Source organism: Pseudophryne corroboree, chromosome 1 (assembly GCF_028390025.1).
Source record: "Pseudophryne corroboree isolate aPseCor3 chromosome 1, aPseCor3.hap2, whole genome shotgun sequence".
NCBI classification, from domain to species: Eukaryota; Metazoa; Chordata; class Amphibia; order Anura; family Myobatrachidae; genus Pseudophryne; species Pseudophryne corroboree.
This window is the reverse complement of record NC_086444.1, coordinates 1197243531-1197315619: the sequence shown is the minus strand read 5'-3', so window position 1 is coordinate 1197315619 and position 72089 is coordinate 1197243531.

The window sequence follows — 72089 nt, the reverse complement described above, 5'->3', positions numbered from 1 at the left end:
CACTAGCCATGAACATAGGCCAGGGCCTCAGCCGTTCCTTGCCACTCTGTGTGGTAAATGGCATATTGGCAAGTTTACGCCTCTCCTCCGACAATTTTATTTTAGGTTATGGAGTCCTTTTTTTACTGATATTTGGTGTTTTGGATTTGACATGCTCTGTACTATGACATTGGGCATCGGCCTTGGCAGACGACGTTGCTGGCATTTCATCGTCTCGGCCATGACTAGTGGCAGCAGCTTCAGCACGAGGTGGAAGTGGATCTTGATCTTTCCCTAATTTTGGAACCTCAACATTTTTGTTCTCCATATTTTAATAGGCACAACTAAAAGGCACCTCAGGTAAACAATGGAGATGGATGGATACTAGTATACTTATGGATGGACTGCCGAGTGCCGACACAGAGGTAGCTACAGCCGTGGACTACCGTACTGTGTCTGCTGCTAATATAGACTGGATGATAATGATATGAAATCAATATATATATATGTATATATAATATCACTAGTACTGCAGCCGGACAGGTAGATATATATTTATTCGGTAATGATGACTGATGACGGACCTGCTGGACACTGTCAGCTCAGCAGCACCGCAGACTGCTACAGTAAGCTACTATAGTAGTATGTATCAAGAAGAAAGAAAAAAAAAAAACACGGGTAGGTGGTATACAATTATGGATGGACTGCCGAGTGCCGACACAGAGGTAGCTACAGCCGTGGACTACCGTACTGTGTCTGCTGCTAATATAGACTGGATGATAATGAAATGAAATCAATATATATATGTATATATAATATCACTAGTACTGCAGCCGGACAGGTAGATATATATTTATTAGGTAATGATGACTGATGACGGACCTGCTGGACACTGTCAGCTCAGCAGCACCGCAGACTGCTACAGTAAGCTACTATAGTAGTATGTATCAAGAAGAAAGAAAAAAAAAACACGGGTAGGTGGTATACAATTATGGATGGACTGCCGAGTGCCGACACAGAGGTAGCTACAGCCGTGGACTACCATACTGTGTCTGCTGCTAATATAGACTGGATGATAATGATATGAAATCAATATATATATGTATATATAATATCACTAGTACTGCAGCCGGACAGGTAGATATATATTTATTAGGTAATGATGACTGATGACGGACCTGCTGGACACTGTCAGCTCAGCAGCACCGCAGACTGCTACAGTAAGCTACTATAGTAGTATGTATCAAGAAGAAAGAAAAAAAAAAACACGGGTAGGTGGTATACAATTATGGATGGACTGCCGAGTGCCGACACAGAGGTAGCTACAGCCGTGGACTACCATACTGTGTCTGCTGCTAATATAGACTGGATGATAATGATATGAAATCAATATATATATGTTATATATAATATCACTAGTACTGCAGCCGGACAGGTAGATATATATTTATTAGGTAATGATGACTGATGACGGACCTGCTGGACACTGTCAGCTCAGCAGCACCGCAGACTGCTACAGTAAGCTACTATAGTAGTATGTATCAAGAAGAAAGAAAAAAAAAACCACGGGTAGGTGGTATACAATTATGGATGGACTGCCGAGTGCCGACACAGAGGTAGCTACAGCCGTGGACTAACGTACTGTGTCTGCTGCTAATATAGACTGGATGATAATGATATGAAATCAATATATATATGTATATATAATATCACTAGTACTGCAGCCGGACAGGTAGATATATATTTATTAGGTAATGATGACTGATGACGGACCTGCTGGACACTGTCAGCTCAGCAGCACCGCAGACTGCTACAGTAAGCTACTATAGTAGTATGTATCAAGAAGAAAGAAAAAAAAAACCACGGGTAGGTGGTATACAATTATGGATGGACTGCCGAGTGCCGACACAGAGGTAGCTACAGCCGTGGACTAACGTACTGTGTCTGCTGCTAATATAGACTGGATGATAATGATATGAAATCAATATATATATGTATATATAATATCACTAGTACTGCAGCCGGACAGGTAGATATATATTTATTAGGTAATGATGACTGATGACGGACCTGCTGGACACTGTCAGCTCAGCAGCACCGCAGACTGCTACAGTAAGCTACTATAGTAGTATGTATCAAGAAGAAAAAAAAAAAAAAAACACGGTTAGGTGGTATACAATTATGGATGGACTGCCGAGTGCCGACACAGAGGTAGCTACAGCCGTGGACTACCGTACTGTGTCTGCTGCTAATATAGACTGGATGATAATGATATGAAATCAATATATATATGTATATATAATATCACTAGTACTGCAGCCGGACAGGTAGATATATATTTATTAGGTAATGATGACTGATGACGGACCTGCTGGACACTGTCAGCTCAGCAGCACCGCAGACTGCTACAGTAAGCTACTATAGTAGTATGTATCAAGAAGAAAGAAAAAAAAAACCACGGGTAGGTGGTATACAATTATGGATGGACTGCCGAGTGCCGACACAGAGGTAGCTACAGCCGTGGACTAACGTACTGTGTCTGCTGCTAATATAGACTGGATGATAATGATATGAAATCAATATATATATGTATATATAATATCACTAGTACTGCAGCCGGACAGGTAGATATATATTTATTAGGTAATGATGACTGATGACGGACCTGCTGGACACTGTCAGCTCAGCAGCACCGCAGACTGCTACAGTAAGCTACTATAGTAGTATGTATCAAGAAGAAAGAAAAAAAAAACCACGGGTAGGTGGTATACAATTATGGATGGACTGCCGAGTGCCGACACAGAGGTAGCTACAGCCGTGGACTAACGTACTGTGTCTGCTGCTAATATAGACTGGATGATAATGATATGAAATCAATATATATATGTATATATAATATCACTAGTACTGCAGCCGGACAGGTAGATATATATTTATTAGGTAATGATGACTGATGACGGACCTGCTGGACACTGTCAGCTCAGCAGCACCGCAGACTGCTACAGTAAGCTACTATAGTAGTATGTATCAAGAAGAAAGAAAAAAAAACCACGGGTAGGTGGTATACAATTATGGATGGACTGCCGAGTGCCGACACAGAGGTAGCTACAGCCGTGGACTAACGTACTGTGTCTCCTGCTAATATAGACTGGATGATAATGATATGAAATCAATATATATATGTATATATAATATCACTAGTACTGCAGCCGGACAGGTATATATATTTATTATGTAATGACTGATGACGGACCTGCTGGACACTGTCAGCTCAGCAGCACCGCAGACTGCTACAGTAAGCTACTATAGTAGTATGTATAAAGAAGAAAGAAAAAAAAAAACACGGGTAGGTGGTATACAATTATAATATTATATATATATTAATTATATACAATTATATATATATATATATATATTAATTAAACTGGTGGTGATTATTAAACTGGTGGTCAGGTCACTGGTCACACTATCAGCAACTTGCAAGTAGTACTCCTAAGCATACAATCACAATATATATTATACTGGTGTGGCACTCTGGCAGCAAAAGTGTGCACTGTACGTTATATGTAGTATGTACTCCTGAGTCCTGAGTCCTGCTCTCAGACTCTAACTGCTCCCCACTGTCAGTGTCTCCCCCACAAGTCAGATAATACAATACAGTCACACTATCTATCACTTCACTTCAGCAAGTACTAGTAGTAGTAGTACTCCTCCTAATGCTCCCCAAAATTACTACTGTGTCTCTCTCTAGTGAGACTGTCTCACTCTCTTCTCGAATCTCTATAAACGGAGAGGACGCCAGCCACGTCCTCTCCCTATGAATCTCAATGCACGTGTGAAAAATGGCGGCGACGCGCGGCTCCTTATATAGAATCCGAGCCTCGCGAGAATCCGACAGCGTGATTATGACGTTCGGGCGCGCTCGGGTTAACCGAGCAAGGCGGGAGGATCCGAGCCTGCTCGGCCCCGTGTAAAAAACCCTGAAGTTCGGGCGGGTTCGGATTCCGAGGAACCGAACCCGCTCATCTCTAATACTGAGCTGAGAATATTTGTGTCTGCATTGCAGTACAATACAGACATTGCATGCTATGCTGATATGTATTTTAGGACAAGCTGAGGACTGGCAGAAATTAAAATAAAATGTTACTGATAAAAAGGGATCGATTTTTAGACCAACACAAATCGTAAAAATGAATATTATGTCTACCACTTATATGTAGAGATGAGTGGGTTCGGTTCCCTGAGAACCGAACCCTACCGAACTTCACTACCCAAGCACGATTCCGAGCCCGGCTTGGGTTTTCTCGCCTGAATCACTCTGGCATTGGATAGTGTAGCGAGAGGTCGTGTCTTCCGTCCTCAGTGTCGGTGCGGAATGGAAAGTGGGGTGGTGATTCCAGTGCTGTCTTGTGCTGCTCAGTCCAGTATAGTGTCTTATGCTGCATCAGTCCAGCCACAGTGGTGGTGTCCTCTGCTGCCATATGTCCAGTGATACTGCCATATATGTCCAGTGATACTGCCGTATAAGTCCAGTGATACTGCCATATATGTCCAGTGATACTGCCGTATAAGTCCAGTGATACTGCCGTATATGTCCAGTGATACTGCCGTATATGTCCAGTGATACTGCCGTATAAGTCCAGTGATACTGCCATATATGTCCAGTGATACTGCCATATATGTCCAGTGATACTGCCGTATAAGTCCAGTGATACTGCCGTATATGTCCAGTGATACTGCCGTATATGTCCAGTGATACTGCTGTATAAATGTCCAGTGATACTGCCGTATATGTCCAGTGATACTGCTGTATAAATGTCCAGTGATACTGCCGTATATGTCCAGTGATACTGCCGTATAAATCCAGTCCAGTGATACTGCAATATATGTCCAGTTGAACTGCCATATAATTCCAGTGATACTGCCGTATATGTCCAGTGGTTCTGGCATATAAATCCAGTGGCACTGGCGTATAAATCCAGTCCAGTGATACTGCCGTATAAGTCCAGTGCTTTGTTGTCCTGCATCAGTCCAGTTGTGGTGTCCCTGTGCTGCCGTATATGTCCAGTGGTACTGCCGTATAAGTCCAGTGATACTGCCGTATAAGTCCAGTGATACTGCCGTATATGTCCAGTGATACTGCCGTATATGTCCAGTGATACTGCTGTATAAATGTCCAGTGATACTGCCGTATATGTCCAGTGATACTGCCGTATAAATCCAGTCCAGTGATACTGCCATATATGTCCAGTGGTACTGCCATATAATTCCAGTGATACTGCCGTATATGTCCAGTGGTACTGGCATATAAATCCAGTGGCACTGGCGTATAAATCCAGTGGCACTGGCGTATAAATCCAGTCCAGTGATACTGCCGTATAAGTCCAGTGATACTGCCGTATATGTCCAGTGGTACCGCGTATAAATCCAATCCAGTGGTACTGCCGTATAAGTCCAGTGATACTGCCGTATATGTCCAGTGATACTGCCGTATAAGTCCAGTGATACTGCAGTATAAATCTAGTGGTACTCACCTATAAATCCAGTCCAGTGAAACTGCCGTATATGTCCAGTGATACTGCCGTATAAATGTCCAGTGATACTGCCGTATATGTCCAGTGATACTGCCGTATAAATCCAGTCCAGTGATACTGCCGTATATGTCCAGTGGTACTGCCATATAATTCCAGTGATACTGCCGTATATGTCCAGTGGTACTGGCGTATAAATCCAGTGGCACTGGCGTATAAGTCCAGTGCTGTGTTGTCCTGCATCAGTCCAGTGGTGGTGTCCCTGTGCTGCCGTATATGTCCAGTGGTACTGCCGTATAAGTCCAGTGATACTGCCATATATGTCCAGTGATACTGCCGTATAAGTCCAGTGATACTGCTGTATATGTCCAGTGATACTGCCGTATATGTCCAGTGATACTGCTGTATAAATGTCCAGTGATACTGCCGTATAAATCCAGTCCAGTGATACTGCCATATATGTCCAGTGGTACTGCCATATAATTCCAGTGATACTGCCGTATATGTCCAGTGGTACGGGCATATAAATCCATTGGCACTGGCGTTTAAATCCAGTGGCACTGGCGTATAAATCCAGTCCAGTGATACTGCCGTATAAGTCCAGTGATACTGCCGTATATGTCCAGTGGTACCGGCGTATAAATACAATCCAGTGGTACTGCCATATAATTCCAGTGATACTGCCGTATATGTCCAGTGGTACTGGCGTATAAATCCAGTGGTACTGGCGTATAAATCCAGTCCAATGATACTGCCGTATAAGTCCAGTGATACTGTCGTATATGTCCAGTGGTACTAGCGTATAAATCCAGTGGTACTGGCATATAAATCCAATCCAGTGATACTGCTGCATAAGTCCAGTGATACTGCCATATAAATCCAGTGGTACTGGTGTATAAATCCAGTCCAGTGATACTGCCGTATATATTTCCAGTAGTGCTGCCATATAAATCCAGTGATACTGCCATATATGTCCAGTGATACTGCCGTATAAATCCAGTGGTACTGCCGTATAAATCCAGTACAGTGATACTGCTGTATAAGTCCAGTGATACTGCCTTATATGTCCAGTGGTACTGCCGTATAAGTCCAGTGATACTGCCGTATAAGTCCAGTGGTACTGCCGTATAAATCCAGTGGTACTGCCGTATAAATCCAGTCCAGTGATACTGCCATATTAGTCCAGTGATACTGCTGTATATGTCTAGTGGTACCGCCGTATAAATCCAGTGATACTGCCGTATATGTCCAGTGGTGCTGCCATATAAGTTCATTGGTGCTGTCCTGTGCTGTTTATTATTTACTACAAATAAAGGGCTTATTAATATTGAATCCAAATAATTTTTACATGTTTTGCCATTTGTGGTGTAGTGGTACGCTCTCCTTTGCTGCATTTTGTTTTGTAACTGCAGAAAAATAATGGAGAACAAAAACTTGGAGGATAAAATAGGGAAAGATCAAGAACCACTTTCTCCTACTGCTGCTGCCGCTGCTCTTGTTGCTGCTGGGAGTCGATCGTCTCCCCAGAGGGGAAGTCGGAAAACCACTTGTACTACTTCAACTAAGCAAATGACTGTCCAACAGTCCTTTGCGAGGAAGATGAAATATGACAGCAGTCATCCTTTTGCAAAGCGGATAACTGAGGCCTTGACAGCTATGTTGATGTTAGACGTTCGTCCAGTATCCGCCATTAGTGCAGTGACACTGCAGTGCCATTCCTAGATGGGCCAGGTGTTTGTGCCGCACATTTGTGTCGCTTAGCTTAGTCATACAGTCACCTCGGTGCAACCTTTTGGCCTAAAAACAATATTGTGAGGTGTTCAGAATAGACGGGAAATGAGTGGAAATGAATGTTATTGAGGTTAATAATACCGTAGGATCAAAATTACCCCCAAATTCTGTGATTTTAGCTTTTTTTATGTTTTTTTCAAAAATCATCCAGATCCAAAACCAAAACCAAAACACGAAAGGGTGGTTTTGGCAAAACTAATCAAGATCCAAAACATGAGCATGGAACCAGAACCAAAACCAAAACACAAAACACGAAAAGTGCCCGCTCTACTTATATGGATGATGCCTGTTACCTGTGACATATAACCCAGTTTACTCACTACACAAATATCTATTCCTGTTCTTCTTACCAGGCTGCTGGCTGTACAGCCAGTTCTGCTGTGATTGTGTAAACTTACAGAGTTATCGGTGCCAGATAAGTTAAACCAAACAATGGCAGGTGGCGATCCGTCCCATTTTAATAGTATTACAGATGGGCCAGGTTGTTAGGGTCTCCTGCCCTGTGCTGCCACGTCGTCATGGCAACCGGGAGACAAGTGCTAGCAGAGTAACCTGAGCGCAGCTGATACTCCGGTTCGGGTCTTTTGCTGTGCAGTGGTTACAGGCTCTGTGCACGGTAGGGGATCCAGTGTTGGTTTTTGTGCTCACAGTCTGTGAGGTCTGAGTGGGGCGTGGACAGCACCTGCTTTATAAGGCCTCTTCTTAGGGTAAGCAGATGCTGCTGAATCTTTGTTGGTTAGTCAGTTCCTGAAAGTTAGCCAGTACTGTGTAGCTTTGTATTTGTTTGTTGCTTACTGCAAATAGGCCTGGGGATTTGGTATTACACTCTGCCAATCCAGACCTAGCAGTAAGACTGGAGTCAGTCGTTTAGCTTGCTGGGGTTCTGTTACTACTCTGTGAACTTAGCAAGTTTGCGGCTGTATTCTAAGACTTGCCTGTCTAATCCTGTCTCACTGTGCTAGGTGTCAGGGGTCAGTTTAGTGGCAGTAAGCTGAACCTGTGCACTGCAAGTGAGAATTAGGATTGTGGAGACTCTCCTTGTGTCTATCATTCCATCTCTGACCAAGGAGTTTACTGCCACACCCGTTGGTAACCCTTTAGGGTTTTGCTGTTGCCCTTAGCAACAGCATTTCGGGTTCTCTACGTATTAAAACACAACATCTTGCTTTTCTCATCTGAGCATTACTAATACAAGGGAGACACCCAGTTCCTTAGCCTTTGGGCTTCTCTGTTCACTTTGTGTGTATTTTGTTACCCTATCACCTTCTGTGTACGTTATGTCATATTCCCCAGTCTGTCTGTGAGTCCATTTGTTTTGCATAACAGTTCAAACACCAGTACATTCCTGCAGGCACTGGTGTGCATAACATATTCAGCAGCCTAATACTCCTGTTGAAATTTTGTGGGAATATGGAGCATACCCCTCAAAATACGTTGCAACAGGTGGTCGATCAGGTGCAGGTCCTGACTCGACAATTTAATGATTTGTACATTAAAATGCACACCTCCCAGGCTGCTGGCGGAGCTCCCGCAGCAGCAGCACCTGCAGGGGTTAAGGAGCCGAAAGTAAATCTCCCGGATCGTTTTTCTGGAGATCGCTCGCAGTTCTTTTGTTTCAAGGAGAGCTGCAAGCTATACTTCCGGCTTAGGCCTCAGTCTTCTGGGTCGGAGATTCAGCGGGTGGACATAGTGATTTCCTTGCTACAAGGAGACCCACAGGTCTGGGCATATGGGTTGCAGCCTGACTGTCCGTCGCTTAAAAGTGTTGATGCTTTTTTTACGGCACTGGGCATGTTGTATGATGACCCTGACAAGACGGCCTCAGCCGAGGCTCAGATTTCGATCCTTAAGCAAGGGCGAAGGCCAGTTGAGGTTTACTGTACGGAGTTTCGGAGGTTGGCCCATGATACCCAGTGGAATGACCCAGCCCTGAGACACCAGTACCGAAGAGGTCTTTCTAACCAGATAAAGGACCAACTGGTACAATATCCCTTGCCTGATAGCTTGGATCAGTTCATGCAGTTATCCATCCGGGTGGATAGACGGCTGAGAGAGCGTAGGCTTGAAAGGGAGACTGAGATTTCCTTCCTTCCCAAGGGAACCTCAGACTCTGAGGAATTTTCCGAGGAGCCTATGCAGATTGGGGCTACCCGCCTCTCCTCGCGTGAGAAGACGCGGAGGAGACAGCAGGGGTTGTGTTTGTACTGTGGGAATAAAGGTCATGTGGTAGTATCATGCCCAGAAAAGCCGGAAAACTTCAGGGCCTGAGGGTGATGGGAAATATCCTGTCAGGCCAGAAGTCAGAATTTCCCAAGAAGACTTTTATCATTCCGGTGACCTTGAAGATCCTCGGTCAAACTGTCAAGACTGAGGCCTTTGTGGACAGTGGGGCCGACGGGGTTTTTATGGACCGCCAATTCGCCCTGAAACACTCTGTTCCCTTAGTACCCTTGGCATCGGAAATTGAGATTTGTGGGTTAAACGGGGAACCATTATCCCAAGGTAAAATTACCTCTTGCACTAGCCAGATTTCTTTGTTTATTGGAGCCACACACTCTGAAAAATTGTCCTTTTATGTAACTGTCTGTACTTTTGCCCCATTGGTGTTGGGGTTACCCTGGTTAAGGGCCCACAATCCTCAATTTGACTGGGTCTCTGGGGAGATTCTTAGTTGGGGTACTGATTGTTTCAGGAGTTGCTTGAGCCTTCCAGTCAGGCTCTCGCAGCTAAGTTTGCCAGGATTGCCAGGGTGTTATGCAGATTTTGCGGACGTGTTCTCCAAAAAAGTTGCAGAGGTACTACCTCCCCATCGCCCCTATGACTGTGCCATTGATTTGTTGCCAAATGCTAAGCTTCCCAAGAGCAGGTTGTACTCCCTGTCACGTCCTGAGACTCAGGCTATGGCAGAGTACATTCAGGAGAACTTGGCTAAGGGATTTATCAGACCTTCACAGTCTCCAGTTGGGTCGGGGTTCTTCTTCGTGGGTAAAAAGGACGGTTCGTTGCGACCCTGCATCGACTTCAGGGAATTGAACCGTATCACGATTAAAAACTCATACCCACTGCCTCTCATTTCGGTCTTGTTTGACCAGCTTCGTACTGCCACCATTTTTTCTAAGATTGACCTACGCGGTGCGTACAATCTAATCCGAATAAGAGAGGGGGATGAATGGAAGACTGCCTTTAATACCCACTCAGGGCATTATGAATATTTGGTGATGCCTTTTGGGCTCTGTAATGCCCCGGCAGTCTTCCAGGATTTCATGAATGATGTGCTCAGGGAATATTTGGATAGATTCTTAGTTGTATACTTAGATGACATCCTAATCTTCTCCCATTCCCTGGAGGAACATCGGAAGCATGTACGCTTAGTCCTCCAGAAACTCAGAGACCACCGGCTTGGGGCGAAGATGGAGAAGTGCGAATTTGAAGTTCAGCAAATCGCATTTCTAGGATATATTATCTCCCCAGAAGGTTTCCAAATGGAGGGTTCCAAGGTACAGGCAGTCCTGGATTGGGTGCAGCCCACTAGTTTGAAGGCGCTTCAGCGTTTCCTGGGCTTTGCGAATTTTTATAGACGATTTATCGCTGGATTTTCGTCTATAGTGGCGCCCTTGGTGGCACTCACTAAGAAAGGGGCGGATGTTGCTCACTGGTCTTGTGAGGCTAAAGCGGCTTTTGCCCGTCTCAAAAGGGCATTTGTTTCGGCCAAGGTGCTGCGACACCCAGATCCAGAGCGTCCTTTTGTGGTGGAGGTGGATGCCTCTGAGATGGGTATTGGGGCAGTGCTTTCTCAGATGGGAGTGTCTGATAATCGCCTTCATCCCTGTGCTTACTTTTCCCGTAAATTTTCGCCTGCCGAGATGAATTATGACATGGGTAACCGGGAATTGTTGGCTATTAAGGATGCACTCGAGGAGTGGAGACACTGGCTTGAGGGGGCTAAGTTTGTGGTCTCAATTCTCACTGACCATAAGAATCTGGCATATTTAGAGTCAGCGAAGCGTCTCAATGCCAGGCAGGCACGATGGGCTTTGTTTTTTGCTCGCTTTAATTTTTTGATAACATATCGCCCTGGGTCAAAAAACATCAAGGCTGATGCGCTCTCGCGGAGTTTTGCTCCAATCCAGGAGACCACCGAGGAGCCGTTGCCCATTGTTTCCCCATCATGTATTAAAGTGGGCATTACCCAGGACCTCTTATCATTAGTCCTTAGAGCACAGGAGCAGGCTCCTCCAGACCTTCCGGTAGGTCTTTTGTTTGTGCCTCCTAGGTTAAGACAGCGAGTGTTCCTGGAATTCCATGCCAAGAAGTCGGCAGGTCACCCGGAGATTGCCAGAACTCGGGAGTTGCTATCTAGGGCGGTGTGGTGGCCCTCGGTGGCTAAGGATGTGGATCAGTGGGTTCGGGCATGTGACATCTGTGCCCGAAATAAGACTCCTAGAGGGGTTCCTGTTGGCCCATTACATCCACTCTCTATCCCATCTAAGCCATGGACCCACATTTCAATGGATTTTGTGGTGGACTTGCCCAAATCCTCGGGGATGACAGCCATCTGGGTTGTCGTTGACAGGTTTTCGAAGATGGCGCACTTCGTTCCACTGGTTGGGCTGCCATCGGCCAGACGCCTGTCTGAATTATTTATGCTGCATGTTGTGCGTCTCCACGGGTTGCCACTTGATGTGGTCTCTGACCGCGGATCCCAGTTTGTGGCCAAATTCTGGAGGGCATTTTGTTCCGATCTCCAGATTTCTGTCAGCTTGTCGTCAGGCTACCATCCGCAGTCTAATGGGCAGACTGAAAGGGTGAACCAGTCCTTGGAGCAGTTTCTCAGGTGTTATGTCTCCAAGTGTCAGACTGACTGGGTTGCTCATCTGTCCATGGCAGAGTTTGCCTATAACAACGCGGCTCACTCTGCTACAGGGATCTCTCCCTTCCTTTGTGTGTATGGGCATCATCCTAAGGCCAATTCTTTTGACCCCCTGGACTCCACGCCTGGTGGTTCCTCTGTGATTTCGGTCCTTAGAGGTATTTGGCGGAAAGTGAAGAAAGCCCTTGTGTCTGTGTCATTAGTGACCAAAAGGGTTTTTGATAAGCGGAAAAGACCCTGCAGCTTCAAATTAGGAGACTTCGTCTGGTTGTCTACCAAGAATTTGAAGTTGAGACAGCCATCTCATAAGTTAGGCCCCCGGTTCTTCGGCCCTTTCAGTTAGATCTGCCCCGTTCTTTGGGTATCAATAAAACATTTCATTGCTCCCTTTTAAAACGGGCGATTAGTAATCCTTCTTCCAGTGGAAGAGCTTCCCCTCTTCTGATACGTGGCCAGAGGGAGTTTGTTGTTGAAAGGATTCTTGACTCCAAGGTGGTTCAGGGTCGGCTGTCATTTTTGGTGCACTGGAAGGGGTATGGCCCGGAGGAGCGGTCGTGGGTGCGCAGTTGTGATCTTCATGCCCCCAGACTGATACGCTCTTTCTTCTCGCAGTTCCCCGATAAACCCGGTGGTAGGGGTTCTTTGACCCCTCGTCAGAGGGGGGGTACTGTTAGGGTCTCCTGCCCTGTGCTGCCACGTCGTCATGGCAACCGGGAGACAAGTGCTAGCAGAGTAACCTGAGCGCAGCTGATACTCCGGTTCGGGTCTTTTGCTGTGCAGTGGTTACAGGCTCTGTGCACGGTAGGGGATCCGGTGCTGGTTTTTGTGCTCACAGTCTGTGAGGTCTGAGTGGGGCGTGGACAGCACCTGCTTTATAAGGCCTCTTCTTAGGGTAAGCAGATGCTGCTGAATCTTTGTTTGTTAGTCAGTTCCTGAAAGTTAGCCAGTACTGTGTAGCTTTGTATTTGTTTGTTGCTTACTGCAAATAGGCCTGGGGATTTGGTATTACACTCTGCCAATCCAGACCTAGCAGTAAGACTGGAGTCAGTCGTTTAGCTTGCTGGGGTTCTGTTACTACTCTGTGAACTTAGCAAGTTTGCGGCTGTATTCTAAGACTTGCCTGTCTAATCCTGTCTCACTGTGCTAGGTGTCAGGGGTCAGTTTAGTGGCAGTAAGCTGAACCTGTGCACTGCAAGTGAGAATTAGGATTGTGGAGACTCTCCTTGTGTCTATCATTCCATCTCTGACCAAGGAGTTTACTGCCACACCCGTTGGTAACCCTTTAGGGTTTTGCTGTTGCCCTTAGCAACAGCATTTCGGGTTCTCTACTTATTAAAACACAACATCTTGCTTTTCTCATCTGAGCATTACTAATACAAGGGAGACACCCAGTTCCTTAGCCTTTGGGCTTCTCTGTTCACTTTGTGTGCATTTTGTTACCCTATCACCTTCTGTGTGCGTTATGTCATATTCCCCAGTCTGTCTGTGAGTCCATTTGTTTTGCATAACAGTTCAAACACCAGTACATTCCTGCAGGCACTGGTGTGCATAACACAGGTCCAGTACATCCTTGAATGGAAGACCTTTAACTGGCGCCACCTACATGCAGGCGCCCAGGGCACATGCCCCAGCCAGTTGCCCCACCCTCATTACACCACTGGTTAGTATTAGCGATAGTCACTGCTTGAAAGCACTGCAGACTCTGACAGAAGTCACTACAACTAGAGAAGTGTGGCTGGCACTTTTCGTGTTTTGTGTTTTGGTTTTGGTTTTAATTGCACTTTTGTGTTTTGGTTTTGGCTTGGTTTTGCCAAAACCACCCTTTCGTGTTTTGGTTTTGGATCTGGATGATTTTTGGAAAAAAAACATAAAAAATCTAAAATCACAGAATTTGGGGGTAATTTTGCTCCTACGGTATTATTTACCTCAATAACAATCATTTCCACTCATTTCCAGCCTATTCTGAACACTGAACACCTCACAATATTGTTTTTAGGCCAAAAGGTTGCACCGAGGTTGCTGGATGACAAAGCTAAGCGACACAAGTGGACAACACAAACACCTGGCCCATCTAGGCGTGGCACTGCAGTGGCAGACAGGAATGCAGATATAAAAAAAAGGCCCCAAACAGCACATGATGCAAAGAAGAAAAAGAATTGCAATGAGATAGTTGTATGACTAAGCCAAGCGACACAAACAATTGGCCCATCTAGGCGTGGCACTGCAGTGGCAGACAGGCGGGCAGATATAAAAAAAAAGGCCGGATATGGCAGCAGAGGACACCACTACTGTGACTGGTCACTGGACTGATGCTGCACAAGACAATTCCCCTGGTCTAATGGAGGACAACACAGCACCACTGAAAGGGACTTACACAGCTACACTGGATATATGGCAGCAGAGGACACCACCACTGTGACTGGTCACTGGACTACTCCTGGTCTGATGCAAGACAACACAGCAAAACTGCAAGGGACTTATACAGCAGCCAGCAGCACTGGGGACATATAACAGCAGAGGACACCAACACTGTGACTGGCTGGGCTGATGCAGCATAAGACACTGACTACACTGGACTGGACTGAGCAGCACAACACAGCACTAGACTCGCCACCCCACTTTCCCGCCCCCACACAGACACTAAGGATGGAGACAAGTCCTCTCACTACACTCTCCGAGAATGGAGTGAAAATGGCCGCTACGCACGGCTCCTTATATGGAATCCAAATCCCGCGAGAATCCGACAGCGGGATGATGACGTTTTGCCTCGTTCGGGTTTCCGAGTCAGGCGGGAAAACCCGAGCCTGGCTCGGAACCGGACGCGAATGGTGAATTTCGCTACGGTTCAGTTCTCTGAGAGCCGAACCTGCTCATCTCTAACTACAACATTATTGCCATAACTAAAGCACATTGCTGGAGCTACTGAACCCACCATACTAGGTAAGTGACCCCCAAACCACCAGGTTTTGACGACATTTTAATCAGGTCAACATTTCATAGGTGTTGACACGATGAAAGTCAGTGTGGTCAAAGCCAATAAGCTGCATTTATGCATGAGAACCATTTCAACACATTCATGTCAACACAATGAATGTCATAAAAATATACCACACCCGATCACTTTTATATCTTGGCAAGTGGCTCAAATTATGACAACAATTGCAATGGTATATAATACAATTACTAGAGCTGCCGCCACATCATGCAGTTTAAGCTGCTGCACATGCCCAGGGATAAAAGCTGCTTCTGCTTCTGAGGCGTCAATCAGTGCACTGGACCAGAGAGTAGCTACCAAGAAGAAGAGACAGGAGCCTTACAATGAGGTGGGAGAATGTGTGCTTAGAAAGTGCAGTACTGGTTCTGATATATTTGTGTAATTATTTATTTATTATGGTATGTTTAAACTTTTCCTGACCACTTACATTATCTTAATTATATAAACATATGTTTGATACAGCCTATACTATAGACCTTCTATAGTGTTAAATATTAATATTGTATTCCATGTTCCGCAGAGTGGGAGATTGTGGATTGTATTTGGAAACCCCCCTCTAGAAATCCTGCGTTTGCCACTGTATATTTATGCTATATACTGAATTAGGTACACAAAACCGCCTGGTTAAACATGTAATATTGTTTTACAGGGAACATGTTTTTGTGAAACACTCTCCGATTTATCAGGGTATAGTAGCAGCGTGCTCTAAAGAACTCATAAGTACTAGATCATTTTTTTCTTGGAAATTATCTCAATTCCAGAAGAAACCTTAAAGACATAAACTGTTTCATTGAGCGCGAGTACTAATGTAACCTGACTGTGTTGTTCCTCAGTGCGACTCTGTGTGTCTCCATTACACTCCATTATAGCAATTTTATGACTAGCCTGTAGCAAGCTCTGACAGCACAAACAAATGTTCAATATAATTGCAAAAAATATGTTATATACTAAACGATGCAATATTTTTTAGATTCTCCCATATGGAATATATATGTTGCGCCAAAAAATCATTGAACATAAAAAAATGCATATATTCACCCTTAATCAGAGTTGCACGTATCTCAAGATGCCGCCGCTCGTACTACTACTAAATGTTTACCATCACCGGTGTGCACTTGCACATTCTTTGGGGGGTTTTCTGTTTCAGCTTTGTGTAAACACCACAGAACCACACCGCTAGCAACTCCAGAGTAGTGACCCAAGGGCTCTAGAAGTCCCTAATTACTCCAAATACTTTCATTTCATCAAACATTTGCTTGACTGGTTGATAGTACTGTACATCAGGCATTCTCAACTGTAAGGATGTGCCCTGTGGGCACATCTGTGTTGTCCCTAGTTGGGGACAGCGCTGGGGCAGCTTGTCTGTCCCCAGCGCTGGGTGCGTGGCGGCGGCGGCGGGTGTCCGGTGCAGGGATTACCCTTTTCCCTGCACCGGACCCCAGGCTGGAGGGTTTGAATGTTGGCGCCCTCCGGGAGCCAATCGCGGCTCCCGGAGCGGCGGCCAATCAGGAAGAGACGCGGCGAGCCAATCAGCGCTCGCCGCGTCATAGGCCCCGGCGTCTGACGTCAGACGCCGGGCGGGAGCCGTTCGGACAGGAGGCCGCGCCGAAGAGCGGCGAAGAGGAGGAGCCCGCGCGCAGGAGGAAGAAGAGGATCACGTGGAAGAAGAGAAGACACGGCCGGGAGCAGCGGAGGAGGTCGTCGGCGCGCCGGAGCGCAGAAGAGGATCCGGCGCCGAGGAGAAGACGACGACCGCGGGGAGAGGAGGTCCTGAGGCCGCGGAAGAGGCCAGAAGACGTCGGCCTGCAGAAAGAAGATGTCCAGCGGCGGCTAGACGCAGGGAAGAGACGGAGGCGCCGCTGGCCAGGACGGGTCAGCGGCAGAAGACGGTGGAGGCCCCCAGGTTAGGTAAGGCCTCAGTGAGGCTATCCTCCCCCTCCCCTTTTCCTCCCTCGACCACCAGGGACGGGCATTAGGCCCGAGGACACAATTCAGGCGCTAGGCCTGGGCGCAGTTAGGAGTTTGGGCCCCCAATATTTGATGAGGTGGTTTGGGCATTAGGCCCAAGCCACCCCACTCATGCGGCACCAGTTAGGCGGGCACTAGGCCCGGGGAACGATCTAGGCACTAGGCCTGTGGCTAATAGAGGGCGTTAGGCCCTAGGGTATTTGTGGCCAAATCAGGGATACGATAAGGTGACCCTGGGCACAAGGCCCAGGTCACCCAACGGGCGGCAAGTAGGCGGGCGCTAGGCCCGTGGGCAAAGTCAGGCCTCCGGCCTGTGGGCAGTTAGGGGGCGCTAGGCCCAGCGAAGCAGTGTTTCCCTGAGGTGAGTAAAGGTGGTACTGGGCGCTAGGCTCAGGCCACCCTGAGAGTACGGTCGGTGGGTGAGCTGTGCGGTCCCCACTACTGGGTGTTCTGGGTCGGGTAGATAAAGGGACAGCACCGTTTTATGTTGTAACTCCGATAGTGTGTTATATGTTGTTACCGTGCAGGGCAAAGTGTATGTGTTGTGTAAGTTGTGCATAGTTGTGTTGCACCACACCCACAGAGCTAGTTTGAGGGCTCCGCTGTTGTAGATAGTATAGGGTGTGACACTAGGTCAGAGTTAGGCCCTGCACGGCTGTTTTTCTTTGCCTCCTTACAGGGACCTGTAAGTGGAGAAGATCGGAGTGCAAGACTTGTGACGGTGAGTAGCATCCGTGTACGTCTGTCCCTTGTTTGTCCCCGAGCGCCGGAGTTAGGATTGCTCACGGACGTGAGAATCCCTTTCATCACACTACGTGCGAAAGCGCGAGTGTGTGAAAGCTGGGTAGCTGAGGCTTTGTGCCGGTGATGACCATTCACCCAGCCGGTGAAGGTCGCAGCCACCCCTGGGGTATCCCCTGTTCCAGCGGAAGAAGGGTCGATACCCCCTTTAATGTAAACCCTTCTCTCCTCAGCTAGGTCGTCGGTCAGCTCCGAGAGGGAATCGCCGTGTCCGGATCCGACTGAAGAATTCCAGGTCCGTTGAAGGTTCCGGTACCTGAAGGCGAGAGAGAGCGGCGCCTGGTGAGTACCGCGTCTACACCTGCACGGCAGCAGGCACCACCACACGCACTCGCAGGCCCCCAACCGCACCTCTCACACTTGGCGTAGTCGGCAGGATCAAAGAGACCGGATCACGGACACGATGTGGAACGCCACCAAGAAGACCTCCCTGCGGACGGCTCCGGAGAAGACTCACCCCCGGATGTGTGCGGACCAGAGCGACTGGGTGACGGTGTCTGGGGCAGACATCCTGAAGATGGTGCAGCGGTCGGTCCAGCGTGAAAAAGAAGAGCGCCGGGAGAAGGGGCGCAAGAAGGCCGCTGTGACGCCCTGCAAGAAATGTCGGCAAACAGGTCACTTTGCCGACGAGTGTACTTGGCGAGAGACGTCCCCAAAGAAGGTGGTCCAGGAAGCGGACCGAAGACGTCAGAAGGGCCAAGCGAAGAAGGAGTCCTGGTGTTTGCTCTGCGGAAACTACGGGCATGAGCACAACAGTTGTCCTTGGGACGAAGAGTTGAGCGAAGACGAGGTTGATTCCTGGTGTGAAAACTGTGGAGATCCCCGACATCGGCTCCTGGAATGTCCATGGACTGAAGACCGGACGGACTACGAGGCCATGGTGAAGCAGCTGACGGAGGCTCGTCAGCAGCTTTGGGACCGGGTGGCTGCAGAGCCTGTGTGTGCGCTCTGCGAGGCGAGAGGACATGCGCTTCCCGATTGTCCGTGGAACGAAGACCGGATGATTGCGGATGGTCGCGCCCAGAGATGGGAGGAGGAAACCAGGGAAATGGAGCGGAAGGCCTTGCTTGAAGTTAGTTCGCAGGTGCCCATTTCCTCTGAGCCGGAACCAACGGGTGAAGATTCCCCAGTGAAGGAGGTGGATCAGGAACCCGTCTTGGAGAAGGTGGCAGTGGCCCTCCCTTGTTGGAAGTGTCGGCGACCAGGACATGCGGCCAGTGAGTGCCCTTGGGAAGATGCCGCGGACCTACTCTGTCCCAAGAAAGTGACCCCAGTAAGGCAGAATCCTTTCTCGCATGAGGCGGAGGTGGACGACTGGGAGGTGAAGAGACCACGCTGCGAAGAAAAGCGCGAAGACCCAGTGACTGAGACGTCTGGAATCTCTCCACGATGGAACCGTACACGACCAGGACGTGCGGAACTGGAGTGTCCTGGGTACCAAGAGATGCCAGCGGAAGCGAAGGAGTACGCTGAGGAAGTAACGATGCCAGCGGAAGCGAAAGAGTACGCTGAGGAAGCAGAGGTGCCAGCGGAAGCGAAGAAGTACGCTGAGGAAGTAACGATGCCAGCGGAAGCGAAGAAGTACGCTGAGGAGGAAAGTAATACCCAAGTCCAAGTATCGGAGGAGGACTCGGACTACGGTGAGCTGTCCGCCGACGAATCCCTCCCAGAACAGATGGAGGACGACTCTGGCGTCGGAAGCGCCGACGAGAGTGACTGGCAGGATCGGATGGAGTCATGCTCCCAGTTGAATGCCCTCCGTGAAGAGGAGGAGATAGTCCTGGAGCAAGAGTACCTGCCGGGAGTGCCGAGATGGACCGACGTACGGGGACAGGACTGTGATGCCGTGGGAGGACCCGTTCCAGAGGAAGACACAGGACCTTTGGAGATGCCCCACGAGGAAATTCGACATGTGGTGGCTGTTGCCCGGGAGGAAACGGATGCCCCGGAGGATTCCGCTGTTGGGTGGTGGTCGATACCACACCCGGAAGACAGGGACGAAGCCACAGACAATATCGGAGGCCAAGAGTGGGTGACTGTTGTCCCCGTGGAAGAAGATTCCCCTTGGTGGCCAACGTCAAGCGACCGTGAGGAGATGCCACTCCCCCAGAGGATCCGCCGATGGAGGTCAGGACGCAAGAGGAACCCGGAGCTGGAGGAGGAAGGATGTGGGGTCACAGCTGGTCCAGGCTGGGCCCCCGAATGCACCCTCGCCGGAGGGACCTCGGAATTCCCTGACCCGCGGACAATGGGCGTCGTGAGGAACTTTGTAGGGACTACAAAGGAAAAAGGGGGGGGAAATGTAAGGATGTGCCCTGTGGGCACATCTGTGTTGTCCCTAGTTGGGGACAGCGCTGGGGCAGCTTGTCTGTCCCCAGCGCTGGGTGCGTGGCGGCGGCGGCGGGTGTCCGGTGCAGGGATTACCCTTTTCCCTGCACCGGACCCCAGGCTGGAGGGTTTGAATGTTGGCGCCCTCCGGGAGCCAATCGCGGCTCCCGGAGCGGCGGCCAATCAGGAAGAGACGCGGCGAGCCAATCAGCGCTCGCCGCGTCATAGGCCCCGGCGTCTGACGTCAGACGCCGGGCGGGAGCCGTTCGGACAGGAGGCCGCGCCGAAGAGCGGCGAAGAGGAGGAGCCCGCGCGCAGGAGGAAGAAGAGGATCACGTGGAAGAAGAGAAGACACGGCCGGGAGCAGCGGAGGAGGTCGTCGGCGCGCCAGAGCGCAGAAGAGGATCCGGCGCCGAGGAGAAGACGACGACCGCGGGGAGAGGAGGTCCTGAGGCCGCGGAAGAGGCCAGAAGACGTCGGCCTGCAGAAAGAAGATGTCCAGCGGCGGCTGGACGCAGGGAAGAGACGGAGGCGCCGCTGGCCAGGACGGGTCAGCGGCAGAAGACGGTGGAGGCCCCCAGGTTAGGTAAGGCCTCAGTGAGGCTATCCTCCCCCTCCCCTTTTCCTCCCTCGACCACCAGGGACGGGCATTAGGCCCGAGGACACAATTCAGGCGCTAGGCCTGGGCGCAGTTAGGAGTTTGGGCCCCCAATATTTGATGAGGTGGTTTGGGCATTAGGCCCAAGCCACCCCACTCATGCGGCACCAGTTAGGCGGGCACTAGGCCCGGGGAACGATCTAGGCACTAGGCCTGTGGCTAATAGAGGGCGTTAGGCCCTAGGGTATTTGTGGCCAAATCAGGGATACGATAAGGTGACCCTGGGCACAAGGCCCAGGTCACCCAACGGGCGGCAAGTAGGCGGGCGCTAGGCCCGTGGGCAAAGTCAGGCCTCCGGCCTGTGGGCAGTTAGGGGGCGCTAGGCCCAGCGAAGCAGTGTTTCCCTGAGGCAGTGGTGCAAGTAGAAAAAATGTCTTACGGGTACTGTGTGCGCGCGCCGAAGGCGCACGCGCAAAAAAATGGGTGTGGCCAAATGCCACATGGGGCGTGGCCAATGGAAATGGGGGCGTGATACACATATGGGGGAGGGGCAGATACACGTATGACCCCAATAGTGCCAGATACACGTTGCCCCACAGTGCCAGATATACATTGCCCCACAGTGCCAGATACACATTGCCCCACAGTGACAGATATACATTGCCCCACAGTGCCAGATACACATTGACTAACAGTGCCAGATACACATTGCCCCACAGTGCCAGATACAGAAATGCCCCCAGAGTGCCAGATATACATTGCCTCGCAGTGTCAGATACACGTTGCCCCACAGTGCCAGATATACATTGCCCCACAGTGCCAGATACACATTGCCCCACAGTGCCAGATACACAAATGCCCCCACTGTGTCAGATATACATTGCCCCCCGTGCCAGATACAGAAATGCCCCTACAGTGCCAGATATGCCCCCAGTGCCAGATATCCCCCAGTGCCAGGTATACATGCCCCCCCAGTGCCAGATATCCCCCAGTGCCAGGTATACATGCCCCCCTGTGCCAGATATCCCCCAATGCCAGGTATACATGCCCCCCTGTGCAGATACACGTTGCCCCACAGTGCCAGATACACATTGCCCCACAGTGCCAGATACAGAAATGCCCCCAGAGTGCCAGATATACATTGCCTCGCAGTGTCAGATACACATTGCCCCACAGTGACAGATATACATTGCCCCACAGTGCCAGATACACATTGACTAACAGTGCCAGATACACATTGCCCCACAGTGCCAGATACAGAAATGCCCCCAGAGTGCCAGATATACATTGCCTCGCAGTGTCAGATACACGTTGCCCCACAGTGCCAGATATACATTGCCCCACAGTGCCAGATACACATTGCCCCACAGTGCCAGATACACAAATGCCCCCACTGTGTCAGATATACATTGCCCCCCGTGCCAGATACAGAAATGCCCCTACAGTGCCAGATATGCCCCCAGTGCCAGATATCCCCCAGTGCCAGGTATACATGCCCCCCCAGTGCCAGATATCCCCCAGTGCCAGGTATACATGCCCCCCTGTGCCAGATATCCCCCAGTGCCAGGTATACATGCCCCCCTGTGCCAGATATCCCCCAGTGCCAGGTATACATGCCCCCCTGTGCCAGATATCCCCCAGTGCCAGGTATATATGCCCCCCAGTGCCAGATATCCCCCAGTGCCAGGTATATATGCCCCCCAGTGCCAGGTATATATGCCCCCCAGTGCCAGATATCCCCCAGTGCCAGGTATATATGCCTCCCAGTGCCAGATATCCCCCAGTGCCAGGTATATATGCCCCCCAGTGCCAGATATCCCCCAGTGCCAGGTATATATGCCCCCCAGTGCCAGATATCCCCCAGTGCCAGGTATATATGCCCCCCAGTGCCAGGTATATATGCCCCCCAGTGCCAGATATCCCCCAGTGCCAGATAGAAATGCCCCCCCAGTGCCAGATATCCCCCAGTGCCAGGTATAACCCCCCCCCCCCTTCCCTGCTCACCGCTGCCGCTGGCCGCTGCCGTCCTGTGTGAGGGAAGGAGAGCGCAGCCTGTGCCTCTCCTTCCCCTCAGTCTCCGGCGGGTGTCTCACAGTTTAATTCAGCGCCGATCCGTGAGCCAATCAGAGCTCGCACCGCGAGCTCTGATTGGCTCACGAATCGGCGCTGAATTAAACTATGACAGCCGCCGAAGACTGAGGTGAAGGAGAGGCACAGGCTGCGCTCTCCTTCCCTCACACATCAGCGGCGGTGCGAGGAGCGGCGGCGGCCCGTCGGTGTGGGTACGGCGTACCCACGGCTAAATTCTTACGGGTACGCCGTACCCACCCGTACCCGCCCACTTGCACCACTGGTTATAATGCATTAAGAACATACAATCGCATTATCTTTCCGCAATAATTTAATTGTGACCAGTGGTGCAAGTAGAAAAAATGTCTTACGGGTACTGTGTGCGCGCGCCAAAGGCGCGCGCGCAAAAAAATGGGTGTGGCCAAATGCCACATGGGGCGTGGCCAATGGAAATGGGGGCGTGATACACATATGGGGGAGGGGCAGATACACGTATGACCCCAATAGTGCCAGATACACGTTGCCCCACAGTGCCAGATATACATTGCCCCACAGTGCCAGATACACATTGCCCCACAGTGACAGATATACATTGCCCCACAGTGCCAGATACACATTGACTAACAGTGCCAGATACACATTGCCCCACAGTGCCAGATACAGAAATGCCCCCAGAGTGCCAGATATACATTGCCTCGCAGTGTCAGATACACGTTGCCCCACAGTGCCAGATATACATTGCCCCACAGTGCCAGATACACATTGCCCCACAGTGCCAGATACACAAATGCCCCCACTGTGTCAGATATACATTGCCCCCCGTGCCAGATACAGAAATGCCCCTACAGTGCCAGATATGCCCCCAGTGCCAGATATCCCCCAGTGCCAGGTATACATGCCCCCCCAGTGCCAGATATCCCCCAGTGCCAGGTATACATGCCCCCCTGTGCCAGATATCCCCCAGTGCCAGGTATACATGCCCCCCTGTGCAGATACACGTTGCCCCACAGTGCCAGATACACATTGCCCCACAGTGCCAGATACAGAAATGCCCCCAGAGTGCCAGATATACATTGCCTCGCAGTGTCAGATACACATTGCCCCACAGTGACAGATATACATTGCCCCACAGTGCCAGATACACATTGACTAACAGTGCCAGATACACATTGCCCCACAGTGCCAGATACAGAAATGCCCCCAGAGTGCCAGATATACATTGCCTCGCAGTGTCAGATACACGTTGCCCCACAGTGCCAGATATACATTGCCCCACAGTGCCAGATACACATTGCCCCACAGTGCCAGATACACAAATGCCCCCACTGTGTCAGATATACATTGCCCCCCGTGCCAGATACAGAAATGCCCCTACAGTGCCAGATATGCCCCCAGTGCCAGATATCCCCCAGTGCCAGGTATACATGCCCCCCCAGTGCCAGATATCCCCCAGTGCCAGGTATACATGCCCCCCTGTGCCAGATATCCCCCAGTGCCAGGTATACATGCCCCCCTGTGCCAGATATCCCCCAGTGCCAGGTATACATGCCCCCCTGTGCCAGATATCCCCCAGTGCCAGGTATATATGCCCCCCAGTGCCAGATATCCCCCAGTGCCAGGTATATATGCCCCCCAGTGCCAGGTATATATGCCCCCCAGTGCCAGATATCCCCCAGTGCCAGGTATATATGCCTCCCAGTGCCAGATATCCCCCAGTGCCAGGTATATATGCCCCCCAGTGCCAGATATCCCCCAGTGCCAGGTATATATGCCCCCCAGTGCCAGATATCCCCCAGTGCCAGGTATATATGCCCCCCAGTGCCAGGTATATATGCCCCCCAGTGCCAGATATCCCCCAGTGCCAGATAGAAATGCCCCCCCAGTGCCAGATATCCCCCAGTGCCAGGTATAACCCCCCCCCCCCCCCTTCCCTGCTCACCGCTGCCGCTGGCCGCTGCCGTCCTGTGTGAGGGAAGGAGAGCGCAGCCTGTGCCTCTCCTTCCCCTCAGTCTCCGGCGGGTGTCTCACAGTTTAATTCAGCGCCGATCCGTGAGCCAATCAGAGCTCGCACCGCGAGCTCTGATTGGCTCACGAATCGGCGCTGAATTAAACTATGACAGCCGCCGAAGACTGAGGTGAAGGAGAGGCACAGGCTGCGCTCTCCTTCCCTCACACATCAGCGGCGGTGCGAGGAGCGGCGGCGGCCCGTCGGTGTGGGTACGGCGTACCCACGGCTAAATTCTTACGGGTACGCCGTACCCACCCGTACCCGCCCACTTGCACCACTGCCCTGAGGTGAGTAAAGGTGGTACTGGGCGCTAGGCTCAGGCCACCCTGAGAGTACGGTCGGTGGGTGAGCTGTGCGGTCCCCACTACTGGGTGTTCTGGGTCGGGTAGATAAAGGGACAGCACCGTTTTATGTTGTAACTCCGATAGTGTGTTATATGTTGTTACCGTGCAGGGCAAAGTGTATGTGTTGTGTAAGTTGTGCATAGTTGTGTTGCACCACACCCACAGAGCTAGTTTGAGGGCTCCGCTGTTGTAGATAGTATAGGGTGTGACACTAGGTCAGAGTTAGGCCCTGCACGGCTGTTTTTCTTTGCCTCCTTACAGGGACCTGTAAGTGGAGAAGATCGGAGTGCAAGACTTGTGACGGTGAGTAGCATCCGTGTACGTCTGTCCCTTGTTTGTCCCCGAGCGCCGGAGTTAGGATTGCTCACGGACGTGAGAATCCCTTTCATCACACTACGTGCGAAAGCGCGAGTGTGTGAAAGCTGGGTAGCTGAGGCTTTGTGCCGGTGATGACCATTCACCCAGCCGGTGAAGGTCGCAGCCACCCCTGGGGTATCCCCTGTTCCAGCGGAAGAAGGGTCGATACCCCCTTTAATGTAAACCCTTCTCTCCTCAGCTAGGTCGTCGGTCAGCTCCGAGAGGGAATCGCCGTGTCCGGATCCGACTGAAGAATTCCAGGTCCGTTGAAGGTTCCGGTACCTGAAGGCGAGAGAGAGCGGCGCCTGGTGAGTACCGCGTCTACACCTGCACGGCAGCAGGCACCACCACATGCACTCGCAGGCCCCCAACCGCACCTCTCACACAACCACGGTCCTCAAGGCACACTAACAGTGCAGGTTTTAGTGATATCCAGGCTTCAGCACAGGTGACTTAATTAGTAGCTTAGTTATTTTGATTTAACCATCTGTGCTGCAGCCTGGATATCACTAATACCTGCACTCAGGGCCGGTTCTAGGTCTTTTGGCGCCCTGGGTGGAGAATAGGGGCGTGGCTTTATACAGGGGCGGGGTCAGTTACGCCCCCCTGTAGAGTTGTGCCCCCATTTGTGCCCCCTGTACCGTAGCGCCGCTTGCACACACACACACAAAAAATAATACTTACAATACCCACTCCTGACCGCTGCAGACCTCCGCTGGCGCCGCTCCTCTCCTCGGATCTATGGGAGAGACGTCATGATGTCTCTCCCATAGCACAGCATACACAGACACTAGAGGTCAAATATGACCCCTAGCGTCTGTCAGTCCCACAATGCTGTGCGGTGCGTGACGTCAATGTGCACCGCACAGCAAAGGTCCTCCCCACGTAGGGAAACTAGACGCGTAGCATCTAGTTCCCTTCACAGCGGGGGACACAGCGGGGGGCACAGTAGCGGATCTTGCCATGGTGCGGTGCCCTCCGGAAGGCGGCGCCCCGGGCAAAAGTCCTGCTTGCCCGTGGCAAGATCCGCTACTGCCTGCACTGTTGGTGTGCCTTGAGGACCGTGGTTGGGAATGCCTGCTGTACATGGTTGGGTCTCTCTCTGATAGGAGGAGTTGACCTGGCTGAGATGTGGTGATAGACCCTGTCTACTCTTCCAAAGTCTGTGAAATGTTTACTAAATGTTCTCTCATTCTTTTTGGTAATCTGCGTGGCCACATCCATTCTTCTTTTGGGGTATCTTCATCCCCTATGTGTCTGTACCCACAATGGGGTTACTTACCTTAGCCCCAGTCATCAACTCTACTGGGTCACTAATGTTTCTACCCCTCCTGGGATATCTTGGAAAGTTACTTGTAATAACCACCAGCCCACTGGGTGTGTCACAACTGAGGGCCTGAGCTGACGGGAGGCAGCCTCAGTTGTAGGGGCTGAGATGTACCGGAACCTGGGAGGTTGTATCAGACCCCTGGACATGTAAGTAACATGAATAATAACTGCCCGAAGGCGTGACCACGACAACTTGGATAAAAGTCAATGATGTTTATTATGACAACTCCGCAACACAGCAGCAGTAAAAGAAAACGTAAAAGTCAGCAAAGAATAAATACAGTTCCTGGGTACTACAGGATGGCAGGAGCCACAGGGCACTGGTAGTGTGAGATAGTTCTTATGATCTTCTAGATGGAAAGTCCTTACCAGGCCCGACTGTAGCAATGGAGATAACCCAGGATTGTGCCAGCTGGTGTTCCAGGAAAAGCTGGGTTGCTGAAGATAAAACAGCTGCTGTGGATACTGGCTGGAACCAGACTGTTGTTAGCACGGAGTGGATACTGGCTGGAACCAGTTAAATAATAAATGAACTTGGGAGCGATGAAATATGAACTGAAATGTAGAACTTGAGAGCGGAGAAATAATAATACCGGTGGAGAGTGGTAAAGTGTAGAAAGGACACCGGCCCTTTAAGGGAAGCTGTACTCTGCTGAAAGCTGAGCTGGAAGCAGGTAATGTTGTAGCTGGAAACAGATGAATCCACAATGGATTGGAGAGTCAGGCTACACCGCAGGTGGAATGCTGGTGCGGGTCTCTATGGTGGAAGTCTTGAGACAGGAGCTGGAACCTGGAAGACAATCACAGGAGAGAGACAAACAGGAACTAGGTTTGACAACCAAAGCACTGACGCCTTCCTTGCTCAGGCACAGTGTATTTATACCTGCAGCAAGGAAGGGATTGGCTAGGCAATTATGCAGATTATCAATACTGAGAACAGATTGGTGGAAATGATCAGCTGACAGAATCCAAGATGGCTGCGCCCATGCAGACACTTGGAGGGAAGTTTGGTTTGTAATCCATGTGGTAATGAAAACAGTAATGGCGGCGCCGGCCACCGGAGACAGGAGGCGCCAGGCTGACAGATGCACATCCAACCACGCGGACACAGCGGAGGCCGCGGCTGACGTAATCGCCACTCAGACACTCTGCATGCAGAAGTTCAGGGACGGCGGCGGAGGCCGCGGGAGACGCCATGCCAGGTGTAATATGGCGTTTACTGTGACAGCGTCCCAGAGTGACAGGAGAGGATACAGGAATGTACACATCAGGATAACAGATGGGATCCGGTCCTGGAGCGCTGAGCCAGCCTTAGGAGGCATCTGATGGGTAAGAAATGGTGTCCAGATACCCGGATCGTGACAGCACCCCCCCCTTTAGGAGTGGCCCCAGGACACTTCTTTGGCTTTTGAGGAAACTTGGAATGGAATCTCCGGACCAAGGCAGGAGCATGGACATCAGAAGCATTGGTCCATGAACGTTCCTCAGGACCATAACCCTTCCAGTCAATAAGATATTGTAGTTGACCGAAACGGTGACGTGAGTCCAGGATCTTGGCCACTTCATACTCAACGCCTCGTTGAGTTTGGACTTTCGGAGTTGGAGGAAGTGAGGAATGAAACCGATTCAAGATCAGCGGTTTCAACAGGGAAACATGGAATGTCCTGGGTATTTTTAAGAAGGGAGGCAACTGGAGTCTGTAAGCAACAGGATTGATGACTTGTTCAATCTTGAAAGGACCGATATAGCGAGGTGAAAACTTCATACTGGGAACTCTTAACCTCAAATTCTTCGTGGATAACCATACCCGATCACCCACCTTGAGAGCAGGAACTGCTCGACGCTTCTTATCCGCAAACTTCTTATACCTAAACGATGCCTTGAGCAGAGCTGATCGTACGCTCTTCCAGATATTGGCAAACTGATGCAAGGTGATATCCACTGCGGGAACAGAAGTTGCTGGAAGCGGTTGGAACTCAGGGACTTTAGGGTGGAATCCAAAGTTAGTGAAGAATGGTGTTGAAGCAGATGAAGAATGATACTGGTTGTTATGACAGAACTCGGCCCAGGGAAGTAATTGAACCCAGTCATCTTGAGAGGAGGACACATAGATGCGGAGGAAGGCCTCCAAGTCCTGATTCACCCTCTCGGTTTGACCATTGGTCTGAGGATGGTAAGCCGTGGAAAACTTTAGCTTGACTTGGAGGACTTGACATAAACTTCGCCAGAATTTGGCTGTGAATTGAACTCCTCGATCTGAGATAATTTCTTCAGGAAGACCGTGGAGTCGGAAGATCTCTTGTATGAATACTTGAGCCAACTTGGAAGCTGACGGAAGACCGGTGAGAGGAATGAAGTGTGCCATCTTGGTGAACCGGTCAACTACCACCCAGATGGTATTGAACTTGTTGCACATGGGTAAGTCTGTAATGAAATCCATCGACAAGTGGGTCCATGGTCGACGGGGAACGGATAGTGGAACCAGTTGCCCCGCAGGCGACTGGCGGGATACTTTATGTTGGGCACACTTTGGGCAAGATGCAATAAACTCCAAGACGTCCTTTTTCAGAGTTGGCCACCAATAGGACCTAGAGATAAACTCCAGGGTTTTTTGGATACCTGCATGTCCGGCAAAACGGGAAGCATGGGCCCAATGCATGAGCTTCTTCCTTAGCATCGGCTTCACAAAACTTTTCCCTGATGGGGGCGTAGAGTCCATCCCTACCGTGGAGAATGCCAACGGATTTATAATAGGATGCTTGTCTGAAGACTCTGACTCATTTTCTTGCTCCCATGAGCGGGAAAGGGCATCGGCCTTGCGATTCTGAGAGCCCGGACAGAACTGGAGTTTAAAGTCGAACCTGGAAAAGAAAAGTGCCCATCTGGCCTGACGAGGGTTGAGACATTGTGCGCCCTTCAGGTATAAAAGGTTCTTGTGGTCTGTAAGTATGGTGATTGAATGAGAAGCTCCCTCCAACAGATACCTCCACTCTTCTAGAGCGAGCTTGATGGCTAGCAACTCCTGGTCGCCAATGGCATAGTTGCGCTCAGCTGGGGAGAACTTCCGGGAGAAGAAACTGCAAGGGTGTAAATGGCCATCTTTAGCCCTCTGAGATAACACCGCTCCTACTCCAACGGAGGAGGCATCCACCTCTAAGATGAAAGGAGAGTCGATGTCAGGCTGTTTCAGAACAGGCGCAGAGATGAACCTTTGTTTTAAAAGATGAAATGCTTGCATGGCTTCTTCAGACCACTTGGACGGGTTAGCACCCTTCTTAGTGAAAGCAGTAATAGGCGCCACAATGGTGGAAAAGTCTCGTATAAACTTTCGGTAATAGTTGGCGAACCCTAAGAACCTCTGGACCCCTTTGAGGGTTAAGGGTACCGGCCAATTTTGGATTGCTTGTAGTTTCTCAGGATCCATCTCTAGTCCGGAACCGGACACAATGTACCCTAGAAACGGAATGGACTTGACTTCAAAGACGCATTTTTCTAATTTGCAATAGAGATGATTGACACGGAGACGGGACAGAACCTCTTTAACCCAAAAACGATGTTCCTCTAAATCGTTGGCAAAAATGAGGATATCGTCTAGATAGACCACGACATGACGGTATAGAATGTCTCTGAAGATCTCATTGACAAAATGCTGGAAGACAGCTGGAGCATTGCTCAATCCGAAGGGCATGACGAGGTACTCATAATGTCCGTCACGGGTGTTAAAGGCGGTCTTCCATTCGTCACCCTCACGGATCCGGATGAGATTGTATGCACCTCGCAAGTCCAGCTTTGTAAAGATGGTAGCTCCGCTAACTCTGTCAAAGAGCTCAGTAATCAGGGGTAAAGGATAACGGTTCTTGATGGTAATGTCGTTCAAACCTCTGTAGTCGATGCACGGCCGCAGACCACCATCTTTCTTTTTTACAAAAAAGAAGCCTGCGCCGGCTGGAGAAGAAGAAGGTCGAATGAACCCCTTTGCTAGGTTCTCTTTAATATATTCCTCCATAGAATGCGTCTCAGGCAGAGACAACGGATAAGTTCGGCCTCGAGGTGGAACCTTCCCTGGAACGAGATCAATCGGACAGTCCCATTCTCTATGAGGAGGAAGGATATCAGCAGAAGCTTTACTGAACACATCCGTGAAATCTTGATATGGAGGAGGTGGAACATCAGACGACCTGGGGGAGGAAGAACAGACAGGCAATACTTTAAACAAACATGTCTCAGCACAGGAGGAACCCCATGCCAGGATTTGCGTAGTCGTCCAATCAATTGTAGGATTGTGAAGACGGAGCCATGGAAGGCCCAGGACCACAGGATGTGTGGCTCTTGAAATCACTAAAAAAGAAATAAGTTCGGAATGAAGAACTCCCACTCTCAGACGAACTGGTAGAGTCCTTAAAGAAATAACTGCATCAAAAATTTTGCTGCCATCCACGGCAGTTAAAGAAATGGACGAAGGAAGTCTCTCGGTGGGTAGGGACCACCGTTTAACATAGGCTTCGGTAATAAAGTTCCCAGCTGCTCCGGAATCAAGGAGGGCAATGACGTTCCGATAACGTTGAGCAACTTGAAGCGAGACTGGGAGATTACAATCTTGAGGAGATGGAGAGGAGATCATTACTCCTAGCCGGCCCTCTCCTTGGCGAGCTAGGATTTGGAGTTTCCCGGACGTTTGGGACAGGCATTAATGGTGTGAGACGGAGCTGCACAATAGAGACAGAGAAACTCGGAGAGACGTCTTCGGCGCTCAGCAGGAGTTAAACGGGAACGGCCAAGTTGCATGGGCTCATCTTTAGATGGTGACAGTTGACGAGGAGGAGGAGCAGAAGATTTTGGAGCAGATGATCTTCCACGCTCAGTTGCTCTCTCTCTGAAACGTAAATCAACTTTCGTGCAGAGTGAGATTAGCTCATCTAACTTAGAAGGTAAGTCTCTGGTAGCTAACTCATCTTTAATACGCTCAGATAAGCCATGCCAGAATGCAGCATACAGGGCCTCGTCGTTCCATGCCAGTTCGGATGCCAGGATCTGGAACTGTATCAGATATTGTCCTACAGTACGTGACCCCTGGCGTAAACGGAGAATCTCGGATGAAGCTGAGGTTACCCGGCCTGGCTCGTCGAAGATGCGCCTGAATGTTGACACGAAGGCAGTGTAGGAAGATAGCAGGGTGTCGGACCTCTCCCATAACGGTGATGCCCAATCAAGGGCTGAGCCACTGAGAAGAGAAATAATGTAGGCAATTTTTGTACGGTCACTGGGAAAATTGCCAGGTTGTAGCTCAAACTGAATCTCACACTGGTTGAGAAATCCCCTGCAGAATCTTGGAGATCCGTCAAATTTTGCTGGCGTTGGAAGATGAAGACGTGGAGCAGAAATGGGTAAGGTGGGTGGGGTTGTAGCTGGAGTCACTGTGGTTGACGCACCAGACGCGCCTGATCCACGGAGAGTTGTCTGAATCCCATCCAGCCGAGTAGAGAGATCCTGGAGACAGCGGATGATGTGGCCCTGTGCAGCCTCCTGATGTTCTAGTCGGGCTGCCAGTTCTTGCATCGGCCTGGCCGCTTGATCCTGGTCTCCGGCTGGATTCATTAGGTCAGTGCTTACTGTCACAACTGAGGGCCTGAGCTGACGGGAGGCAGCCTCAGTTGTAGGGGCTGAGATGTACCGGAACCTGGGAGGTTGTATCAGACCCCTGGACATGTAAGTAACATGAATAATAACTGCCCGAAGGCGTGACCACGACAACTTGGATAAAAGTCAATGATGTTTATTATGACAACTCCGCAACACAGCAGCAGTAAAAGAAAACGTAAAAGTCAGCAAAGAATAAATACAGTTCCTGGGTACTACAGGATGGCAGGAGCCACAGGGCACTGGTAGTGTGAGATAGTTCTTATGATCTTCTAGATGGAAAGTCCTTACCAGGCCCGACTGTAGCAATGGAGATAACCCAGGATTGTGCCAGCTGGTGTTCCAGGAAAAGCTGGGTTGCTGAAGATAAAACAGCTGCTGTGGATACTGGCTGGAACCAGACTGTTGTTAGCACGGAGTGGATACTGGCTGGAACCAGTTAAATAATAAATGAACTTGGGAGCGATGAAATATGAACTGAAATGTAGAACTTGAGAGCGGAGAAATAATAATACCGGTGGAGAGTGGTAAAGTGTAGAAAGGACACCGGCCCTTTAAGGGAAGCTGTACTCTGCTGAAAGCTGAGCTGGAAGCAGGTAATGTTGTAGCTGGAAACAGATGAATCCACAATGGATTGGAGAGTCAGGCTACACCGCAGGTGGAATGCTGGTGCGGGTCTCTATGGTGGAAGTCTTGAGACAGGAGCTGGAACCTGGAAGACAATCACAGGAGAGAGACAAACAGGAACTAGGTTTGACAACCAAAGCACTGACGCCTTCCTTGCTCAGGCACAGTGTATTTATACCTGCAGCAAGGAAGGGATTGGCTAGGCAATTATGCAGATTATCAATACTGAGAACAGATTGGTGGAAATGATCAGCTGACAGAATCCAAGATGGCTGCGCCCATGCAGACACTTGGAGGGAAGTTTGGTTTGTAATCCATGTGGTAATGAAAACAGTAATGGCGGCGCCGGCCACCGGAGACAGGAGGCGCCAGGCTGACAGATGCACATCCAACCACGCGGACACAGCGGAGGCCGCGGCTGACGTAATCGCCACTCAGACACTCTGCATGCAGAAGTTCAGGGACGGCGGCGGAGGCCGCGGGAGACGCCATGCCAGGTGTAATATGGCGTTTACTGTGACAGCGTCCCAGAGTGACAGGAGAGGATACAGGAATGTACACATCAGGATAACAGATGGGATCCGGTCCTGGAGCGCTGAGCCAGCCTTAGGAGGCATCTGATGGGTAAGAAATGGCGTCCAGATACCCGGATCGTGACAGGGTGATTCTAGTACCACCTGATTGGATACACTGGCACTCTTCCTTTTTCAAATGTTTGCCCACCTTCACTGTAAGATTCAACAATGGCTTTATAAACTTGCCCACTGTGTCTGATACTAGCCTTGCATTACACCATATTCTCAGTTTGACTTAAGGAGTATTGGTCTCCAAACTGCAATTTGGGTTTTCCCTACTTTTCCTTCTGCAGTGACAAATTTATTCTGCCCTTGAAGGAGCCTGATGCTATGCAGCAACTTATCTAGGGGTGTGACAGTCCTGAATGTGCTCTTCAGGACAGCATTTTTGCAGAACGTTCATCCCAATGGTCACCTGAAGAAGCCCGTCCTCCTGTATACTTTAGTAGTGATGATGCAGTCTTGTCTCGGATCAGATTACTTATTTTCTTCATATCTGTAGATCAGGAGCCAATCTATGTGTAGTCTATTGTTGGCCACAGGTTCAGCCATGTAGGGGGTGGAGTCAATATATCAGATTCTTCCCAGTGTTACACTGGAATCTAGTCCACTGTATCGTAGTCAATTCTGGAATCAACCAGGGCTGGTAGAGCAGTTCCATTGATACAGACTTCATTTGAAGGACATCTTTCCATTTTTCCACATACTGGGGTCATCACTCTGAATGCAATAGATCTACTCATGATGAGCTTTCTAATGGTGAGGACATGGGGCTTCCAAGTTTAAAGGTTTAGGTTGTATGCAGGTGCAATTCCCTAAGGACACACATCTGCCAATCACTACATATGTGTTTTCCCTGAGCGTCAAATTAATCAGATGGTTGCCTTCCCGAACTCAAAGGCCATCACTCTTCTTCCTCTTGGTATTGCAGTTGTTGTTTCTTCAGGATCTCTAGCTCTATACACTTTTCTGTCATGAAGGGGGTCAGCTCTGCAATTTTACCTTTTAAATTACTAATTGGTTTGGTCATGGAGGATGTTGGAGTTTTTTGGGCAGCTGCCTCTTGGCACACCAATAAACTTCTGGATCAACCACCAATGGGTGCCCCTTCTCACAGTACTCTGGCGACTCCAGAATGAGTGTATTGTAGTTTTATGGGAACTTAATTATCTTAATAGTGGTCTCTTAAAATTTCAGGAAGGAACTACAGTAAATGGACATTGCAGCTTGATTAACCAGAGTTTCATTTTTGTGGCCTCTCCATAAGCCCCGTCAATGATCTAGTTCACTAGCACTTCAACTTCCCTTGTACAGTAATTTAACTTGAATTGCTGGTTCTGAATGCTTCTGGAAAACCGAGTACATACTCTCAGTGTTTCACCAGGGGGTATGTTTACAAAGATTCGTGTTTTTGCCGTTTTGAAGGGTGTTTGATCTTGAATGGTATCGGGTGCATTTTACTGCAACTTTTTGAATCCTGATACGGTCATTCACTAAGCTGCCGACTTTTCCCGATTCTTATTTTCCGATGTCGATGTGATTCGTAATGTCAGGCAGTGTTTTTACGGGAGTGATGAGTAAAACACTGCCTGACAAAACACAAGGAATCCCGGACGGATCTGCGAGATCCGTGCAGGGCTTCATTGTGGACCTTAAAAAGGTGTTTATAGTCTTTAAAATTCTGAAAAAAAAATGCGTGTGGTCCCCCCTCCTAAGCACAACCAGCCTCGGGCTCTTTGAGCCGGTCCTGGTTGACAAAATATGGGGGGGGGAAATGACAGGGGTTCCCCCATATTTCATCAACCAGCACCGGGCTCTGCGCCTGGTCCTGGTTCCAAAAATACGGTGGACAAAAAGCGTAGAGGTCCCCCGTATTTTTAAAACCAGCACCGGGCTCCACTAGCCAGGTACATAATGCCACAACTGGGGGACACTTTTATAGTGGTCCCTGCGGCCCTGGCATTACATACCCAACTAGTCACCCATGGCCGGGGTACCCTGGAGGAGTGGAAACCCCTTAAATTAAAGGGTCCCCCCCTCCAGCCACCCAAGGGCCAGGGGTGAAGCCCGAGGCTGTCCCCCCCATCCAAGGGCGGCAGATGGGGGGCTGATAGCCAAGTGTAAAAAAATGTTATATTGTTTTTAGTAGCAGTACTACAAGTCCCAGCAAGCCTCCCCCGCAAGCTGGTACTTGGAGAACCACAAGTACCAGCATTCGGTGGAAAACCTGGGCCGCTGGTACCTGTAGTACTACTACTAATAAAATACCCCCCAAAAAACAGGACACACACACCGTGAAAGTATAAGTTTATTACATACATGCACACCTCCATACATACATACTTACCTATGTTCCCACGAGGCTCAGTCCTCTTCTCCATGTAGAATCCTTGGGGGACCTGTGAAAAAAATTATACTCACATAATCCAGTGTAGATTCTGTCCTTTGTATAATCCACGTACTTGGCAAAACAAAAAAACGGAAACCCGACCACGCACTGAAAGGGGTCCCATGTTTACACATGGGACCCCTTTCCCCGACTGCCAGGACCCCCCCTGACTCCTGTCAAAGAGGGTCCCTTCAGCCAATCAGGGAGCGCCACGTCGTGGCACTCTCCTGATTGGCTGTGTGCTCCTGTAGTGTCTGTGAGGCAGCACACGGCAGAGATACAATGTAGCGCCTATGCGCTCCATTGTATCCAATGGTGTGAACTTTGCGGTCAGCGGTGAGGTTACTTTTGATCAACTACTGACCGCAAAGTTCCCACCATTGGATACAATGGAGCGCAAAGGCGCTACATTGTATCTCTGCCGTGTGCTGCCTCACAGACACTACAGGAGCACACAGCCAATCAGGAGAGTGCCATGACGTGGCGCTCCCTGATTGGCTGAAGGGACCCTCTTTGACAGGAGTCAGGGGGGGTCCTGGCAGTCGGGGAAAGGGGTCCCATGTGTAAACATGGGACCCCTTTCAGTGTGTTGTCGGGTTTCCGGTTTTTTGTTTTGCCAAGTACGTGGATTATACAAAGGACAGAATCTACACTGGATTATGTAAGTATCATTTTTTTCACAGGTCCCCCAAGGATTCTACATGGTGAAGAGGACTGAGCCTCGTGGGAACATAGGTAAGTATGTATGTACTAGGTGCTTCCTCTTCCCATCTGCATCCCTCCCCCCACTCCTCAGTCACACACCGCGGACCTCGTGTGGCTGCCGGGCACTGTGGTAAGGGGAGACTGGGAGTGACTGGTTAGCCCCCAGGAGACCTGCGGGTGGAGGGAGGAGGGGGTCGGAGCCTGCAAGCAGCGCGGACTTCTGCAGCGCTCCCCGCCGGCTAAAGTGTGTGAAGGAGCTGGGCGCACCTCACTGCGGGCGGCAGCGCTGCAGCTAGCGGTGGGTTGCCGGGGCTGGAGATAACAGAGGCAGTATGGAACCTACACAGCGGCAGGTGCCCCACAAAACTGCAGCTAAGAAGCGTGGAGTGTGCCAGAAAGTGACGCTCCGCGCCAAAGAGACCCTCCTGAGTTTGCTGATGTGGGCGGTCAAGCACACAGTGAGCCGGTGCCCGTCTGTCTGTATGGCATACCCCCTCACACACCCCCTTTACCGATTTTTGCAGTACAGTCCCATTTTTTGGGGGTCTGACCTGCTGTCCCACCCGCGGGTCGCAGTCCCGCGGTGGGGGGGGGGGCAGTTGGGAAGCTCCTGTACTCGCTGCTCTGAGAGCAGCGGTGAATAGACGCTGTGCGCATGCGCACAGCGTCTATTTAGTGGAGACAGAGGGAGAGGGGACATCAGGGGCTATGGATTAAGGGGGGGGGGGCCGGCAGCAGAGCCAGATTAAGGGGGGGGGGGCAGGGGGTACGTACCCCGGGACCCACAGTTTTAGGGGGGCCCCCTGGCTGGAGTAGCTCTGTCCCAGCTCTGAAGCTCCCCCGTCCTGCCAGCAACAGCAGCAGCATTGTGCTACAGTCAGCACACGCTGCTGCGTATTGGCAGGTCTGTGGTGTTGCAGGGAGGCAGCAGCCTCCCTGCTTTCTTCTGCCTGTGAGGGTGTGTAGGGGGGAGCGACCACCTTCTCTGGATTTACCCCTAGCTGAGGGGCCAAAATCCCATTTAATTTTTTTTTAAATCTGGATTTTGCATAAGGGGCGTGGCCGCACAGAACACGATTAGGCCACGCCCCCAACCCACAGCAGGCACAGCAATGAGATAGGGCTCCCCTGTCTCAAGTGCCCTGGGCCCCCCGGACTCATAATCCGCCCCTGGGGGCATGCCAGCAGCTCACAGAGCACTGGGCATGCCCCCTCACTGACGAAAATGGGGGCGTGGCTCGCGATCGCGGGTTTTCCGCAAAGCCACGCCTCCTTTACATTGACCATGCCCCTTTTTGCCGCACATGTGTCCCTCCTTCTGCCTGAAGAAAGCTGGGAGGTATGCACCCCTGCCTGTGCCATGCCCATACCATCTGCTTCTGCTCCTAGATTTGCCCAGATCTGTGACTCATTTGACTGACTCCGCCCAGTGTTGTGACTCCGCCCAGCATTAGCAAATGAGGCACAAAGTCACAGATCTGGGCTATTATATAAGAGATGGATGTGTGCATGTATGTAATAAACGTATAATTTCACGGTGTGTGTGTCTTGTTTTTTTGGGGCTATTTTTTTAGTAGTAGTACTACAGGTACCAGTGGCCCAGGTTTTCCACCGCATGCTGGTACTTGTGGTTCTCCAAGTACCAGCTTGCGGGGGAGGCTTACTGGGACTTGTAGTACTGCTACTAAAACAATATTCACATTTTTAACACTTGGCTATCAGCCTCCCACCCGCCGCCCTTGGATGGGGGGGACAACCTCGGGCTTCACCACTGGCCCTTGAGTGTCTGGAGGGGGGTACCCCTTGATTTAAGGGGTTCCCACTCCTCCAGGGTACCCCGGCCATGGGTGACTAGTTGAGTATTTAATGCCAGGGCCGCCAGGACCACTATAAAAGTGTTCCCCGTCTGTGGCATTATGTACCTGGCTAGTGGAGCCCGGTGCTGGTTTTAAAAATACGGGGGACCCCTACGCTTTTTGTCCCCCGTATTTTTGGAACCAGGACCAGGCGCAGAGCCCGGTGCAGGTTGATGAAATATGGGGGAACCTCTGTCATTTCCCCCCCCATATTTTGTCAACCAGGACCGGCTCAAAGAGCCCGAGGCTGGTTGTGCTTAGGAGGGGGGACCCCACACAATTTGTTTTTCACTTTTGACACTAAACACACCTTTTCCCATAGATAACCATACACAGATCTCACTGAACCATGCATGGTATTGGTTATCCAAACTCGACTGGAAAAAGCAGGTCTATTTTTTTCCTGCTTTTTTTAACGAATCGAAAAAAAATAGACCCGCACTTGAGCACTCAGAGACTAACACCCAAATACGAATGAATAGTGAATACCCGTATTGTATGAAATAACAGCCACGTTTGACCGATGGTCTATTCATTCGTATTTCAGAACTTTGCCAATCAAACCATTACAAATAGACCAGACACTGCCAAGTTTTCTGCTTAGTGAATTCCCGGATTGGAACATTTTCAGTTCATACGTAGTCTTAGGGGTATATTTAAGTGTGGGTTTACAAGGTGGAGATGTTGCCCATAGCAGCCAATTAGATTCTATCTATTATTTTCTAGAAGGTGCTAGATAAATTATAAGTAGAATCTGATTGGTTGCTATAGGCAACATCTCAACTTCTGAAAACCTGCACTTTAGTAAATATACATCTTAGAGTCAAAAATTCCAGCAAGTTGTTCTGCGGGCCATGAATTTATCTCTCTAAAGGGCCCCATACACTACCGCGACATGTCCATCTGACATGTCACGGGCGATCACCCCCGGCAGCCTCACGGGGGGCATGATCGCCCAAGATACATTGTATGCTGTCCTTTTGCATACTATGTATCTTGGGCGATCCCAGCCATGCCTGCGGGGTTGGACCAGATTGAATGTGCAGCACATTCAATCTGGAAGATCCGATGCTCATGGAATGCGCATCGGATCAGATCGGAAACACCTCCAAAATGCCCAATTTCACCCGATATATCGGGACGAATGGCCGAAATCGGATGAAATGGGCATTATCGTCCTAGTGTATGGGGCACTTTAGCGAGGAACCCTTCATTTAACCAACAAGGATCTCCTCCTCTCACTATTTCTCAGGGAATACAGACTGTACTGTATCTTGGCCTTTCATTTATGCAATGTGATGACTCCAGTGGTGTGGTCATCCCCAGAGTAGTGAGGTACCTATGGTTCACCAAACTACTGCTGTAATGTGACAGGTGAGGCAGTTGCTATGCCAGGACCTTCTCATCTCCACTCTTCTCCTTGACCTGCAGGTGCTATAACTTGTGATTGACCTTGTTGCTGGCTGTTCTAGGAGAGCAGTTTACTATGGGCTGTGTGATATCCAGTTCTTCACTCCAAATTCAAGGTGTGGTGTAATGTATACCTTCATACTGTAGATGTTGCAACTGAGATGGGAATACAGGTCCAATGTTATCTTGGATGCGGCAGTAGACATAGAGTCCACTTCTTGCTCTGGCATCAACCCTCACCAACACATCATTCATTCCCTTTCTCCACAATAAGAAAGAGAGGCAAGGATTCCCACCCAATACAGACTAAAAACACAACAGCAAGGTTTAAAGGTCTTACTAACACTTATTAAATGTTGCAGAGTAATATGGCAGATTTAATGTAAGATTAGTATATTTATGGTAATATTTCCACGTGATTTAATATTGAACACAGTTTAGCATCAATAGACCTTCTAGTGATATAAATAAATGTATTTAAGTTCTAGTTCCTCTTTTGCCCTAAAGACATTTTTAGACCATTTTCTTCAGCAGTTTCTAGATATTCTTATCATAATAATTCTACAAACCTTATCAATATACAGTATACAGTTGTGCTTAATTGAGTCCTCTATCTACAGCCCTATCAAACTGGAATCTAATTGGATGGTATCCCCTAACCTCACAATCCTGAACAGTGATGTACTGTAGGTGGCTTTAACTGACTTTACTTGAATGTTGGCAGCATGCACTATTTTGAGCAGAATTAAGTTGACGTGCAGTTGATGTGGCCCTCTGAATATGTTAGTCGTTGACGTGCGGTCAGGTTAGGCAGGGACGGCAGAGCTCACCTATCATACATACTCCAGTATACTTTTGACTATAAAAAGGAATAGAATAATAGACTGAAAATATTTATAACTTATAAATATCATCTTTGTATTATTGATATCATCTTTGAATTATTCTAATCATTTTTATAGTGAAAACTTAGCACCAAATCATATACTGTATGTGCTTGTGTATAACTGGCTCTGAAACTGACCAGTGCCTCCTCAGCCATTGACCTCTCTGCACCTCACTGGTTATAGTCACCGTCTTTATGTTGCAGCGCTGTTTCCTAACTTCAGAAAGAGACTAATTCTATATAACTGGCTATAAATCGCATTAACAGTAATACAGGTTTCAGCTCACCAATTCTGATGCTGGAGCCCTCTCTCTCTCTCTCGCTCTCTCTCTCTAACATGTAGCACAGCAAACACTGTTTCTGTATGACTAACTCATAAAGGATGCAGCGAGCAATTGACCTGTTGTGGCACCACAGATCCCAAGATACCAAGCTCTTAAATACTGTAGCGGCTTGTAGAGGTCGCTTAGCATTGGTTGACTGGTGCACCGTCACTCCAGTCTCAGCCATTGAGCTTAATTGCCCCTTTCAAGTGATAGATGGCCTCTCTGTGGCTTCCCAACAAGTCTCCTTGCTTTGATGCAAACTTTGAGAGACGGCCTTGTCTAGGTAATGCTTGGGTGGTATGATACAGCTTCCAATTCCTCACAATTGATCCAGCTTTGCTCACTGATGTATCCAAGCACTTGGATATTATTTTGTAGCATTGTCTTTTGCACGTATATAACTTTATAATTTGCGTGTTTTCTTACTATGCTCTTTAGTCTTCATTTTCACAGATTGCTTTTTAAATAATGAACAGGTAGAGTTTAATTTAAAGCTAATTTGTAGGGCAATACAGTATATTTCATCGTGTAAACTTGGAGCTTTCACAGCGCTAGGAGTTAATACTTACAAAAGCATCACTTTTCAGTTTGTATTTTTTTTAAAAATCTGCAGGCTAATTCATTATGAATTTGAAAATTTACTTTCGGGGTCCACTGGTTCACGATAACAATACTGTCTGAAACAATCTGTGTAAATGTCATTTGTTATACAGACAAATCTGTTGACTGTTTTAGGGGGTGGAATTATTTTGCAAGCCACTGTATGAATAAACATGTGAATAAAGCTGAAGACTGATAAAAATGATGTCATCACATAGGAATGTAATGACAGTTGGTCTGAACTCTGATCCCTCCCTCCTGTGTCAGTGATGTCACTTCCAGTGAGATCTGGCATAATACACATCAGCAGTCTCCAAGCAGTTCTGTTATTTCCCATACTTACGCATCACATACCCCCTCATGGTGACAATAGAGACACTCCTGATAATCACCCAATAGCAACATCACAATATTATCTGCAAACAAATATGTATAACAGTACAGAAGAAGAAAAAAAGGGCACACAGCAATGCACAGGCTCTGTAAAGTAGAAAAGATGAGGATGTTCCAAAAGGTACAATAGTAAAGATGAAAAGAAAAGGGTAATCCTTATGAAAAATATAAATAGTCATAAAAGGGGGAAGAGAGAGTTGAAATAAAAGGGGGGGGGGGGGAAAGGGGGGTATATTTACTAACGTACAGATTTATAGAAGAGATGGTGCAATAGCAACCAATCAGATTCTACGTAATACTGAGAAGCAGAGAGCTGAGTGAGCGAGTGTGAGACGTTGCAGCCGGACCCCGGTGACCGCCAGGCCTACTAATCATCCTCTTTAATCCAGAGTTCATTGCGAACCAATAAAAAGACATCCTGTTGGAATTGCTGTCTTACTCCTGTTTCGGATCTGTCTATCCTACCTCTCTGAGCAAGCTACTACAAACAAGGTACAGGGAAGAACATTTCAAAGGAAGAGGTCTGTCACATAGCCACCCAACACCTGTGATACCTCTCCCAACCACTTAGACATACCCGCCAACCCCAGAGTGTTACAGGTAATATACCCTAAAGAGTGGACGAAGTGCAATATAGAAATAATATATGCAGTATTTGTCTCTGATATTTTAATTTCAGTAGTAACTTGTTGATTTTTCTATTCTTTTTTTGCATGCTTTATTTGTCATATGGGAGAGTTTTCTGCCTGTGTTAAATATTAATGTGACCGTCATAATGTGACCATAATACGGTCACACTTCACTGCTTTAAGGCCAGAAACGATTTGACTTTTTCAAGCTTTTGGAGTAACGCCTTCACTGTACTGTATGTCAGTTTTGCAGGGTTTGATCAATATGAAAAGGTGTCAGATCCAGTATCTGACGTGGCACGTAGCTGGAGTCAGACTGCACATCATTTATGATGCAGATAACCGTTCACTGAGGACTGTGACTGATCAGTGCACTCTCTTTCCTGCCAGACATATTCATTCACCTCAATAACAGAACACAAGCCTTATGGATAATAATTATTTAGAGCTAGACAGTTTAAATTATTTAGAAAATCAGTTAAAATGTACTGTTTTTGTTTTTTTAATAATAATATTATTATTATTACTACATTTTACTTATAAGGCACCACAAGTGTTTTGCAGCGCTGTACAAAGGACAGTACGGGGAGACAAAACTTAGCATTACAGTAAATAAATAACAAAAATAGAGTACAGGAATCAAAACACCATAATTCTCAAAACATACAGTAATACAGCTAAGATGTAAGTAGTGAGGGAGTAATCATCGTACTACTTGGGGCTGGCGGCCATAGATAGAGATGAGCCTTTACCAGCAGAAGAAAAAGCAGGTAAAGATGGTCGCTGAGTAGGAGACAGCCGCGAGTGAAATGTGTTGAGAAGAGTGCTTTGACAACAAGAGGAAAGAGAGCCCTGCTCTGAAGAGCTAACTATCTAGTGGAAAGGGGCGACAGACAGATGACATGAGGTGCAAGCAAGCGGGAGTTAGCCTGATGGCATTACGGAAGCAAAGCAGAGATGTTCAAGGTGCAGGGGGATGGAGGAGCAGCCTCAGGACTGGGTTATGCATCGGGAGGGTACGCTTTGATGAAAAGGTGGGTTTTCAGTAACCGTTTGAAGCTTTGCAAGGTCAGGGAGAGTCTAATGGAGCGGGGGAGCGCGTTCCACTGAAGGGGTGCAGCACGGGCAAAATCTTGAAATCAAGCAAGGGAAGCAGTGACCAGGGCAGAGTAGAAGCGACAGTCATTGGTCGACCGTAGGGGGCGGGAGGGAGTATGAGGAGAGGAGGTTGGAGATGTGGGGAGCAGTGGAATTAGAGATGTCCTTGTATGTGAGGGTGAGGAATTTGAAGAGGATTCTGTAGGGGAAATGGAGCCAGTGTAGATTTTGTCAAAGGAAATGAGTCTAACCTTCTGAAGAGGACAGATGCTATGGGAAATTTCTCTACTAGTCTTCTTTAGAAGGTATGATCTGTCTCCCCTTGGTAATTTAAAACCAGCTCATTTCCAATATTGTCCTATATGGGCAGAGCTGGATTAAGGGGGGATGCAGGGGACACTGTACCCTGGGCCCCCCTCTGTCAGGAGAGCTTCCCGGCCAGAACACACTTAAATCACCGGCTCTCCATCTTGTGCAGCAGAAAAGTAAGAACCAGGCAGACAGAATGTGTGCAGTGCAGGCAGCCATACAGGTTTGTCAGGTTTCATGAGCTACCCATGTAGCTTCCCGACCAGAGGAGAGGTAGGAGTGGGAGAGGGCTAGGCTGATGTATCTGGGTCCTGTGTAACCTGATGAGATCAATCGATATTGGAGAAAAAGGCACACAGAGAGTTCTCCGGAGTCCTGCCCCAGTGTGTAAGTAGAGCACCATTGATTTAAGTTTAATGTGCACAATCTAATCCACCACCCCCCCCCACCCCTGAGCACTTGCACTGTGCAGTGCCATAGTGGGGGCAGACAGCATGACAAGTGGGGGTGGTACTGACAAGATATGGAGGGCGCCACCCAAGGCTTAAGTGCCCCCCCCCCCCAAAGCTTAATCCGGCCCTGTATATGGGTCGCATTCTTTGAAGCCTGCCTTGCTATAAATGTGTAATAGAGTACAGCTGAGATTTGTGGATGGAAGTTGCAAGAATTTCACAACGATTTTTATTAAAATAAAACTCGTCTTTGCCATATCGCATACAGTAAGTACACATTTGTATAAAGGATGAATTAAAAAAGTTCAAAATACCAAATAGTGATATTTCTTGCAATTATACATCGACAAGTATAGCCCAGCATTCATACACATACCATTATATATTGTGGGTACACACCAGCAGATGTTTGGTACAATATATAGTTCGTCATGTGTATAATGATATATCGCCAAGTGTGTAACTAGCATGGAATAGTACTGGAGATAAAGATAGTGCAGGGTTAGAACCAAGAGTGTGGAGGGCCCTGCTCGTGGGAGCTCAGCTCACAGTCTAAGGGGCGAGGGAATTGCAAATGGGAGGTGAACTGGGAAGACATGAGGAGGGAGTGCAGAGGGTTTGAGTTAGGAGTGTGAGGAGGACTGGATTGCCTCAATGATAGGTATGGTAGGGAGAGGGAGTGAGTTCCAGGGGAGGGGAGGAGTCTTGGATGAAGCCATATTGGTGCCTGTGCACTCCTCCCTCTAACCTCAAGCAGTTTGGCGTGAGATTGCCATCCCATACAATGTCCTAAATGATTTTACCCATATGGTGACACATGATACATTTCCAGGTCTGCTGTGGCCTACTGGGTGTATAGTACCTTGGTATAATTACAGTAAAGCAAGGTGCCCCACTGCTGCAAAGACACCAATATTCCAGGATTTAGTGAAGTGTAAAACATCCATGAAGAACAAGGTACAATCAGTTTTGGTTCTTCCGTGCACCTTAAATTGATCCAAAATGCATGGATTTGCGGTGCATTCGCCTAGGCAAAGGAGAAGAGGAAGGTGGAGCAATGGAGCTCTTTGTAGAGTACAGAGTAGTTTCACACCTGCACCCAGTTTGGAGAGTAGATTTAGGGCTGGAGAAGAACTGTTTTGAGTGTTGCTCCTACCTTGCAGTCCAGGCATCTCCTCGCTGATTCAGAATCATTGGAGCCTAGCATGCTATAATGGGACTGTACGGCTAATGCAGCATCTTGACATCAAAAGACGCAGAGACGAATGCTGCAGTGTCTGACTCACAGTCATGTCCAAATAGTGTCTGTGGATTCCATTCTTACCTTGTGGTACTCTACACTTGTGTAAAATAGGGGCAGTGCACGTGTCAAAAATATAGGGGTGTGGCTTCATGGGGAAGGGGTGTGGCCACAAAATAATACCAATTCCTATTACGGTACACAGTAGTCTCCGTTATTCAAATTACGCTGCACAGTAGCACCACTACATTAGGTAGAACCCCTTTTACACATTACGGCAGACAGCGTCCCCTTTTTACACATTACGGCAGACAGCATCCCCTTTTTACACATTACGGCAGACAGCGTCCCCTTTTTACACATTACGGCAGACAGCGTCCCCTTTTTTACACATTACGGCAGACAGCGTCCCCCTTTTTACACATTACGGCAGACAGCGTCCCCCCTTTTTACACATAACGGCAGACAGCATCCCCTTTTTACACATAACGGCAGACAGCATCCCCTTTTTACACATAACGGCAGACAGCATCCCCTTTTTATACATTACGTCAGACAGTCAGGCTCCTCGGTGCAGGCAGTCAGGCAGATCCTGGGCAGGGGAGAAGGAGGAGGAGTGAGGGGGACTCGGGAGCCGTAGCAGCGCACTGTAATTGGTGGCGGCGCCGCTGCAGCTGTCCCTCTACTTCCACATAGCCTGGCCGCCGCCGCTGTGAATGTTGGGATGAGGAAAGCGCATCCCAGCATTCACAGCGGCGGCAGCCAGCCTATGTGGAAGGAGAGAGACAGCTGCAGCAGTGCTGCCACCCATTACAGTGCGCTGCTGCTGCTCCCGAGTCCCCCTCCCTCCTCCTCCTTCTCCACTGTCCCCGGAGCTGCTGCTCCTCTCCTCACTCAGCTTGACTCATTACAATGCCGCTGACTAAAGTCCCCTTGGAACAGGGATGCGGCCAGTTGAGCCCTCAGGGTGACTGCGCTGTGTGCACTTCACAAGAGCCCCCAAATCATTTATTTTCTAAGCAGTTTTAGTCAGCAATGCTAATGAATGAGATACTGCAATTAAACCAGTTTTTTAGATGGTATGTATGTATATATATATATTAGCAGTACTTGCAATATGTTAATTTTTTTAAATATAAATCTATTTCTTTAGTTCTTGGTGATGATTTTTCATTTCAAGAAAAAACATTTGAACGTTTGAAAGTATCAAAAAAGTCAATTAACAGAAAAGGGATAGAAAAGAACTCATTTATATATAATTATAACCCATGCACTCATGTCATTCAAGATCATTTTGTGTATGGATAAAAAGCAGACCGTGTGCTTTCCACCACTGCAGTACGACGGTGCCAATTTGTTGAAAAGCTTCTGAAATTCAATTTAAAGTGTAATATGATACCTTGTTATTGCTCTCTTATTCCCAAATGATATGGGTTCTCACATGCTCGCAAGTAATAATGTTTCCAAGAGCAGGAATTCTATGTATATAAAAATATTAGAGATGAGCGGTTCGGATTTTAGAAAATCCAAACGTGCCCAAACTTCCGTGGTCAGAGTGTACGGGAGCCAGGGCTCAGGTTTTCCCGCCAGACTCGGATTCCAGATCGAGGCAAAACGTCATACTCCCGGCGTTTTGGATTCTATATAAGGGACCCGCAGTGGTGACTCAGTGTCATTTCACTCTGTTCTCAGGCATGCTGCTGTGTGCGGCGCTGGACTCTGCTGGTTCAAGTGGCTGTGCTGTGTCCAGAGACTCTGGACTTCATACAAGTGGCTGTGCTGTGTCCAGAGACTCTGGACTTCATACAAGTGGCTGTGCCGTGTCCAGAGACTCTGGACTTCATACAAGTGGCTGTGCTGTGTCCAGAGACTCTGGACTTCATACAAGTGGCTGTGCTGTGTCCAGAGACTCTGGATTTCATACAAGTGGCTGTGCCGTGTCCATACAAGTGACTGTGCTGTGTACATCTAGAAGTGGCTGTCCAGTGTCCATCCACTCCAGTGCTGCTGAAGCACCTGTCCAGTGTACACACGCTCCAGTGCTTCAGGGTCCATACCATCCAGTGCTGCCAATGCACCTGTACAGTGCCAATCCGCTCTAGTGTGAAATAAAAAGTAAAAAATCTTTAAAGTAAAAAAGTTTAAATTTTTTATGCTGTACACCACTGTGTATCCGTAACATACAAGTTCTGCGACTCTGCAGGCCATACCCCACTGTGAATCCATAACATACAAGTACGGTGACTCCACAGGCCATACCCAACTGTGTATTAATAACATACAAGTACTGTGACTCCGCAGGCTGTACCTCACTGTGTATCCATAAAATACAAGTACTGTGACTCCACAGGCTGTACCCCACTGTGTACCCATAACATACAAGTATTGTGATAATACAGGCCATATCCCACTGTGTATCCATAACATACAAGTACGGTGACTCCGCAGGCCAAACCCAACTGTGTATTAATAACATACAAGTACTGTGACTCCGCAGGCTGTACCTCACTGTGTATCCATAAAATACAAGTACTGTGACTCCACAGGCTGTACCCCACTGTGTACCCATGACATACAAGTATTGTGATAATACAGGCCATACCCCACTGTGCATCCATAATGTGTAAGTACTGTGACTCCACAGGCTGTACTCCACTGTGTATCCCTAACGTGCAAGTACTGTTATTCTGCAGGCCATACCTCACTGTGTATCCAAAAAATGCAAGTACTGTGACAACACAGGGTGTACCCTACTGTGTTCACACAAGCAGTGTCATTTGTTAACAAAGTTTTAAAAATGTTGCAAAAAACTGTGTTTTCTTCGTGCTGCACCCCACTGTGTATCCATAACGTACAAATGCTGTGACTCCGCAGAATACTTTCTGTCTTGGGCAAGGTGCTCAAACCCTTCGAAGTAGCCATCTGTGAAGTGATTTCAGACACTGCCAGCTTGAGCCAGGTGATTCCCCTAAGTAGGCTTTTAGAAAATCAGCTTCAGAAATTGAAGGAATAGATGAAGTGAAGTGATTCTGCTAAGTATGTCGGACTTGTAGATCATGTCCTTTATTCTCTTTGCCAGTTTCCAAGGGTTGCCAATATTTTGAAATCGGAACACTATATTTAGGCGATCGTGCTTGATCTCAAGTTTAAGTCGTACGTTGTGTCTTTTTTTACAACTGACCCAGATCTTAATACCTGTAGATGCAAAGAGCTTCTGGTGAGCAAGTTGGTAGCTCAAGTGGTACACAACACGACGTCATCTCTTCCTTTAGTTTCTCTGGAAGGTGCCAGGAAAAAACTCAGCTTTCCCAAAGACCCAGCGGTGATGCACTGGAATCAACACAACATTTTGACATCTGGCCGGGTCTAAAAGAATTGCCTAAAATTAGTGACACATCTACCATAACTCCATCTGAAACGGTCAACATTCAAAGAATGGTGGAGGATTATCTTCATGACACCATATAAATAGGTATGTCACAGAGTCTCTTTAACTACTGGAAATAAAAAAAGGCTATTTGGAGGCCCTTGTACAGACTGGCTTAGCATTACTTAAGCTGCCCAATCTCCAGTGTGTACTCAGAAAGAGTTTTCGGCACTGCCGAGAACCTTATCAGCGATCAGTAGGAGGCTACTTCCTCAAAATGTGTAAGAGATTATGTTCATTAAAATTAATTACATATTCCAACAGGAAGACCTTTACAAGCAATTACATCAAAGTACAGAGACTTCTGTAATGGTGGATTCCAGCGGGGATGAATTGATATTGTGTGAGGATGATATTCATACTGATGAGGATGAGGAAAGTAGTGATGATGACATCTAGCCACTGTAGAGTTGTTAGCATAGCTGCCTTAAGCCCATTGGTAGCTTGTTTTGTGGGGGGCCCAAACAAACCAAGCACTTGAGCACAAAAGTGTCAGTCCCTGTCGCTGAAGAGTGCTTGGTTTGTTAAACTGTGCATGTCCTTTTTAATATACAACACAAGGCTGGGTGGGAGGGCCCAAGGACAATAGGACAAATAAATCTTGTACCACAATATATATATATATAGATATATATAGATATATATAGATATAGATATATACAGTATGTATATATATATATATATATATATATGTATATATATTTATTTATTACAGTTGTGCGGTGGGCATTTTTCGGGTTTTGTGTTTTAGATTTTGATCTGGATAGCTGCTCGTGTTTTGGATCTGGATTAGTTTTGACAAAACCACCCTTTCAGGTTTGGGTTTTGGATATGGATGATTTAAAAAAACAAAAAACATAATAACAGCTAAAATCAAAGAATTTGTGGGTAATGTTGATCCTACGGTATTATTAACCTTAATAACATTAATTTTTACTAATTTCCAGTCTATTCTGAACACCTCACACCTCTCAATATTGTTTTTAGGCAAAAAGGTTGCACAGAGGTCGCTGGATGACTAAGCTAAGCGACACAAGTGGGCGGCACAAACTCCTGGCCCATCTAGGAGTGGCACTTCAGTGTCAGACAGCATGTCTCTTTTAAAAACTAGGCCCCAAAGAGCACATAATGCAAATAAAAGAAGAGGTGCAATGAGGTACTTGGATGACTAAGCTATGTGACACAAGTGGGTGGCACAAACACCTGGCCCATCTAGGAGTGGCACTGCAGTGTCAGACAGGATGGCACTTTTAAAAACATGGCCCCAAAGAGCACATAATGCCAAGAAGAAAAAGAGGTGGAATGAGGTAGCTGGATGACTAAGCTATGCGACACAAATGGGCAGCACAAACACCTGACCCATCTAGGAGTGGCACTGCAGTGTCAGACAGGATGGCAGTTTTAAAAACTAGGCCCCAAAGAGCACATGATGATAAGAAGAAAAAAAAGCTGCAAGATGGAATTGTCCTTGGGCCCTCCCACCCACCCCTATGTTGTTTAAACAGGACATGCACACTTTAACAAACCAATGATTTCAGCGACACGACTGTGGTTGAAATGATTGGTTTGTTTGGGTCCCCACTAAAAAAGAAGCAATTAATCTCTCCTTGCACAAACTGGCTCTACAGTGGCAAGATGTCGTCGTCATCCTCAGATCCCCCACCCCCATCTCCCTTAAGTTTTTACATCCTCATCCTCACAGAGAAATAACATTCAAACAAACAAAACCACATCATTTAGCTATTACCCAAAGTTTCTGAACTTGACAATGACTTGAATGCGCTGCAGGTGATGTATAAGGGAGGGTGTTCCAAGGTGGTAAACGTCCTTGCCCTTACTTATTATGGATTGACAAAGGCAACAGATGGCTTGACACCTGTTGCCCAGATTTGTGGAGAAATAATTCCACACCGAAGAGGTGGCTTTTTTGGTATTTAGCCCAGGCATGACAATGGGCTTTTTCCTCCCATGGCCAACAACTGTCTCCACTGGTGCCTAATTGAAACAAACCACATCACCATCAGAATCCTCCTCGTCAACTTCCTCCGCAGTGCCAGCTACACCCACATCTTGGTGTACTTCTACAGTGACATCCTCAATCTCAATAGCAGCAACTGGACTGGCGGTGCTCCTCCCAGCACTTGCAGGGGGCGTGCAAATGGTGGTAGGAGCCTCCTCTTCCCATATAGTGTTGTGAAGGTCAGGCCTAGACATCGCAACCGCAGACAGTGCCAGCACCCCTGTGTTTTCACAACACCCCTGTAATTTTTCAGCATACAAGACAGGGCCAGTGTACATTGATTTTCACTGCACACTAGAATAATTATAGCATACAAGACAGGGCCAGTGTACATTGATTTTCACTGCACCCTACAATAATTACAGCATACAAGACAGGGCCAGTGTACATTGATTTTCACTGCACCCCTGAATTTTTATAGAATACAGGGCCAGTGTAATGATATTTGAACAGCAACACCCCTATATTTTACAGCATACAGCAGTGTGCATTTATTTTTTAACAACTGCACCTCTGAATTTTTACAACATACAAGGCCAGCAGCACCCCTATATTTTACAGCATACAGGAGGACACCCTGTACAACACAGTGACAGCCAGGACAGCCACACCCATGTACAGCTGCTGCACAGGAAACACCAGTGACAGCCAGAACAGCACCCCTAACACAGCACAGGTACAACACAGTTTCTGCAGCAGCACCCCTACAGAGCACACACTAACCCCACTCAATGCCACCACCCACAGAGAGACAGAGATCTGTCTCCCTCACTCTCCAAGTCCAGAGTGAAAATGGCAGCGACGTGCGGCTGTTTATATGGGATCCAAAACCTGCGAGAGTCCGACAGCGGGATGATAACATTTTGCCTCATTCTGGGTTCCGAGTCTGGTGGGAAGTCCAGAGCCAGACATGGAGCGTGATGTTTGGGGGGGAACCGAACCCGCTCATCTCTAATATATATATATATATATATATATATAGAACAAACAGGAACAGCCCGGCACTCCACTCCAAATAACAACAGCAGCTGAGGTGCCCTCCCGGTTAGTGACACAGAGTCCCAGGTATTAGCAATGGTGATATGGGCGGCACTCAATGCAGACTTCACAGCGTAATGAAAAAATACTTTAATAGGCCAACATGTTTCGGGGAACAAACCCCGTCCTCAGGGCCAGACAAAGACTTTGTCTGGCCCTGAGGACGGGGTTTGTTCCCCGAAACATACATATATATATATATATATATATATATATATGTATTCACAGCGCTTCACTTTTTCCACATTTTGTTATGTTACAGCCTTATTCCAAAATGGAATAAATTAATTTTTTCCCTCAAAATTCTATAAACAATACCCCATAATGACAACCTAAAAAAAGTTTTTTGAGATTTTTGCAAATTTATTAAAAATAAAAAACGAAGAAATCACATGTACATAAGTATTCACAGCTATTTGCTCAATACTTTGTTGATGGACCTTTGGCAGCAATTACAGCCTCAAGTCTTTTTGAATATGATGCCACAAGCTTGGGACACCTATCTTGGGGCAGTTTCGCCCATTACTCTTTGCAGCACCTCTCAAGCTCCATCAGGTTGGATGGGAAGCGTCGGTGCACGGCCATTTTCAGATCTCTCCAGAGATGTTCAATTGGATTCAAGTCTGGGCTCTGGCTGGGCCACTCAAGGTCATTCACAGAGTTGTCCTGATGCCACTCCTTTGATAGCTGTGTGCTTAGGGTCGTTGTTCTGCTGAAAGATAAACTGTCACCCCATTTTTCGGTCAAGAGCGCTCTGTAGCAGGTTTTCATCCAGGATGTCTCTGTACATTGCTGCATTCATCTTTCCCTTTATCCTGACTAGTCTCCCAGTTCCTGCCGCTGAAAAACATCTCTACAACATGATGCTGCCAACCACCATGCTTTACTGTAGGGATGGTATTGGCCTGGTGATGAGCGGTGCCTGGATTCCTCCAAACATGACGCCTGCCATTCACGCCAAAGAGTTCAATCTTTGTCTGGCTTGATTGGTGGATTTCTGCAGAGATGGATGTCCCTCTGGAAGGTTCTCCTCTCTCCACAGAGGAATGCTGTAGTTCTGACAGAGGGACCATTGGATTCTTGGTCACCTCCCTGACTAGAGCCCTTCTACCCCGATCACTCAGTTTAGATAGCCAGCCAGCTCTAGGAAGAGTCCTGGTGGCCAAACTTTTTCCATTTATGGATGATGGAGGCCACTGTGCTCATTGGGACCTACAAAGCAGCAGATATTTTTATGTACCCTTCCCCAAATTTGTGTCTCGAGACAATCCTGTCTCAGAGGTCTACAGACAATTCCTTTGACTTCATGCTTGGTTTGTGCTCAGACATGCACTGTCAAGTATATATAGACAGGTGTGTGCCTTTCCAAATCATGTCCAATCAACTGAATTTACCACAGGTGGACTCCAATTAAGCTGTAGGAACATCTCAAGGATGATCAGTGGAAACAGGATGCACCTGAGCTCAATTTTGAGCTTCATGGCAAAGGCTGTGAATACTTATGTACCTGTGATTTCTTAGTTTTCTATTTTTAATAAATTAGCAAAAATCTAAAAAAAAAAAAAAAACCTTTTTTTCATGTTGTCATTATGGAGTATTTAGAATTTTGAGGGGAAAATAAATTAATTCCATTTTGGAATAAGGCTGTAACATAACAAAAAGTGGAAAAAGTGAAGCACTGTGAATACTTTCTGGATGCACTGTAGGTGTGCTGTGACTGTCACTGTGTTAGGGCTCTGCATAGTAGACAGTGCACTGCATATAGCATACTGTGGCTGTGTATAGGACCAGGTGTTGTTCTCTGTTTATAAGGGGCGGTGTACTGCCATACACTACTGCTATATATCCTCTGTATGTGGTCCAAAGCAAAAAATATATTTCTTTTGGTGCGTCACTCTGTCTACTAGTACAGCAGCTGTGGTATACTACTGCTATATATCATCTGTGTGTGATCCAGAGCAAAAAATATATTTCTAGTGTTGCGTCACTCAGTGACAACTACCAGTACTATTCAGTATATCCTCTGTGTGCGATCCAAAGCAAAAAATCTATTTCTATTGATGCATCACTTTGACTACTAGTACAGCGGCTGCTGTATACTACTGCTATATATCACCTGTGTGTGATCCAAAGCCAAATATATATTTATTTTATTTATTTAAAAGGGGTGCTCTGTCTGCTGTATCTGGAAAGGGGTGATCTGTCCATCCATACAGAGGCTCCACCCCAGTATATAATGAAAATAATAAAAGCTAAAAACAAAAAGCCTAAAATTCTAAGTATAAAAATTTTTTTGGTTTTGTTTGTGCTGTACCCAGTGTACTATAAATTTTTTATTTTATTTTCATAAGTACCGTGACACTGCCGGTCAGACCGCAGTATATTATTTCCTACTCATAAACACATTTTGAACACTGTCAGTGTAGTCAACTGCAGTTTGTAATTATAATATATATTTCTGATTCATTTGTGCGACACTGTAACCGCTGGTGTGTGATATAAAAAATACTTCTACATAGTTTTGACTCTTTTGTGCGACACTATAACCGCAGTGTGTGATATAAAAAATAATATATATTTTGATTTAAATTAATATTTTGTGCTGTGTCATTCCAGTATACATCCAACTACTGCAGCTGCTCCGTCCATCTAGGAGTGTTCTGTCAGTCCATGCTAAATAAAAGTAGTGATGTGCACCGGAAATTTTTCGGGTTTTGGTTTTGGATTCGGTTCCACGGCCGTGTTTTGGATTCGGACGCGTTTTGGCAAAACCTCCCAGAATATTTTTTGTCGGATTCGGGTGTGTTTTGGATTCGGGTGTTTTTTTACAAAAAACCCTCAAAAACAGGTTAAATCATAGAATTTGGGGGTCATTTTTATCCCATAGTATTATTAACCTCAATAACCATAATTTCCACTCATTTCCAGTCTATTCTGAACACCTCACAATATTATTTTTAGTCCTAAAATTTGCACCAAGGTCGCTGGATGGCTAAGCTAAGCGACCCAAGTGGCCGACACAAACACCTGGCCCATCTAGGAGTGGCACTGCAGTGTCAGACAGGATGGCAGATTTAAAAAATAGTCCCCAAACAGCACATGATGCAAAGAAAAAAAGAGGTGCAATGAGGTAGCTGTGTGACTAAGTTAAGCGACCCAAGTGGCCAACACAAACACCTGGCCCATCTAGGAATGGCACTGCGGTGTCAGACAGGATGGCAGATTTAAAAAATAGTCCCCAAACAGCACATGATGCAAAGAAAAAAAGAGGTGCAATGAGGTAGCTGTGTGACTAAGCTAAGCGACCCAAGTGGCCGACACAAACACCTGGCCCATCTAGGAGTGGCACTGCAGTGTCAGACAGGATGGCAGATTTAAAAAATAGTCCCCAAACAGCACATGATGCAAAGAAAAAAAGAGGTGCAATGAGGTAGCTGTGTGACTAAGCTAAGCGACCCAAGTGGCCGACACAAACACCTGGCCCATCTAGGTGTGGCACTGCAGTGTCAGACAGGATGGCAGATTTAAAAAATAGTCCCCAAACAGCACATGATGCAAAGAAAAAAAGAGGTGCAATGAGGTAGCTGTTTGACTAAGCTAAGCGACCCAAGTGGCCGACACAAACACCTGGCCCATCTAGGAGTGGCACTGCGGTGTCAGACAGGATGGCAGATTTAAAAACTAGTCCCCAAACAGCACATGATGCAAAGAAAAAAAGAGGAGCAATGAGGTAGCTGTGTGACTAAGCTAAGCGACCCAAGTGGCCGACACAAACACCTGGCCCATCTAGGAGTGGCACTGCAGTTTTCTAGCGAGAGGATGAGTGCTTCCATCCTCGTGTGAATCTGAACCACTAGCCATGAACATAGGCCAGGGCCTCAGCCGTTCCTTGCCACTCCATGTCGTAAATGGCATATTGGCAAGTTTACGCTTTTCATCAGACGCTTTTAATTTTGATTTTTGGGTCATTTTACTTAACTTTTGTAGTATACTTGACGACACAGAGGTAGAGCAATGGACTACTGTACCGTACTGCTATATATATACTGGTGGTCACAGCAACATTCTGCACTGCCCCCTCCTACTATATACTGTGCACAACTAAAATGCAGCACAGGTATGGATGCATAGTATACTTGACGACACAGAGGTAGAGCAGTGGACTACTGTACCGTACTGCTATATATATACTGGTGGTCACAGCAACATTCTGCACTGTCCCCTCCTACTATATACTGCGCACAACTAAAATGCAGCACAGGTATGGATGCATAGTATACTTGACGACACAGAGGTAAAGCAGTGGACTACTGTACCGTACAGCTATATATATATACTGGTGGTCACAGCAACATTCTGCACTGTCCTCTTACTATATACTACAATGCAGCACAGATATGAAGCGTTTTTCAGGCAGAGAACGTAGATATTTGCAGCACACTGAGCACAGATATTTGCAAGCACACTGAGCACAGATATTTGCAGCACACTGAGCAGATAATTGGAGCACACTGAACACAGAAACTGAGAGAACGCAGCCACGTCCTCTCGCTATCATCTCCAAAGCACGAGTGAAAATGGCGGCGACGCGCAGCTCCTTATATAGAATACGAATCTCGCGAGAATCCGACAGCGGGATGATGACGTTCGGGCGCGCTCGGGTTAACCGAGCAAGGCGGGAAGATCCGAGGCTGCCTCGGAACCGTGTAAAATGGGTGAAGCTCGGGGGGGTTCGGATCCCGAGGAACCAAACCCGCTCATCACTAAATAAAAGACATCTTTTTCTATATATTTTGTGCTGTATCCTCCCAAAATACATCCAGGCATGCTCCATCCATTTCAGGCTGTTGTGTCTGTAGCTCATATTCTTATTATAACTTTTTGTCCTATTTTCATAACTCTTCTTATCACCACATTGTAATTAATTCAAATTAATATTATTAATAATTATAAATTAGATATTAAAAGAATATAAATAAACTCTCCACACTCATATAGTGAACTTTCTGCATATCAAAGATATCTTGGAGGAAATGAAGAATTTGATTCTAAACAAATTAAATTAAATAAATGAAATTAAAATAAATTGAAATTAAAATAAATTAAATAAATTAAATCTAAAATATTGTCTTTTTTATTCTTCTTTGCCTTAATCATCTTTTTGTGAACTGAAATCTTGAGCCTTGCATAATGCGTCTTTTATTCATTACATTCCTTTTTTTAAAAATATTTTGTCTTCCCAGTATATACATCTGTCCAGCTACCTCTGTGCAACTTTTTGGCCTAAGCTGGATGAAAACAATATTGTGAGCTGTGAGGTGTTCAGAATAGTCTGGAAATGAGTGGAAATGAATTTTATTGAGGTTAATAATACTGTAGGAACAAAAACACCCCCAAATTCTGATATCTTAGCTGTTTTGATGATTTTTTTGAAAAAAAATCCAGCTCCAAAACCAAAACCCGCAAGGGTGGTTTTGGCAAAACCAATCCAGATCCAAAACACAAACCCAGAAAAATGGCCCAGTGCAAACCCCTAGTTCTACCCCTATGAACTGCTGTAGTGCTCTTCCAATGATACCCCAGACCTATGGAACTCCATCTGAACCTGAATGTCCAGTTATGTGATAGATTTCTCTGTAAACTGAGCCAAATAAGAAGGAATTGGTACAACCTGTGTGCAAAGGCCCTCATTCCGAGTTGATCGCTAGCTGCTTTCGTTCGCAGCGCGGCGATTAGGTAAAAAAAGCAGTATTTCTGTGCATGCGTATGGGGCGCAGTGCGCACGCGCGACGTACTTCCACAAAAGCCTATACAGTTTCACACAAGGTCTAGCAACGCTTTTCAGTCGCACTGCTGGCCGCAGAGTGATTGACAGGAAGTGGGTGTTTCTGGGTGGTAACTGACCGTTTTCAGGGAGTGTGTGTAAAAATGCAGGCGTGTCGAATAAAAACGCAGGAGTGGCTGGGGAAACGTAGGCGTGGCTGGCCGAACGCAGGGCGTGTTTGTGACGTCAAAACAGGAACTAAACAGTCTGAAGTGATCGCTAGCTAGGAGTAAGTCTCGAGCTACTCAGAAACGGCACAATCTTTTTTTGTAGCAGCGCTGCGATCCTTCCGGTCGCACTTCTCCTAAGCTAAGATACACTCCCAGAGGGCGGCGGCTTAGCATTTGCACTGCTGCTAAAAGCAGCTAGCGAGCGAACAACTCGGAATGAGGGCCAAAGTCACAGACTCAGCGTAAACGAAAATGGCGGACGGAATAGCTGCGGATGCTCAGATTGGCACCTTTTTTTATTTTTTTTACGCAGATTGACAATTTAATCACACATAGATGTACAAGTGCCGCAGGTCCCAGAGGGCAGGGTACAACAGCAATGTAGTTTTGACGCTTCTTGTTGTTTTAGAGGTGTGACTAAGACGCAACTATAGAGAAAAAAGGACAGTTCAGCAAATATGTACCAAGCACCCTGGCACCCTAAGTGGGGCAATTTGGCACACCTATAGCAAAGGTCTATGAGGACACATCTGTACCGTCATTCCACTGAACATTGGCTCACTGGGGGTCATTCCGAGTTGTTCGCTCGGTAAATTTCTTTGCATCGCAGCGATTTTCCGCTTAATGCGCATGCGCAATGTTCGCACTGCGACTGCGCCAAGTAAATTTGCTATGCAGTTAGGAATATTACTCACGGTTTTTTCATCGTTCTGGTGATCGTAATGTGATTGACAGGAAGTGGGTGTTTCTGGGCGAAAACAGGCCGTTTTAGGGGCGTGTGGGAAAAACGCTACCGTTTCTGGGAAAAAAGCGGGAGTGGCTGGAGAAACGGAGGAGTGTCTGGGCGAACGCTGGGTGTGTTTGTGACGTCAAACCAGGAACGACAAGCACTGAACTGATCGCACTGGCAGAGTAAGTCTCGAGCTACTCAGAAACTGCACAGAGATGTCTTATCGCAATATTGCGAATCTTTCGTTCGCAATTTTAAGATGCTAAGATTCACTCCCAGTAGGCGGCGGCTTAGCGTGTGCAATGCTGCTAAAAGCAGCTTGCGAGCGAACAACTCGGAATGACCCCCACTCTGTATTTCTGAGCAATTCCATGTTGTCTTATACAGGTAGGTGCACGATCTGCAATCTTAGTGATGTCACCACGGTACTGGCTGGCCTCTACTCTGCAACTTTGCTGATGACTTTGTAATTCACCCCAGAGTTTATAAATATGTGTGTGTATATCAAAAGTGCTTAATAAAATGAATGTTTTAATCTAAATATTTTTATTTTATCTAAATTAGAATCTGCCACTTAAATTTTAACTGGCCTGATAACAGTTTTCTCATTATCAGTTCTCTAAAGAGCGGCTCAACAGCAAATTTAGATTAACGTTATACAACATTATACTCTACCTAAAATCACCTTCTCAGCACATTGCCTCTGGCTCTGTCATAAGAAGGCTTTGGAAATATTAAGCGAGATACCAGTATTTAGTGTGAGTCTGGATATCCTCCCGGGATATATACTGTATGATATCCTGGCAGTGGCACCCAGGATGCCCTGATTGCTTATGTATGAAAAGGTCAAAAAAAAAAAAAAATTGTGAAAAACTCAAGTCGACCTTTACCCATGTCGACCTAGTACAGTGATCTCCAACCCGTAGTTCGCCGTAGTATTTTCGGTAGCTCACAGAGTGCACGGGCTTGTGGCGGTCACTACCACTCCTCCTCCCTTCATTTTTAATATGGTGCCGGCTGTCAGCCAATCAGAGCTCGTGGACTGGCAGTGGCGGCACCTGATTGGCTGCCGGACCGCGAGTTTTGATTGGCTCACTTACCGGCACCATATTTTAAATGCCCGCCGCCGGAGACTCTGTCACCCTCACCGCAGACGCTCTCCGGACTTCACAGGAGAGGCGCGCGCTGCACTCTCCTCCCCTTCCGTCCCTCATACAGGAGGAGCAGCACCGGCTGCAGTAAAAGAAGCCAGCAAGGGTTAGCACTGTGCGGGGCACTGTATCGGACACTGCGGCGGAACATCTTATCTGGTGCTGCGGGGGGGGGGGGGCATTTTAAATGGCACTGTGGGGGGTTTTGTATCTGGCACTGCTGGGGGGCATTATTTGTGTATATGGCACTGCTGGGGGACATTATTTGTGTATCTGGCACTGCTGGGGGACATTATTTGTGTATCTGGCACTGCTGGGGGCATTATTTGTGTATCTGGCACTGCTGGGGGGCATTATTTGTGTATCTGACACTGCTGGGGGGCATTATTTGTGTATCTGGCACTGCTGGGGGCATTATTGTGTATCTGGCACTGCTGAGGGGCATTATTGGTGTATCTGGCACTGCTGAGGGGCATTATTTGTGTATCTGACACTGCTGAGGGGCATTATTTGTGTATCTGGCACTGCTGGGGGGGCATTATTGGTGTATCTGGCACTGCTGAGGGGCATTATTTGTGTATCTGGCACTGCTGGGGGGCATTATTTGTGTATCTGGCACTGCTGGGGGACATTATTTGTGTATCTGGCACTGCTGGGGGACATTATTTGTGTATCTGGCACTGCTGGGGGGCATTATTTGTGTATCTGGCACTGCTGGGGGACATTATTTGTGTATCTGGCACTGCTGAGGGGCATTATTGGTGTATCTGGCACTGCTGGGGGATATTATTTGTGTATCTGGCACTGCTGGCACTGCTGAGGGGCATTATTGTGTATCTGGCACTGCTGGGGGACATTATTTGTGTATCTGGCACTGCTGAGGGGCATTATTGGTGTATCTGGCACTGCTGGGGGATATTATTTGTGTATCTGGCACTGCTGGCACTGCTGAGGGGCATTATTGTGTATCTGGCACTGCTGGGGGGCATTATTTGTGTATCTGGCACTGCTGGGGGCATTATTGTGTATCTGGCACTGCTGAGGGGCATTATTTGTGTATCTGGCACTGCTGGGGGACATTATTTGTGTATCTGGCACTGCTGAGGGGCATTTTTTGTGTATCTGACACTGCTGAGGGGCATAATTGGTGTATCTGGCACTGCTGGGGGCATTATTGTGTATCTGGCACTGCTGAGGGACATTATTGGTGTATCTGGCACTGCTGGGGGGCATTATTGGTGTATCTGGCACTGCTGAGGGGCATTATTGGTGTATCTGGCACTGCTGGGGGGCATTATTTGTGTATCTGGCACTGCTGGGAGGCATTATTTGTGTATCTGACACTGCTGGGGGCATTATTGGTGTATCTGGCACTGCTGGGGGGGCATTATTTGTGTATCTGGCACTGCTAGGAGGCATTATTGTGTATCTGGCACTGCTGGGGGACATTATTTGTGTATCTGGCACTGCTGGGGGGCATTATTTGTGTATCTGGCACTGCTGGGGGCATTATTGTGTATCTGGCACTGCTGAGGGGCATTATTTGTGTATCTGGCACTGCTGGGGGACATTATTTGTGTATCTGGCACTGCTGAGGGGCATTTTTTGTGTATCTGACACTGCTGAGGGGCATTATTGGTGTATCTGGCACTGCTGGGGGCATTATTGTGTATCTGGCACTGCTGAGGGGCATTATTGGTGTATCTGGCACTGCTGGGGGGCATTATTGGTGTATCTGGCACTGCTGAGGGGCATTATTTGTGTATCTGGCACTGCTGAGGGGCATTATTTGTGTATCTGGCACTGCTGGGGGACATTATTTCTGTATCTGGCACTGCTGAGGGGCATTATTTGTGTATCTGTCACTGCTGAGGGGCATTATTGGTGTATCTGGCACTGCTGGGGGCATTATTTGTGTATCTGGCACTGCTGGGGGCATTATTGTGTATCTGGCACTGCTGAGGGGCATTATTTGTGTATCTGGCACTGCTGGGGGGCATTATTGGTGTATCTGGCACTGCTGGGGGCATTATTTGTGTATCTGGCACTGCTGGGAGGCATTATTTGTGTATCTGGCACTGCTGGGGGCATTATTGTGTATCTGGCACTGCTGAGGGGCATTATTTGTGTATCTGGCACTGCTGAGGGGCGTTATTTGTGTATCTGGCACTGCTGAGGGGCATTATTTGTGTATCTGGCACTGCTGGGGGGCATTATTTGTGTATCTGGCACTGCTTGGGGCATTATTTGTGTATCTGGCACTGCTGGGGGGCATTATTTGTGTATCTGGCACTGCTGAGGGGCATTATTTGTGTATCTGGCACTGCTGAGGGGCATTATTTGTGTATCTGGCACTGCTGGGGGGCATTATTTGTGTATCTGGCACTGCTGGGGGCATTATTGTGTATCTGGCACTGCTGAGGGGCATTATTTGTGTATCTGGCACTGCTGAGGGGCGTTATTTGTGTATCTGGCACTGCTGAGGGGCATTATTTGTGTATCTGGCACTGCTGGGGGGCATTATTTGTGTATCTGGCACTGCTGGGGGCATTATTTGTGTATCTGGCACTGCTGGGGGGCATTATTTGTGTATCTGGCACTGCTGAGGGGCATTATTTGTGTATCTGGCACTGCTGAGGGGCATTATTTGTGTATCTGGCACTGCTGAGGGGCATTATTTGTGTATCTGGCACTGCTGGGGGGCATTATTTGTGTATCTGGCACTGCTGGGGGGCATTATTTGTGTATCTGGCACTGCTGGGGGCATTATTTGTGTATCTGGCACTGCTGGGGGGCATTATTTGTGTATCTGGCACTGCTGAGGGGCATTATTTGTGTATCTGGCACTGCTGAGGGGCATTATTTGTGTATCTGGCACTGCTGAGGGGCATTATTTGTGTATCTGGCACTGCTGGGGGGCATTATTTGTGTATCTGGCACTGCTGGGGGGCATTATTTGTGTATCTGGCACTGCTGAGGGGCATTATTTGTGTATCTGGCACTGCTGAGGGGCGTTATTTGTGTATCTGGCACTGCTGAGGGGCATTATTTGTGTATCTGGCACTGCTGGGGGGCATTATTTGTGTATCTGGCACTGCTGGGGGCATTATTTGTGTATCTGGCACTGCTGGGGGGCATTATTTGTGTATCTGGCACTGCTGAGGGGCATTATTTGTGTATCTGGCACTGCTGAGGGGCATTATTTGTGTATCTGGCACTGCTGAGGGGCATTATTTGTGTATCTGGCACTGCTGGGGGGCATTATTTGTGTATCTGGCACTGCTGGGGGGCATTATTTGTGTATCTGGCACTGCTGAGGGGCATTATTTGTGTATCTGGCACTGCTGGGGGGCATTATTTGTGTATCTGGCACTGCTGGGGGCCTTATTTGTGTATCTGGCATTGCTGGGGGGCATTATTTGTGTATCTGGCACAAAGTGGGGTGGGCATCACTTGTAGTCGTGAGGCCACACCCACGTTTACAAGAACACACGTATTGGGGGAGTGGGGATCTCCTTCAGAGGTTTTATTTTCCGAAAGTAGCTCACACCCCAATTAAGGTTGGAGACCACTGCTCTAGTACATGTCGACCTAATGACTGCCTTCCCCCCACTTTTTATTTTGATTTGGCTTTTTGACGTTACTGCTGTTAGTGATACTACAATGGTTTGTACATGATTATTTATTATAATGGTTTCTGGTATGTGGTTATTTTTGTTTGCTATGACTATAGGCAGATTGATATTACTGAATGCCTATTTTTAATTCCTGCCATATCTTCATGTGATAATTAGCTATTTTTGCGGACACCTTCCATCATAGATATGTGACAACCAATATAATATGTTATTATCATCTACAATGATTTTTGTTGGACAGTGGAGGGAATACAAAATGCAAAAAACAAACATAACTATTATATAGAATAAAGGAAGAGGTGAAAAGAAAGTGTAGGGAGGGCACAGATAAAATAGAAGCAAGTGTGGTTTAGGATGGAGATTTACGCAGCAGGTGTATCAGACCATGAATGTAGGGTGGGGTCTAAAAAGGAGATGGATTTTCAGAGAGCATTAAAGATTTGAAGACTGGAATAGAGGCTGATCAGTAGGTCATGATTACCTACTTCCTGGCGAGAGCAGCCAGGTCGGCTCAGCAGGGGGGCGGGGCAGGACAATGCAGAGGGGGCGGAGCGGAGATGGTACAGGGGTGAGACGGGCCTCACCCCCGCTCTGTAATGCCGCTATTACCAGCAGTATACTGCAGGGGGCGTGGCTATGATGACGCGATTCAACAAGAATCGCCTCATCGACTGCCCGGACCGCCCACTTTACTCACAAAGTGGGTGGCCGGGCAGGGAGGAATTTAACAATCGGGAGACTTGCCTGCTCTACCGGAGGGCCGGGAGGGTCACCCGATTTTCGGTAGCCTCTAGGCCATTCCAGGAAAGTAGGCAAGTAGGATACAGGTGTGGCACCCCTGAAAGTGGATTGTGGAACCACAACTGCCAGCATGCCCCTGTGTGATCTAGAGGCATGCAGCATACAGCTGTGGCACTACAGATCCAAGCCTGCCCTTTTATATTGAGACAGACCTGCAGGCCACAGATAAAGAGTTTAACAGAGGGTTAATGCAGCCCACATCTAAAACAATGTATCCAGATAGCCTGTGGTCTTCTACCTGATTGGCTGCCTGCACTAGCGAAAATGGAACTTTGCCCTAGACAGGACAGGGGTGAGGGGGGTACTGAAATGTGTGCGAGTGGGACACAGTGGGACACTGTGAGGAGAAAAGCACAACTGGCCGAGAGGAGAGCAGCGTGCCCAGCCGGTGGTGTGTGTATACAGGAGCACCCGGCATGGGGCAGCACGGACAGCGGCGGCTGTGCTCCGTGGGAAGTCCCAGGGGGAAAGTGACAGCAGCGGGAAAACTACCGACCCTGGTAGAGACGCACAGAGACTGGCAGCGGCAGGTCTGAGGTGCCGTTACACGTGGCTCGCAACTGGGACTAAGAGGGGAGCGGCCATATAAATAGCCCCCACAGCCACCAGAGAGGAATCCCAGTGGAAAGAGCAGCCCTGCATTTAAGAATGAGACTGCAGCAGCAGCATGAGAAAACCTCACTGTGAAACAGCTAATAGAGTTCAGCAGCACAGACTAATATACAGTAAGAAGGGAAGCCCTGCAGGGAAGAGGGTTCATGGCAGCCAAGGGAGGTCCCATTTTGGGAAGCAGTTATCTCCAATATGTGTTACAGCATATGTGAGCAGTGGCGGATTTAGGGGGGGGAGGGGGGGGCACCCAGGCACGTGCCCCCCCTGTCATTTAGGATATATTCATAATACAGACGCTGCATGGGCTGTGGGGACCGCATGCAACCTGCGGTCCCCACAGCCCATGCAGCTACTGTATTATGAATATAGCGTGTCACCAGGAAGCAGGGCTGGCCGGAGCGGAGTAGCGTGGTCACAGCGGCGGATTGGGATGCCGGTACATACTACCAGTCGGCCGGCTTCCCTGTTCACTTCAGTGGCCGTGCTGCTCCCCCTTCGCTTTGGCTGGCACCTATATCCGCGGCTGCGGCGATAAGAGCTTCTGCGCATGCTCAGAAACCCATTCAAGCCGGAGCCGCGGCAGTGAAGACTAGAGAGTGTCTGCTGGCTGCTGCCCTCAAGGCAAATAACCAGCGGCAGCGAGCGCACCGAGGAGCCAGGTATCCAGGGCCTGACAAACAGTGTTATAGCACGGGGCACCCTGGAGCAATACATCCCTTGATCACCAGCAGCCTGTAGGAACTGGAATCGCGACCGGAAGCATATGCAAGTTAGTGCCGGCGGTGACGCTGATCACCCGTGAGTATGTCTGACTTTGCAATGCGTCCTCTCCTTGCACACTGCTATGATAGGAGGTCAGGGTTTGGATGCCTAGGAGAGCTGCAGGAAAGTTATTCCTGAATCCTCAGTGTCAGTTTGTGTATATCAGTAAGTCATCATCTGTGTCAACATCTGTTTGTCAATGTATCAGCATCTGTGTGTCAGTGTATGTGTCAACATCTGTCTGTTTCAGTGTGTCAGCATGTTTCTGTTTGTCAGTGTCTGTCTGTGTTAGCGTCTGTGTGTCAACAGCTGTCTGTCAGCATGTTTCTGTGTGTATCTGTCAGCAACAGTGTGTCAGTATCTGTCTGAATGTCAGCACCTGTGTGTCAGCTTCTGTCTGAGTGTCAGCACCTGTGTGTCAGCTTCTGTCTGAGTGTCAGCACCTGTGTGTCAGCTTCTGTCTGTGTGTGTGTCAGCCCCCTAGAAAGAGTACCCCCAATTCCCCCCCCTGTCCCTTACCAGACCTGCCCCCGCACACTCACCCTATCCCCGCACACTCACCCTGTCCCCTACCAGACCTGTCCTTGTATACTCACCCTGTCACCCACCAGACCTCTCCCCGCACACTCACTGCGTCCCCTACCAGACCTGTCCCCGCACACTCTCCATCCCCTACCAGACCTGTCCCCGCACACTCACCCCGTCCCTTACCAGACCTGTCCGCGCACACTCACTCCATCCCCTACCAGACCTGTCCCCACACACTCACTCCGTCCCTTACCAGACCTGTCCCCGCACACTCACTCCATCCCCTACCAGACCTGTCCCCACACTCACTCCGTCCCTTACCAGACCTGTCCCCGCACACTCACTCCATCCCTTACCAGACCTGTCCCCGCACACTCACTCCATCCCTTACCAGACCTGTCCCCGCACACTCACTCCATCCCTTACCAGACCTGTCCCCGCACACTCACTCCATCCCCTACCAGACCTGTCCCCGCACACTCACTCCATCCCCTACCAGACCTGTCCCTGCACACTCACTCCATCCCCTACCAGACCTGTCCCCGCACACTCACTCCATCCCCTACCAGACCTGTCCCCGCACACTCACTCCATCCCCTACCAGACCTGTCCCCGCACACTCACTCCATCCCCTACCAGACCTGTCCCCGCACACTCACTCCATCCCCTACCAGACCTGTCCCCGCACACTCACTCCATCCCTTACCAGACCTGTCCCTGCACACTCACTCCATCCCCTACCAGACCTGTCCCCGCACACTCACTCCATCCCCTACCAGACCTGTCCCCGCACACTCACTCCATCCCCTACCAGACCTGTCCCCGCACACTCACTCTGTCCCCTACCAGACCTGTCCCCGCACACTCACTCCATCCCCTACCAGACCTGTCCCCGCACACTCACTCCATCCCCTACCAGACCTGTCCCCGCACACTCACTCTGTCCCCTACCAGACCTGTCCTTGCACACTCACTCTGTCCCCTACCAGACCTGTCCTTGCACACTCACTCTGTCCCCTACCAGACCTGTCCCCGCACACTCACTCTGTCCCCTACCAGACCTGTCCCCGCACACTCACTCTGTCCCCTACCAGACCTGTCCCCGCACACTCACTCTGTCCCCTACCAGACCTGTCCTTGCACACTCACCCCGTCCCGTACCAGACCTGTCCTTGTATACTCACCCTGTCACTCACCAGACACCAGACCTGTACTCCATGCCCACAGCGTGATAAAAATGAGGTTGTGGCTCGTTGGTATGGCACTGTGACGCCACAACCCTTGTTATGAGACCACACCCACCTTCCCAGGAGCGTGCGCAAAAGTCCCCCCCCCCCCCCGCCTTCCCCTATCATGGTGCCCCCCCCTGTCATTTTGTTCTGGATCCGCCCCTGTATGTGAGCCCAGTACCAGCATCAGCCCTATAGCCCAGAGGGGACAGCCCAGCAGCCGCATAGCACACATAGCCTACAGTTAAAACAGTTTTGCAAGAGCCAGCCTGCATGCCAGCAGAGAAGAAGCCTGCATGGGGAACCAGCCCTGTATTAATATTGCAGTCTGCCTTAAAGACATTATTGCACTTAAAAGACACCGTTGCAGTTAAAGTCACAGCCTCATGAAGAAGACAGCAGTCCCGTATCTTACATCATAGCGGAGGCCCAGACAACTACTCCGGTGTCTGAAGGGAGTAGCCCTGTGGACCGCAGTGTAGCAGAGGTCCGGGCAACTGCTCAGTGACCACCGAAGTGTGCCAGATCGAGACCGGATGTAAGTGGATGACAGCATTCTTCAGCCGTGAGTAACCAATATGCCCCGTACCTTGGTCCATTTAAGTTAACGCCTTTAGCTGGTATAACTCTCATCTTTGACCATAGTGAGAGACAATATACATTGTGCATTTATACACCAACATTTACGTTGCTATCCAAGGGTCCACTGTACAGCGTGTTACTTCATACTATTCTGCCACTTCTCCTTATTTGCATATTCCCGGAAAAGGAACATTCCAGCTATTTCTCCTTTGCCATTGCGGAGTGACATCACCTAACTTTGATTGCTCATGTAGTGACCTTTTCCCAAAAATCCTGTGCAAAGGACGCTAGTTTCATAATGGGTACCCGACACATATCCAGGTATATTGTTTGATTTATTGAATGTTATAATATTGCTGATGCAGATTATTGAGGTGTTTTGATGTATTTATGATATTCAATGTATTATGGTCCATTATTGTCGCAAATTGCTAATGTGGTGAAATGCGCATGGTCATATGGCACGCATGCTTAGGAAAACCGTGATACAGTCTGCGCATGCTATTTAGCCATTGTTATTTGCGATAGTGAATATCAGACCTGTATATTGCCTTAGTAAATGTTATCCCATATTATATCATGATTTGTCCTGGTCAATACGCAGGGTAATGCTTTTTTCTAATTCACCACATACTTTATACGTATGTCATGATCTGTTGAAAGGTCTCTGATAAGTGTGTTGCTTAACGTCTGCCGACCCTCTAATAAAAACTCATTCCTTTGAGACAAGACCTGACTCAGTGTGTCTTCAAGTGTTCCCACAATTCTCACCTCTCTGCACCGGAGTGAAGTAACCGAAGCGGGTCTCAAGGTAAACACACATTCAACACATTACGCACCGCCGTGTGGGGGTACTTCTCAGGTAACAGGGAATTCCATAAATGGGAGGAGCTCAGAAGTCTGGTAGGTGGAAGATAGAGGTGGTTATTAGAGATGATGCGAGGGGAGGGGACTGCAGTGGTGGAGGAAGGATAATAGTTTTGGTTGCGTTCTGGGTAAGGAAATGACATACTCCACCAAAATTTTGAAGGCGGTGGTGACCGGACAGGGGAGAGAGAGACTAGATGCAGGGGCATTTTAAGAGAGGAGGAGGCCCATATGCAGCCTTCTGCATCAGGGGCCTTCTCCTCTGTGACGATGCACAAGGATTCAATACTTCTTGGAGTTCCCCGGCAGTGCCGTCCTTCTCCGCAGTGGCAATAGAGTCTGAGTACAGACTCTATTGCGCATGTGCAAACCTCCAGGAAAATGGCGCGGTGGCCATTTCCCTGAAGATTTTCCTAATGCGCATGCGCAAAACTCAGACATAATGGCCGCTGCACCACGTTTACAGAGTTTTCAGCAAGCGCAATAGAGTTTGTACCCCCTAGTGTTCAGATTCTATTGCACTGCTGAGAAGGGATAACTCTGATGGGAGACTCTAGAGAGGTAAGTATTAAACAAATGGGTGCAGTGTGTGCGGGGTGGGCCTCCCTGGACCTCGGGGTCTGTGTGCCTCATACACACTACACCCATTATAGATACGCCAATGACTAGATATAAGGAGCAATGTGGAGACTGAAGTAGAGTGACAACACAACAACCATCTAAGGAAACTGAGGAAATTGTGAGGTTGCTAACAATGAAGGAAATTTGAGTAAAGTTATTGACTCCTGGAGGATGGAAGATAATGCTCTATATTTTGGACTTGTTATGTTTTAGGTAACATCAGACCATCCGTGTGGAGATAGCAGAGAGATGTTTAGTAAGAGAACGTACTAAATATTGCATGAGCAAATCTAGGGGATGAAAAGTACAGTAAGAAAAAGCAGAGATATTGGGAGTGAAGGTGAGGATATGCCAGCGGAAGAGATTCAGAAGGTGTGATTGGATGAGTTGGAAGTGAACCAGAAAAGTACGGCATCATGAAGGCCAACAGAGTGGACCATCTGCAGGAGAAGAGGGTGATCACTTGTGTTGAAAGCAGCAAAGAGGTCAAGTTTACAGAAGTGTCTCTTAGACATTCCTGTAAGTTTTCAAATAATGTACTTAGTGAGGGCAGTGTCACTGGAATGCTGAGAGAGGAAGACACTGAACAGAGAGTCAATAATGGCTTTACAGGAGAGAACATATGACCAGGCACTGTACAGTGTACGGGAAGATGAGTGTTGTGTGTGGGGTCTACATGAGGTGAGATCTCTCTGAATGTCTTTAAAGTAAGTGGCACAATCAAGGGCTGATGGGCAGAGAAGTGGAAGGTAGTTTGGAGACTTGGGGGTCTGTTTACTAATCGTTGAATGGAGATAGAGTGGATGGAGATAAAGTACCAGCCAACCAGCTCCTAACTGTCATTTTTTAAACACATCATGTAACATGGTAGTGAGGAGCTGATTGGCTCATACTTTATCTCCATCCAGGGCTTAATAAATAGACCCCACTGTGCCATATTGGGTGGTAGTTCTGCTTGGCCAGTGAAATGGCACGGTGGTGATATAAAAATGGGTAATTATTGTGTAGGATGTCAAAGTATGAGATTTCCTCCAGTAATCCCCAGCAGCAAAGGAGCACTTCTGCACGTATTGGCTCCATATGTTGTATCTTCATTTTTGGGTAAAGAAGAAACCCTGAAACTTACATCACCTAAACTCAAGGATTCCAAATAATAAAATAACAGCAATGAAGAAACTTTTGCAGATGCCATTTTTTTGTTTTCTGTTCTTCTGAAAGTGTAAATGATGGAAATAAAATCAAACTTTTTTTGACATGTTATAAGAATATCTAATCTGTAATTTGATGCCTTTTGGAGATTTTTCCATCTTTCCTTGGCTTCTTTTTGCACATTAAAATGAATTTTTGCCTGGGGTGCCAAAACTTTCAATCCCCACTGTATATGTCAGACACGTTCTTGCTCAACTCTGAGTGATACGAGATATGTGTGCATCTATGAATACATCAGATTCCAATGGACTAGACAGCAATTAAGTTTGAATCTCCCGCGAAACCAATTGATTGGCAGCGGGCTGAATAAAAGGATACTCCTGGAACTGCTTCGGGTTACCCTGATGAAGCAAATGCGAAACGTACGTAGGACCTGAGCATCCTACATGCCTGTTCTGACTGTCACATTATTCAAAAATGAATTAATATATTGTGCTTACTAATCTGAAAGGGCAGTGTATGTTGTTACCGCTTGGCGAGACCACAGTCTAGATAGAGTGGAAGTTATAAAGAGATCTATATATAGCAATTATAACATATATAATTTCCGTGGATCGGATTATCTGATTGCTAATCAGCCACATTAGATTGTGGTCTAAGGATTATTGGTATTTACGTAACTCTGTCAATGTCTGCATGAGTCCCATTGCAGGCAATCCAGTGTAATGTTCATGCAGAATAAACACAGATAATTCATATAACATGCTTGCTTTATAATATCTGATCACAGTTGGGTTCCCTCATATTTCAAGTAAAGGGACTGTTAGCGAAGGTGCGCC